The following is a 72089-nucleotide window of genomic DNA, read 5'->3' as shown; positions in this document are numbered from 1 at the left end:
GAATTTTGGGGTTAAGTTGAGTTTTCTGCCGTAGGTGGCTTTGGTTTCTTTTAGTTAAGCATCCTATTTTTATGTTATGTGTTAGTTGCCTAAGGATATGAAAAAGTTCTAAGCTGAGGGTGTTGATGCGTCATGGTTTCATGGCATTTTTGATGATTGAAATATGGAAATTATACAAGTACTTAGGTATTTTTGTTTGATATGATGTGTTTTTATATTTTTTTTGCAGGAAACGGGGTTTGGAGAAGAAAAGGAGAAAAAATGATGAAGTTTAGCTGAAAGGTTACCTATGAGACTTTCCTACGGTCTATAGGTAGTACCTACGGGCCTGGAGGTTAGGTTCGTAAGTTGCAGACTGAAGCTCTAAAAGTTGAAAAGGGACTCTAATTTCTATGAAGGCCGACTATAGGACGTAGGTGGTACCTATGGCCCCATAGGTACCCCTCATAGGTTTATGATCTGAAGCCTAAAGGATGCTTTGATTCATACGAAGTACCCTAGGGCACGTAGGTACTACCTACAACCCATAAGTAGGGTCGTAGGTAGATGCCGATCTTATTTATCTATTTTTTTTGTATAGGATTTTCAGGGTTTTTGATGTAACTACAAATACCCCATTGATGTTTTATTATTTTTCTATGCACTTTACATACCTACAACATTGTATTAAGTTCTAAAATACAGTTTTGATCTTGGAATTTTGTTCTTGACTTTTAGGGTTTGATATTAATTTGAGATTTCTATTATCATTCTTAATTATTTGTGTTATCATTCATATACTTCCAATTATGAATTATATGCATGTTCTTCCAATCATGAGAGGCTAAACCTCATAACTAGGGTTATGGGAACCCTGATGGTATAACGAAGTAGAGAAAGTGTAAAATCTTTCTTGATTGGTGTTCTTGCATGTATTGTGGTTTTATTTGTATTGATTGTTTTCTTGATGACTGTAAACACTAAGAACCTGCCTGTATTTACTAACTTGACATAGAGGTTGAGATTAGAGAAAAAAATTACAACAGTAATTTAAAGCTACTGGCCTTCATCTAGTTAACTTGAGATCAAAAAAAGATAGTTAATTTGGGATCCTGGACTAGGGTTAGCAATACAACACTCTAAGACTGATAGGAGATGAGTAAAATTCACCAAAGAAAGTCGAGAGACGATTTGTAATACATAACTTGTTAGATTTTTCATGCAAGGCACCGAGAGTTTAACGAGCACAGTAAGTCTGCGGAGTTAGGAAGTGAAGGGGAACACAATCCTAGTGATCGTCTCATATTGATTTAAACCTAAAGTGTCTAAGTGTTACTACTACTACTACTACTGTTCTTACAATACGCCCTATTTACTTTCTATACTTTCCAACTACATTAGCAAGTTCTTGACAAATATTCGTCCTATTCCCTGTAGGTTCGACCCCAATCTTTATTGGGTTTTATATTTGACAAGCAATCGTGTTATACTTTTTAGGAGGTGTAATTTGAGCGATATCAGGTTCTTACTAGTAAAGCTTGAAAAGGGGCATTCTTTTATTTAGACCTCATTTTTAACCCATTATTGGGTGAGTTTTCTCTTATAGAATCATACAACCTTGAGGAATGTATTTTTGATATAAAATTTCAATTTTACCCCTTTCATATTTTAACTAATTTTAGACCCAGCCCTAATATGGGTATCATTAGCTTTCTTTTAACACATAGATACTATTTTTGAATGTTGTAGTTGATTCAAAGGCTGTTTATGAGGGAAGAGGTCTGAGTTAAAACACTTTAGACTGGAATTTTATCATTTTAAAATAGTTTATGGCTTAACTTCTTTCAAATTGAGTTAGACAGTCAATAACTAAGTAAAGCATGTTATGGGTTGGGTAAAACAGTTATGGGATTTATATTTCGAGATATATTACTGTTGTGTACTCGAGTTGGGGCCTATATTCTGTTATGGTTGGTTTATGATATTTGATATTATGCGTTTCCCATGTGGGGATTTATTTGATATCATTGTCTTTATTTGTGCATCGAGATGCCTTTATTCTAGTTATAGTACCCATGTGGGGGCCTTTTTTGCTAATCTAGGCCTTATTTGAGCATTAGTTACCTTTATCATGATTAAATATCCTAGATAGGGGTTGATATAATGTTAATGATGTCTTGCATCCATATTTATTCTAATGATGCATAATTGGAGAAAATAATTATGAATTATGGACATATTGAGTAGATTTATTGGCTCACTTGGATATATATATATACATGTTGGATGGATTGAATATCATCATATTGAGTTAATTGTGAGCATTACATCCTTATTCCATGCGTATACATTCATGAAATACTAGTATCATTGAGAAATGCTATTTTTTAAAAAACATGAGAAACTTTTATGAAAACCCTCTTCGTGAACACGAGCTGAAAATATGAGATAAGTTTACATTGAGATTGAGATATAGCATAAGGGTTGCGAATCCCTATGATTCCTACTTGGTAGTTGTGATGTCTGTGGGTGTACACAAATATTCATGCGGTGATTTTCATCATTAACCTTATCCACATTGCATTTGCACACACATATTGCTTGTTTTCATTAGTTGCCTCAATTTGTACTTAGATTCAGTGTATTTTTCTTTTACATCTTCTTGCTCTCTTATTGTGTGCTTATATGTATTAAAATTGTTAGTGTAGACAGTCTAAGATATCTTTAGGAATTTTATAGCTTGTAGGTGATGTACCCATAGCATATTTTAATTATCTTATTTTCTTCTTTGCTCAGTCGGTCTATGATACCAAATAAGTACAAATGGACCCTACTCACCCTTAATATGCCCTTTCAGTGCAGATCCTAGAAGGAGTATGACTCACGGAGGTTATTTTGTGTGGTAGAGTGTTAATATTTTGAGGTACTATCCCACTTTAGGCTTTTCAGAGTTCACTCTAGGCCTCCCCTATCTATTAGTTGTCTTTACTCCTATTTTAGAGATAGACTATGTATTTTCAGTTTTGGATATTATATTAGATGCTCTTATGCTATGACACTAGATTTTGGGATTGGATTTATGGATCACTTTGATATTCTGTTGTAATTATATTTTGTGTTCGACTTGATTTTGTTATAGAAGTCTCGCTTTGGGGTAATTTACTATAATTTTGTGTTTCCTGTATCAGTGTTGGTGTTTGACTTGCTTATTAAGATTTTCCGTGATAAGTGTCATCATGACCTAGTTTTGGATTGTGACATATTCCTACTCTTGTTGACCTTGGACCTACTTTTAAGTAAAGGCTATCTTTTGTTACCTCTAAAGGTGTTGGTACTTAGTTGGTTGCCACCTTTAGTATGATCTTGTAAATACCTATTCTTTGGCTAAAGCTTAAAACTACATTATATCGTAGATATTTGATAAAATTCTCTGAAGAACTTGGGATTTTCTCTTTGTTGTCATTTGGTATGCGGGTACTTTTTTACCAAGCTTAGTTTTCTTTAAAAGTGCTTATTTTTCTAGAAAGTGCTTAATTTGAAAAAGTGAGGTGCTTGACCAAGCTTTTGGGAGAAAATAAGTGCTTTTGGAGTGTAGCAAAAGTTGTTTTTGGCCAACCACTAATTGCTGCTCAAAAGTACTTTTTAAATTTATTGGCCAAGCACAAATAGATTCACTGAAATTACTTTTTTGAAAAGCATTTTTGAAAATAAAATTATTTTAGAAGCTTGGCCAAACATGTTATAAGGTGAGATATCCCAAGCTTATTTTGGGATAAAATTTATTATGTTTGATTTTATGTATCATCAGTCAAAAACAATATAAAATTTATTCTAGGATTAATTATGGATGAAAGGGGAGTCATCTTGGAGTAACCGGTTTAAGTCATGGAAATAGCCACTTGAAGAAATGTAAGGCAAGATTGTGTATAATAGATCATAAATTGTTTTTGGCCCTTATTCGAACTCACACATGGTGGGAGCTTTAATGCACAGGTTGTCCTTTTATTTCTCTTAATCTTGGGATATCACACCTTATCCCATCAAAGTTTGGATCATTTTATCCAACCTATCATTTGTTAAATACTAGTTCAAAAATTATAATCCCAAGAGGACAAGATCATATTTTTTGGATACTAATGACCCCTTAATCTTGTAGGTCCCTATTTTTCTTGAAGGCATATAATTTGGGAACGAGTTGATATCTGAAATATGTCACAATGTTTTATGTCAGAGTGGTTTTATAAACAAAATAGGTTACAACAATAATAAATAACATGACCAGTGTAAATCCACAAGTTGTCTGAAGACGGTATAGAGAGGTTGTTTTCAATAGATCCTAACATAACAAAAATCAAGTATGTTAAGTTGATCCAGTAATGAAAAAGCCATACCAAAATAAATAGAGATGAATATCTCTAAAACAATAAATTATATTATAACCAAAGTTAAAGACACAATATGTAATGCTAAAATCAAAGGATATGATAGTAGCAGAGTAGTTATAACCATACTAATAAGGTGTGATGAGAAAAAAAATAGATTCATCGATCTAAAACAAAAATAAAAACTAGTTTATTATTGATGAACTATTCCTGTGATTGAGTTACATACTTTTAAGTATCAAAATATGGCATAAATCGGTTCAAATATATCACTTAGCTCTATAATGGTTTAGATGCTCCTTTTTCTGCTCTAGTTCGAACATGCAACATTTGAAGCATTTATTGTCCTCATACATACATTAGGAACCAAATATTTTATAGATCTCATGCCAATGCATTCGGGTGTTACTCATTTGCAAATTATCTTCTGTAGATTTGTGATGTGCTATAGAAATATAGCACTTTTGATGCTTAAAATAAGGAAAAGATGCAAGATTCTGAAGCCTTTTTGTTAAATGTGATCTGCTTTGGGTATGTTTTGCAGGAAACCATGTTTTGGATGCTTAGTTCATGAAAAAGGTCTTTTTGGCCACTTTTGGAGCAATTATGGATGTTCGGGATGTTTTCCCCCGCTTGATCATGATCAATGCATATTCGAGAGTCAAAGAAGAGATGAAAAACTGACTTCTAGCACCTACTAAGTCAACCTACAGACCGTATGTAAACAAACAAACCGCATATAGACAAAGCGGGTGTTAGAAAGACAAAATTCCAAGAGCTGACTTATAGGAAAATTGTCCATCCGCAACCTGTGGTCTACACCTGCACCCTATGCCAGACCACAGGTACCACCTATGCCCTGCCAGACCGTAGGTACAGAGAGTATGTGACCACTGACCCAGTTTTCTGCTACTTTGTTCGGGCTTTGTTTTAAGAGTTTTCTTATTTACTATAATACCCCTTATGTAATTCTTAGGAGTTACACAATTTTAACACTTAGAAACGTATTTTGATTTCAAGATCCATATTTGATCTTGGGATTTTAATATATTGACTATGATTGATTATTCAATTACAGTTTTGATTTTTTATTCATCTTATCATTATGATTTTATTCATTCTTTCAGTTATGATTGTTAGTGATTGTTTCACAACTATAAGAGGCTAAAACTTGTAGCTAGGTTTGTGGAAACTCTGGTGAATAGATGAAGTAGAGGAAGTGCGGTTGTTGATCTAAATCAATATCAATGGCATGTATTGATTTATGTTCATTATGATTGATTTTTTAATGGGTTCACACATTAGGATCCTACCTAGATATTTCTACTTACTCAAAAAGAGTAGTGTCTAGGAAAAAATAAAAACAACAATAATTTGGAGTTTAACTGTCAATCCATTCTTCTAGGTTCTATCTACATAAGATGGTTAGGTTACATCTAACAACTTGAGATTCAAAAGGTAATAGTTATCTAGAATTAAGAGAAGGGATAGTAATGCGACACCCTAAGACTCAAAAGGTAAAAGGTGAAATGCTTCTACTCATCCAAAAGACTATAGAAGGTACAAAACTTATCACTTCTATATTCAAGGTATTGGATTGGTTCAACAATGCACAATAAGCCTATGGAGTTGAGAATCCAAGGGGAACACAATCCTAGTCTTCACTTATGACTTATTTCAACCAAGTTAATATTGTTCGTTGCTCTCAACTACAACAAACAAAACCACTTATTTACTTTTCTGTTTTACCCATTGACTATAACTGCTGAGATCCACTAAACCAAGTGTTCCCTTGAGATTCGATCCCAACCTAAGTTGGGTTACTATATCTTGACAACGACCGTATCATCATCTAAAAAGAAGTGTTGCTTGGACGTCATCAATAAATCGGCACCGTTGTCGGGGAATACAGTGTTATTATTGATTTGAGTTTGTTGTAGTTTTTGGGTTTTTATTTTAATTTTTTTCTTAGTTGGGAATACGTCAGTGTATGCAAACCATATGGAGTAGAGGAAAACCTTTACTCCCAGTCAATTAGAATCCAAAGAGGATCCTAAAAACACTTGGTAGGATGATTGAGCAGAAAAGAGCTGGTAATTCTGAAGGGGTTTATGATGATTTACTTTTGCCGAATGAGTACAGGACATTATTGATCGTCAGGCTGGTAAGCTAAGCTAAAGTAGAGAAGAAGGAAACAAAATAAGATCAGAGGGTTGCTAGAGAGGTAGAGCTTGCTGAGAAGAGGTAAGCAACAAGCAACACTCGGTGGAAACCAGAACAAAGCTATAGATTCCCATGTTCAAGTAATCACAACATATCAATACATGCAGCCACACATAGATAATGAATAAGATTTGGTATATGTTGAGCCGACCGAGACTAGAGTAATAGGACCTCCTTCTTTGCCCTCGGGCATTAAATTTGACATTTTGAGTGCCATAATTAAGCTTCTAAATTTGAAGGGTGTGTTTGCAAGATTGGCTACCCGTGATGCAAATTTACAACTTTGCGAATTTCCTTGGGATCTGCACCTCATATACTATTCCAGGGGTAGATTAGAAAGCACTTAGACTGAGGTTTTTCCCCTTCTCACTTACAAAAGAAGTATCTTTATGGTAAGGGGAATTGTCAAGAGGCTCTATCATGACTTGGAATGAGTTGCACAGGCAATTCTTAAATAGGTTCTTCCCTTCATCAAGGATTTTGCAGATCCAGGACGAGATCTATAACTTTAGGCAGCTACAATCAGAGTCCATGTACGAGGCTTGGTTTAGGTTTAAAAATAAGCTGAGCATGGTGCCAAATCATCAGTTATCAGGGATGAGATTATCAGATATATTACAAAGCCTTAACCATCAGCTCCAGATCCATGAAAGACACCATCTCTGGATAAACTTTTATGAGATGATGTTGGGAGGCAGCTTTGAAGGTGTTAGAATAAATCTCACTCACTAACCGAGTGTGGTAAACTCCGGAGGCTGAAAGGGATCTGGTACTTATGCTATTGGTGCCTCCTGTGACCAAAGAGAATTTGATGATGCAGTGGTACAAGAAATTGCATTACTAAAGACTAATTTAAGGATGCTAGCAAAGCATTTTGCAGCAGCAAATTCTGAGAAAGTGAATGCATTAGTAGCAAAGGGGTCATCTTCCAAAATGTACAGGTCAAAATTAGAATAGGAAGATAATTATCTAGATCATCATATGGCGGATTTCCAAGCTCAATGGAAAGGGAAAGAAGGTCAAAACTATTATGACAAATACAAAAACCATAGTAGAGAGTGAGATGCAAGAAAAAAAATGACTACAAAGAAAAGGGAGATAGGTACATTCCACCTGGTAGAGCAATGCAGAATCTAGAATAGAGGAGATATTGGCTAAGCTGGTGAATGGTTAAGAAAATAAAGAGACCATCCTTAAGGATATTAAGGCTGGTATTTTAGGGCTGACCCAGAAGACTGAGTCACATGCCACTGATATAAAGCAGTTGTAGCACTAGTTTGGGCAGATGTCAACAACTCTAAACCAGAGGCAGAAAGGTACCCATCCAAGCAACATAATGCAAAATTTGAGAAATAATGGTCATGTAATTATTACCACGAGGAGTGGTATCACTACTATGGATCCCCCACTACCTGCTACTGAAGTTGTTGATGATAAGACACCTATTATTGAGTCTAAAAAGGAAAAAGGTTATAAAAGTACAGTTGCAAAAAATAAAGGTAAAGTTCTAGTCATTGATCCAAAAGTCAAATAGATTTTAAGACGACCCCCACCTTTTTCTTAGCGATTGAGGCAGAAGAAAGATGAAGGTAAGTTCAAGTAATTTATTGAGATGCTGAGAGAACTGATCCTGAACATACCTTTTTCTCAAGGCGTTACAGTATATGCCTAGATACGCCAAGTTCATAAAAATAGTTGGTCACAATAAAGAAAGAAGCAACGTTTAAGGATATTTATGGTGTGCACCACTGCAGTATAGTCATGACTAGGTCTTTGGCTTAGAAAGAGGGTGATCTCAGAGAATTCACTACATCTTGCACCATTGGGTCATCTCGATTTTCCTAAGCCTTGTGTGATTTAGGGGCCAACATTAATTTGATATCTCTAGTTGTATTCAAGTAATTGGGCTTGAACCCTCTGGAACCGATTTCGATATGGTTGTTGATGGCTAACTGTATAGTGAAGAAGCTTATAGGAATCTTATTTGATGTGATCGTAAGGGTGAATAACTTTATATTTTTGGCTGAATTTATCATCTTGGATGGTAAGGTTGACACCATGATTCCCATTATCTTGGGAAGAGCATTTATGGCCACAAGTAGCGCTATGGTTGATCCAGAAAAAGGTGAGCTAAAATTAAGTTAATGGTGATGAGGAGACATTCAACATCTAAAATTTAATCAAGCAGCCAACAGACATGAGGGTAGTGTCAGTGATTGATTGTATTGATGACCCTGGAGGATATTCCTATGGTTATCTTGATGAATTCTGAGTAGTCAAGATACACACGTCGTGCCGTGATATTAAATTAAGAGTTGCATAAGAGGCAACCCATGGTCTTATTAGTGAAGTCTGAGTAACCAACATAGTCGCGTCGTGGGTAATGTTAAATCAAGAATTGACTTAGGGCAACCCACTATTTTAATGTGTATATTTTTGTTGTTTTATTTGTTTTGTAGGTTTTTAACTTTTGGACATGAACCAAAATACGGTAAAAAAATTTCTACATTCATTGATTTCTAGGTAAGGGAACTGTGTGATAAGCCCATTGTGGTTACAAGTCCCACACAGTAATTTGAGTAATAAGTCAAAAAGTCTAAATTTTGAGGATGCAAAATGGTAAGTTATGAACTCTAGATTTAATCTTACTATTTGGACCTAAAACTTTGGTTGTGGGACCATAAGTATCTGGAAAAATATCAAAAATCTGAGTACGAGTTTCATAAAAGTGGGCCAAATTTTTTGGCCTGGTACCTATGCCTAGTACCTGCACCCAAGGCCCGATCACGGGTATAGGGCATGGGTAGGTGCCGCAGATAGGTCAACTTTTGGGCCCATTTTTTATTTAAATTTTTAGGCCCACCAATATTTAAATATGACCTAAAATATTCCCCCACCTATATAAAAACATTCTTACTCTCATTCTAACTCATTCAGTTCCTCAAAACTTCACTTTTTTCTTTGAATTCAACCTTCCCTATTAAAACATAAACTAACCCCACACTTGAGTAAAGGCTATACAGACACTTTTTTAAGATACCAAGTTGTTCCAACATGCTAAAACCAAGTTTCAACCTTGGTTTTGCTTGAGTTTTTCATTATTCTATTTTGAATCTTCATATAAAAAGTAACTTTCTCGACTCCTAATGGTCATATATTTGTTTATCTATTGTTTAAACAAGTTTATATGTGTATTTCATTGCAAAATATATAGAAACTATCATGCTTGTATGTGGGAGCCTTGAAGTAGCCTAAAATCATAATGTAGGGCCTTGTTTTGAACTAAGATTCTAAGTTTTGGCCCTAATCGAAAGTTGAACCTAAATGAATAGAGTAATACCATGGGTTGAACATGTTTGTTTTCTTTGAAATTCATGATTCTTGATTAGTGTTTATACATTGAACTTGTTAGGATTTCAAATAGGTTATAGGGATCTGAAAAATGAGGAAAAATTTAAACTTTTCAAATTTTTAGTTTTTCTTTGAATTTTGCTATCCCTCACTTTTGTTGGAAATTAGAAATTAGTTTTTTAGGTAAATACGGCATCTAAAGCAGTGAACAAGACAAAGTCCAGTACTTCGAGTAGACGAGAAGAGTCTCCCAAGCTTAGTGGTTAAGTGGAGGAGTATTCGAGATAGAGACGTAGATATACTACTATTAGGGTGACATGTAGAGTCATGAAAGAAAGACTCGTCAGGATTCTCAGTCAGTTGTAGCCCAACCAAGAATGAAGTATGCATGATTATCACCTCCACACACACCTCCACCTGATGATGATAATGACGATGAGCAGACAGAGTTCGAGTCTATTCTATAGGTTGCTTCTTAGGACTCTTAATGTAAGGAGGGGTCCCAAGATTTATATAATGAGGTTGAACAGGATCAATCATCTGTGGTGCCCTAGTCTAATGAGTATACTGCTATGCATGCACAATAGATAGAGGTTCCCCAATATGATGAGGGTGCCAAGTAGCCTTTCCATGATACTTCTATACATCAGAGTCTCGGACCGATACATGCCCTAAATGTACTTCTCGAGGAGGGACATCTAAGGTGGTGTATGGATAGGAAGAGAGAGATTTTTTTTATCAATATTCATGTTTTAGAGCTGGGTAAACCAACTAGATGTATTTATGAGGAGCACCAAATTGACTTATCGATGCTGGAGTGAGTACCATAGATATAAGCAGGATTTGACTGATATCAGCTAGAGTGGATGAGAGTTTATGCATTTTACGAAGTTACCATTGTCCTTATTATGCTCATTATCTAGGCTTAATCAGATTTGCACGGCAACCACAGCTTAATCACACACTGATTAGAGGGGTCATAGTTGACATATCAATAAAACTATTCGCAAAGTTATCTTTGGCCCAAATTGCTCACTCCTACATCTATAGCTGAGTGCGACACAGACTGAGGATTACATGGGATTGACATATTATATGGGATATTGAGTACTGTCTAGAGAGGGTTGAGATAGCTAGGTGGATAGCAATTATATTTCACCACTAGGTGATACGACCCTATGGATCGAGGGGCAAGTGGTGATTAAGAAGGTTCTCTTCATAGTAAAGGCCAAGTTTTGGTGGTTGATGATTAGATACTATTACATCTTGGGTTTTTGCCCTTAAAACTTTTCCTAGAATTCTATTGTTTAAACACAATATGACTCATGGGTACGAGCCGTATGCTGGGGTATGAGTGGAATATTCCTAGTGTATACTGACCAGTATAGGTTGGTGGATGGATGAGTTACTGGAATGGATATGACTTAGGGGATATAAGTCATATGGTTGGGTATGAGTCATATCTTGTAGTCATATAGGGGACAGTGTCTAATCCTCTTGGTATTCTGTACTACCAATGATACAAATGGGAGGTACAGATCATATTCTTTGGATATGACTTGGTTGAATGAGTAGTATTCTAGAGAGTGTTGGTTTTAAGGTTTTAGGGTAGATAAAAGTGCAGGTACCACTCAAATTAAAAGGGTAAGACTCATATAGGTTAGTTGTATCCCTATGATGGGATTTTTTTGCAACTTATTGAGGGCATTTTTGACATTTCCCTACTTACCCTAATAGGATCCCACAACTTCTAACCTATTTAAGAGGGTATTTACTTTATTATTTCTCTCTTAACACTTATAAACTACTCCTAAACAATTTACAATCCTCTCAAAAGCTTTGGGCAAGGAAGAGCTAGGGTTTTCTCTTGAGGACTAATTTGGAGCTTTCTTTGGTGATTTTTTTCCAGCAATTCTTTGGTATAAGGCATGTTCTCTTTTCTCATTGTTAGTTCCAACTAAGGGCATGACTTTACTATTGGTTTTCATGATTTCATTATTGAATACTTTTGGGTTTTCAAATATAATTTTTGGGTTTTGTTTATAAATGGTTGGTTATGGTTTCCCATGGTTTTAATTATGTTTTTCTATGCATAAATGGAGGTTTTGGATTATTGGAATACATCAAATTGTTAGTGGTAATTGTAATTTGGTTTTGGATATATACTATGCCCCCAATGTGTTTAACAAAATACTTATATAGATATGTTCATTGCATTGACTTCTTTTAAATGGAACTCTTGCTTGTTTTAAACTTAGTAAAGGATTTATGCATGGTTTAAATGGGTTGAAAAGGTAAATGGCTAAATGGTTGTGCTTATGGGGTACAGATTCTCCCAAGTGGATTTGATATAGTAATTGAAAGGTCACCTAAGGTCCCTTATATGTACATATGGTTGACTATGGATAGTACTTGCAAGTATGGTTGGTATAATATACCACCACTAAATGGCCTTGGTTAGTAAATGGTAAATGTATTGCTTGGAAATGGTTTTAATTAGGCATTAAAGGGGGAAGTGTATCTAAGTCATAGAAGGTGAAGGTCCCGAAGGGACTGAAACTGAAACTCATATTTGCTGGTATGAGGTGTATTATGGAAGACCATGTGCATGATGTCATACCTCATATTAGGGGATGTACTAGTTATCCCATTGGGATATTTTCTTGATCATGTGACTACAAGTATTGGGACCCTTTCAGCAGAGGCAGCTAAACCCATATTTCTCGTGGGTGCTTTAGGATGGAAAAGTTACATAGCCCAGGTAAAGGTTTTAAATGCATGCTAAACCCAATTTCCTTTCCCAAAACTTATATATGTATAGTTGTATGCATTATGGATGGTTCACTTGGTTTTATAACGGCATTATTTTATCCTTTTCTTGAGTTCATGCTAGCAATCACTAGCTAACCCATCTACTAGCAGCTATATACCCACACTATGCAGGAATCGGCCATTCTATTCTTCTTATTCAGCACTCAAATTTTGTATCAGTATTTGGTCTCAATTGGTGAGCTTCCATCCTTTTGAAAGGCTTCATTTTATGTTATGGACATCTTTGTACATTTTTATTTATTATGTATATTGGTTTTGTCCATAGTTGGGGGAATGTCCCAACCAAATATTTTTACTCTTTTGGATATAGGCTTTGTGGTACTTCTAGGGGTTGGTATGGGCGGGATCGATATTGGTGTTGAGGCTTACACCCTTGGACGATATTGTTGGTTGTTCCAGTGTATTATATTTTGGGATTGATTATCATATTATGTTTTGGTATTGTCTTTGGTTACAACCTATTTTGTGGCCTTTGGTTTGGCTTGGTATAGTTGGATGGTTGGATTGGTATAGTTGGACTCGGTTGGGTTGGTCATGATTGTGACCCTATCCAAGAGTCTTTATGAGAGCATTTACTCTATCTTGTTATATGCTCGAAATTTAGCCCATCAAAGCTGGATTGGGAAGTTGGGTTGGGTAACAGGGGGCGTTCCCCAGTCTAGGTTGGACTTGGGATGCCTATTACCTCTAGGCCCTGGTTTGAGTCTTGACAAGTTGGTATAAGAACATTAGGTTCTTATTCAACTAGGAAGTCCATAGTCGTGTCAAGTATAGTCTCTTTTAGGGGTGTGAGCACTCCACACTCATAAGGGAGAGGCTATAAGACATTTAGGAATTTTTCACTTTCTTGGTATTCTATTTTCAAGCTTGGAATCTAAATTCCAAAAATCTTCTCTAATCCTTGTTTGTTCATATTTTATATCATGCCTCGTAGATCTAGGAAGCAAAGAAATCTTTTTATCCCATCTGGGGCTGATACTGATAGGGTACATCCTATGATAGGGGTATATCTTCAATCTCAGGGTCCTTTTCTGGATGGTGCTGGAGTTTCTCCTAATCCTGTAAATTCTCCTCAAGTCCCTTAGGTAAATATAATGAATGGAGAATTTCATCAATCTATCCATGTTATTTCTTAGTTAGTTACTGCTTAGGTTGAGTAAGATATGTCACGGGGGTGTTTGTTAAGGGCACAAGGGTAGGCCAACTCATAAAGATAGGTCCTCTTACTTTTACTAGAGTGAAGGTGGACGAGGATCCATAGGATTTTTGTATAAAATAGAGAAGATATTTTGGGTGATGCAGGCTATGGATATGAAGGGGGTGAACTTTGCAGCTTATTAGCTCAAAGTTATTGCTTATCAGTGGTATGAGGAGTGGGACAAAGATAGGGGTGATATGAAAGAATCTGAATTATGGGAGGCCTTTTCTAATGCTTTCTTAGATCATTTCTTTCTTTAAGAGTTGAGTAAGGCTAATATAGAGGAGTTTGTGGATCTTAAGTAGGGGAGAATGACTGTCAAGAAATACGCCTTGAAGTTCCATCAGCTATTGAGGTATGCTCTTAACTTGGTGGCTGACATGAGAATGAGAATGAGGAAGTTTGTTTCTAGGTTAAATCGGGATTTGATCTTTGAGAGCAAGACTGCTTTTTTGATTAAAGATATGGATATTTCTCGGTTGACTTTCCATATACAGCAAATAGAGGATGAAAAGAGGGGGTGGGTAAAGTTTGGGGATAAGCAAGAAAAGAGGAGCAAGTTTTTAGATCAGGAAGGTGCGCAGTCCCAGGGTGGTCAGGATGGTGGCAAGTGGCCAAAAAACAAGTGGGGAAGCTCAGGTTCCTTTTAAGCTGCCAGTGCCTCTTACCCAAAGTAGTTGGGAGATAGGCATCATTAGGGTGGTGATAATTTCCTAGTACAAGGTTCCTAATATCAGGTGAATGGAGGTCATTCAATTTGTTTATGTCCTCTGTGTTGTTTCTGTGGTCAACCTTATCAGGTTTATTGTAAAAAAGAAAGGGACAAGTGTTTTTGGTATGGCCAGCCAGGTCATCAGCTCAGGGATTGTCCAGTTAATAAGGTCGCTATGGGGGCAAATAGGGTTCATATGGAATTAGTTTTTGCTCTTATATCTTATGGTATTGCATCAACTTTTGCTATTGTTCCTGGTTTTAGTGTTGGTCAAAACAGGTTGTATGCTTTGGAATCCCATCAGGAATTTGAGGCATCACCTGATGTCATTACTGGTACGTTATAGCTTTTCTCTCGTGACGTATTTTTCTTGCTTGATTCAGGTTTTACACTTTCTTATGTGACCTTTTATGTGGTTGTATCTTTTAGTTTTTGACCCCAATGTGATTTTGGGTCTTTTATCTATATTTACCCCGATAGGAGACTCAGTTATTATTAAAAGGGTCTATAGGGGGTGTGGTATCTATTGGTGACATGCAGACCTTGGTGGACCTATTTGAGTTGGGGATGGTGTATTTTGATGTAATCTTAGGTTTGGATTTGTTACAATCCTGTTATGCATCCTTAGATTGTCAAACCTGGAAGGTTATCTTTAAGTTTCTTGGTGAACTGATTATAAAATGAGAGGGTGGTTCTTTATGTCCTTGGTGAAGGTTTATTTTCTATCTTAGAGCTCAGAGGTTAATCTCCAAGGGGTGTCTTTATCACTTTGTTTGGGTTAAAGATTCTAGCTTAGAAGGTCATTCTTTACAATCAGTTGTTGTAGTTAATGAGTTTTCAAAGGTCTTTTTGGATGATCTTCCTGTTGTTTCTCTAGATAGGGGAATAGAGTTTGGTATTGATTTGCTTCCGAACACTCGTCCAATATTTATTCCTCCTTATAGAATTGCTCCGACTGTGTTGAGAGAAGTCAAGGAGCAACTTAAAGATCTTCTAAATAAGGGGTTTTTTCATCCTAACATTTCTTTGTAGGGTGCACCAATGTTGTCATATGCAAGAAAGATAGTTCCCTTTATATGTGCATTGACTGCAGGTAGTTGAATAGTCAAGAATAAGTATCTTTTCCCAAGGATAGATGATCTGTTTTACCAGTTGTAAGGTACAAAGTTCTTTTGTAAGATAGATCTTCAGTTTAGGTACTATCAATTTAAGATTAGGGAGGTGGATATCCCTAAGATAGATTTTCATACTTGGTATGGGAATTTTGAGTTCTTGGTTATGTCATTTGGATTAACTAATGCCCCAACGATATTTATGGATCTGATGAATAGAGTTTTCAGGCAGTACTTAGATCTCTTCATCATTATGTTTATTGATGAAATTCTGGTTTATCTAAAGGATAAGGTGGATCATGCTAATTGCCTCTGTGTGGTATTGTAAACCATAAAAGAACAATGATTGTATGCCAAGTTCTTTAAGTGTGAGTTTTAGTTGAACATCGTGACTTTATGCAGATATATTATTTCTAGTGAGGGGATGATTGTTGATCCTCGAAAGGTTGTTGTAGTGAAGGGGGTGGCCTAGACCCACGACTCTATCCTACATCCGGTGCTTCTTGGGTTTAGCCAAGAATTATAGGCAGTTTGTGGAAAGCTTCTCGTTGATAGCGGCTTCTTTGACTAAGTTGACTTAGAACAAGGTTAAGTTTTCTTAGTAGAATACTTGCGAGGGTAGCTTTGAGAAGTTCAAGGATAAGCTAACTTTGGCTCTAATTCTAACTTTATCGCAAGGCAATGATGGGTTTATGGTTTATTGTGATGCAACTCGGGTAGGGCTTGGTTGTGTCTTTATGTGGCATGGAAAGGTGATTGCTTATGCTTCCAGGAAGTTGAAAGTGCATAAGAGGAACTATCTTATTCATGATTTAGAGTCATTAGCGGTTCTGATTGCTTTGAAAATATGACAGAATTATCTGTATGGTGTTCATGTAGATATTTTTTTTATCATAAGAGTCTATAGTACGTGTTCACCTAGAAAGAGCATAACCTCAGGCAAACGAGATGGCATGAGCTTCTTAAGCACTATGACATGAGTCTTCACTACCACCCAAGTAAGGCTAACGTGGTTGTTGATACTCTTAGCAGGCTGTCTATGGGGAGTTCATCTTATTTAGAAGAAGGAAAGAGGGAATTGGTGAAGGATATTCACCATTTGGCCAATCTTTGAGTTCATCTCTTGGAATCTAAGAATGGTGGTGTGATGGTACAAAAAGTGGTTTGATCGTCTCTTGGTTCAGAGATTAAGGAGAAGCAAGTTTTAGATCTTGACTTGATGAAAATCAAGAGTGATATTAGTAAGCAAAAGGCAATGGTGTTTGAAACTAATGGTGATGGTACTTTGCGGTACCAAGGGAGGTTGTGTGTTCCTGATGTCGAAAGTTTGTGGCAAAGAATTTTGGCTGATGAGCATAAGTTGCGCTATGTTGTTCATCTCAGCTCGACAAAGATGTATCATGATCTCAAGGAGATCTATTGATGGAATGGTATGAAGAGGGATATGGTTAACTTTATGGCAAAGTGCATGGTGTGTCAACAGGTTAAGGTTGAGCATATAAGGCATAATGGATTACGTCAAGAAATTGAGTTTCCTAAATAGAACTGAGAGGTAATCAATATGGATTTTACTATCGATCTTCCTCGATCTCAGAACCAATTTAATTCAATTTGGGTTATCGTGGATAGGATGACGAAGTGTGCTCACTTTTTTTTGTGAGAACTACTTTTTGGTGGAGGATTATGCAAAGTTATATCTTCAGGAGATTGTGGATTACCTGTCTTAATTATTTCTGATTGTGGTACGCAGTATACATCTTATTTCTAGCAATCTTTCCAGAGAGAGTTCCAGAATAAGGTCATTCTGAATACTTCTTTTCATCCACAATCGAATGGGCAAGCAGAGAGAACTATTTAAACATTAAAGGATATGCTTCAGGCTTGTGTAATGGACTATGGTGGCAGTTGGGTTGAGCATCTACCTTTGGTGGAGTTTGCTTACAACAATAGATATTATTCTAGTATTAGTATGGCCCTTTTTGAGGCATGGTATGGTAGGAGGTGTAGATCTCTTATTGGCTGGTTTGAGTATAGTGAGGTCGACATCTTTGGTCCAAATTTTGTTCATTAAGCTATGGAGAAGGTGAAGGTGATTCGGTATAGGTTTAAGGCTGCCCAGAGTCGCCAAAAGTCTTACACGAATATTATGTGTAGAGATATAGAGTTTGAGGTTGGGGACATAGTATTCCTAAAGGTGTCTCCCATAAAGGGAGTAGTGCAGTTTGGCAAGAAGGGGAAGCTCAGTCCCTAATTTATTGGTCCTTATGTGATTTTGAGAAGGGTTGGTAAGGTTTCTTATGAGTTGGAGTTTCCTGCTATTTTGGGTTTGGTTCATTCGGTCTTTCATATTTCCATGTTGAGTAAGTGTATTGGTGATCCTTCTTCAATTATTCATTTGGAGGGATTGGGTATCTCAGATTCTCTATCTTATGAAGAGGTCCCAGTTGAGATATTGGATAGGAAGGTTCATTGGTTGCATACCAAGGATGTGGCTTCAATTAAGGTTCTATGGCGGAACCATAAAGTGGAACAGGCTATGTGGAAAGTAGAGGAGGACATGAAGTCCAAATATCTGCTCTTGTTTTGTTCTCCTGGAATTCGTGCGGAAGGTATGTGTTCTTGAACACATCTTTATTTTCTAAGTTTGTTAAAGGAAAGATTAATATCTTTGCCTCTTTGTTTTCAAACTTTGATGAAGATTAGGAATACGTTTGATAATTCAAATGACTCTGTTTTTGGTTTTCCCCTACGTTGCCCGTCATTTGGCGATAAATATTCCTAGTGGGGGAGACTGTAACATCCAAGGTTTAGGCCCTTAGTATTTTTCTTGGCATTCCATTCTTTGAACCTAATACGACTCATGGATGCGAGCCATATATTGGGATATAAGTGGTATGGTCCTATCGTATGCTGGCCAGTGTTAGTTGGTGGGATGGATGAGTTATTGGAATGGGTATGGTCCTATCGTATATTGACCACTGTTGGTTGGTGGGATGGATGAGTTATTGAAATGGATACAACTTTGGGGATATGAGTCATATAGTTGGGTACGAATCGTATCTTGTACTCGTATAGAGGACAGTGTTCAATTCTCTTGGTATTCTATTCTACCAGGGATACGGATGAGAAGTATGGATCGTATGCTTTGGATACAACTTAGTTGGATGATTCATATGTTTGACAGTGTTAGGTCCAAGGGTCGAAGGTGGATACGAGTGGTAGGTACCACTCGTATCAGAAGGGTATGACTCGTATGGGTTAGTCGTATCCCTGTGATGGGATTTTTGTGCTACTTAAGTAGGGGTATTCTAGAAATTTCCCTACTTACCCTAATAGGATCCCACAACTTCTAACCTATTTTTTAGGCTATTTACCTTATTATTTCTCTCTTTAACACTTAGAAACAACTTATAAACAATCTAAAATCCTCTCAAAAGTTTTAAAGCAAAGAAGAGCTAGGGTTTCATATTGAGGACTAATTAGGGGCTTGCTTTGGTGATTTATTTCCATCAATTCTTCGGTATAAGACATGTTCTCTTTCCTCATTGTTAGTTCCAACTAAAGGCATGGTTTTACAATTGGTTTTCCTGATTTCACTATTGAATACTTTTGGCTTTCAAATATGATTTGGGGGTTTTGTTTATAAATGGTTGGTCAAGGTTTCCTATGGTTTTGATTATGTTTTTCTATGCATTAATGGTGGTTTTGGATGATTCGAATACATGGAATGGTTATTGGTAATTGGAATTTGGTTTTTGATATATATTATGCCCCCAATGTGTTTCACAAAATGCTTATAAAGATATGTTCATTACATTGACTTCTTTTAAATGGAACTCTTGCTTTATTTAAACTTGGTAAAGGATTTATGCATGGTTTAAATGGTTTGTAAAGGTAAATGTATAAACGATTATGCTTGTGGGGTATTGTAATACCCTGGGAAATTTTTCGTTGAAATTTTGTGCGTAAACGTGTTGGGTTCTATCTTCTAAAATGAATTATAAATTTTCTATATGGAATGTCTTATATTATGACCCACCATTGCGTAGAGTATCTAATAATATTTCCAACGATATGTGGATCATCCAAAACAGACACCCGAGCGACGAGTTATGAACATTTCGATCGAACCGTGAATAGTAGTGAACAGTAAAACGTGCAGGAAAAAGTACTGAGGCCTGGCGTATTTTACAATCATAACTCCTTATACATAATGATCTGGTTGATCTACTATATATCAACGGAAAGCTTTGTGAGTCCTCTTTCCAATAAAATTGGTTTCATTCAATTTGTCTGTCGGACCAAAAAGTTATGGTCGATCTACTTCAGCCTAACAAAAGTGAATTTTTAGGTCAATTTCAAACGATCAAAACTCCTCGTACACAATGATCTGGGTGAGATACTATATATCAATGGAAATATATGAGATTCCTCTTTCTAATGAAATTGGTTTTATCCAATTTGGATATCAGAGTAAAACGTTATGGTTGATCTATTTCAGACTATCAAAACAATCCACCAAAGGACAGATTCGAGAATTATTTATTTTTTTAGGGGCATTTTGGTCATTTTTCCTCACCCAAAATCCATCCAAATCTTATATTAAAGCCTATTAGAAGCATTATATGTTATATTTCATCAAATTCCCTCAAAAAGAAAACCCTAAGCTCCTACATCCAACTTCAAGAACCTCCAAAGTTCACCATTAATTCTGCAAATTTATTCAAGATTCCAAGTTCCTAGTTCAAGAACTCCAAGAACCGTCATTCAAAGGCACGATTAATATCTCAAAAACGAGTATTGATCTAAAGTTCATCATTCAAGGTATGCGGGGTTTTTCAACAAGAACTCTCTTTCATTCTTGTGCCCAAAAGTAATTTTTTTTACAAAGGCATGATTTTTATTTGATTTTTATGAATTTGAAGCATGAACCCATATCTTATGATGATTATTATGAAATCTTAATGTTTATGATTTTGAAATATGAATTTACATGTGTGGAGATATAAAGCATGAATCCTGAATGATATTTATCATAATTTTGATATTTGGGTCGTGAATCCCCATTGGAAATTGTGTTTTTTTTGAGAAAGTGTGTGTTATAAGTATGTTGATGTTGAATATTTGAGATATTTTGAATGATTTGACCTTTTGGTCTTAATGGAGTTGTTTTGAACTCGAGTGTGAAAGAAATCTACAACGTGGTTGATTTTGATTGATGGGAAGCATGATGACTCCCGATGTATATTTATATATTACTAAAATTGTTTTGTTGTGGATTGTCTTTGAAATGATCTGAGCTAAGTTTGGGGGTTTAGCACTGAGTGGGAGGTATAAAGTGACCTTACTTTTCTAGAACTATGTGCCCCCGTAGGAGTGAGCCTGAGGCTGATTTATATAGTGATCACTGGTTTGGGTGAATTTGATATCAATAGCCTACTCCGATGGCAAGGATAGGACGGCTCTCCCCAACATAGGTTGTATGTTGGACTCCATGTAGCTCACATGGTTTATGTCGGTTATAGGATCTCCCAGTGTGTGTGTGTTTCCTTGTGTCTATGGTGAATGATGAAGTGATTTGAAAGTGAAATTATGAAAGTTATTCTTTCGAAAGATTTAAATGATATTTACATTATGAGAGTTAATATTCTTGATGAACTGAAAGTGATTGACAAATTATATGATGACTCACATGTGTTATTGTACTTATTTCATCCTCTCATGATTATGATGATTTTCTTCGGGATATATGAGTCTTTCATACATCCTGCATATTTCTTATAAATATTTATGATAATGATGTTCATAAAACTGCATACACCCCCATATACTCAGTTCATTTCCATGGTACTGACCTACATCTTCGAATGTGGGCTGCACTTTCTCGGAATATAGGTTCAGGTGCTCAGTTCTAGGTTTGATAGTGATTCTTCAGGCATGCTATTCTACATCCTCTGTTGTGGTGAGTCCTCATGTTTTGAGGACGTGATGTCTGATGTTGGTTTCACAGAATTGTTTATATTTGATAACTGAGTATGAGTTAGTTGGGGCATATCTCAATGGCTCGCTGGTTTTGTTGATTTTCTTAGAGGCTTGTCAGACTAGTATAGATGTTGGGAGTTGACTAATAAGTCGTATTTTGTTATCTTTCTAAAAAAATTTTATTCTTGGATGATGATTACTCTGTTGATATTGGAGGGTTATTTATGGAAACTTCGTTGATTTGTGTTAAACTGAATGAAAATGGCTCAAAGGGTTAGCTTGGGGCTACTCGTAGCCTCAAGCACCATGTGACACTCCGTGACCCATTTTTCGGGGCGTTACAAACTTGGTATCAAAGCCTAAGGATTTAAGGTGTCCTAGGGAGTCTGACAAGCTACGTTAAGTAGAGTCTTGATCATCGGTGTGCAGCGCGCCACATCTATGAGTAAGAGGTTACAAGACGTTTTAGGAACAAGTGTGATTCTTTCTTTCAGAAGTCTATTGTGCTTAAAGTGTCTCTCTTTACTATTGATTCATGCTCTCCTCTTTAAAAAATATGCCTCTATGATCTCCCAGGGATACCTCCTGATAGAGAGATAAAGTTCGGGATTGATCTTCTTCCCGATACTCAGCCCATTTGTATTCCTCCTTACCGTATGGCTCCTACAGAACTTAAGGAGTTGAAAGAGCAACTCAAATATCTACTAGATAAGGGTTTCATAAGGCCCAGTGTTTCTCCTTGGGGTGCTCCTGTGTTGTTTGTGAGAAAAAAAGATGGATCTTTGCGTATGTACATTGATTACCGCCAACTGAATAAAGTCAACATAAAAAATAAGTATCCCCTTCCGAGAATAGATGATTTGTTTGACCAATTGCAAGGTGCAAGTTATTTCTTAAAGATAGACCTTCGTTTCGGCTATCATCAACTCAAAGTTAGGGAGTGTGACATCCCGAAAATCGATTTCCGAACTTGTTATGGCCATTTTGAGTTTCTTGTTATGTCTTTCGGGTTAACTAATACCTCAGCAGCTTTCATGGACCTCATGAATTGAGTGTTCAGACCATATCTAAATATATTTGTCATAGTGTTCATCGATGATATACTGGTGTACTCCCGTAGTGAGGATGAACATTCTGATCATCTCCGAACTATCTTGCAAACCCTTAGAAAGCACAAGTTGTTTGCCAAGTTTAGTAAGTGTGAGTTTTGGCAAAGGTCAGTTGCTTTTCTGGGTCATATCATTTCTTTTGAGGGTATTAGAGTTGATCCCCAAAAGACCAAAGCTGTTAGAAATTGGCCTAGACCTATTTCTCCGACTGATATCCAAAGTTTCTTGGGTTTAGCTGGCTATTACCGCCATTTTTTTAGGTTTTCTCCTCTATAGCATCTTCTATAACTCGGTTAACCCAAAAAAAAGTAAAGTTCTTGTGGTCCGAATCTTGTGAGAAGAGTTTTCAGGAGTTGAAGACTCGACTCACTTCAGCCCCTGTTTTGACTTTGCCTGATGGTGTTGATGGTTTTGTGGTGTACTGTGATGCTTTGAGAGTTGGGTTGGGTTGCGTATTGATGCAGAAGGGTAAGGTGATAGCTTATGCTTCTAGACAGTTGAAACCTCATGAGAAAAATTACCCCACCTATGACCTTGAGTTGGATACTGTTGGTGTTTACTTTGAAAATCTGGAGACACTATTTGTATGGTGTCCATGTTGATGTTTTCACTGATCATAAGAGTCTGCAGTATGTGTTTACCCAGAGAGAATTGAATCTTAGGCAGAGACGATGGTTAGAATTATTAAAGGACTATGATATGAGTGTCCTATACCATCCGGGCAAGGCCAATGTTGTGGCGGATGCCCTAAGTAGAGTGTCCATGGGTAGTGTTTCGCATATGGTAGAAGGTAAGAAAGAGTTGTCTCGTGATGTACATCATTTGGCTAGATTGGGGGTTAGGTTGTTTGACTCTGGTGAAGGTAGTATAGGGGTTCAGAGTAGTTCCGAATCCTCCTTGGTTTCGGAAGTGAAGGAAAAGCAATACTTAGATGCTAGTTTGGTCAAACTGAAGGAGTCAGTCAAGGACCAAAAAGTAGAGGTTTTCTCCCAAGGGGGAGATGGTGTATTGAGATTGCAGGGTAGATTGTGTATCCCGAATGTTGATGATCTGAGATAGAGGATTATGGCTGAAGCGCACGGGGCACGATATTCTATTCATCCTGGTGCCACCAAAATGTACTGAGATTTGCAGAAAATCTAGTAGCGGAGTGGCATGAAGAAAGATATAGCAGCATTTGTAGCTAAGTGTGCAACATGCCAACAGGTTAAGGTTGAATACCAAAGACCTGGTGGTATGATGCAAGAGTTTAGTATTCCCAGCTGGAAGTGGGAAGAAATAAATATGGACTTCGTGATTGGCTTACCTACTTCCCGATGCCATCATGATTCCATTTGGGTTGTGGTCGATAGGTTGACTAAGTCTATTCATTTCTTGCTTGTTCATACTTTATATACTGCTGAGGATTATGCTAGATTGTATATCCGAGAGCTTGTCATACTGCATGGAGCTCCCTTGTCTATCATTTCGGATAGGGGTACTCAGTTCACTTCTCAATTTTGGAAAACTTTTCAGAAGGGTCTTGGTACCCAAGTGATTTTGATTTCTGCTTTTCATCTGTAGACCGATGGTCAGGATGAGCGGACCATCCAGACCTTAGAGGATATGTTAAGAGCTTGTACACTTGACTTTAAGGGAAATTGGGATGATCACTTACCGTTGATAAAGTTTTCTTACAATAACAGTTTCCACTTTAGTATTGACATGTCTCCATTTGAAGCCTTATATGGGAGGAAGTGTAGATCACCCATAGGTTGGTTCGAGGTGGGTGAAGTGGCTGTGAGTGGTCCTGATTCGGTATTTGAGGCTATGGAAAAAGTTAAGTTGATTAGGGAAAGGTTGAAAACTACACAGAGTTGTCAGAAGTCATATGCGGATGTTAGAAGGAGAGACATATACGGTGCAGAGTTAGTTTGAAATCATGGTGCGAGCTACTCAATTTACCCTGGGGCCACCAAGATGTACCGTGGCTTGCAGAAAATCTATTGGTGGAGTAGAATAAAAAGAGACATTGTAGAGTTTGTAGCTAAGTGGTCGACATGTCAGTAGGTTAAGATCGAGCATCAGAATCCTAGTGGGGCTATATAGGAGATTACTATTCCTACTTGGAAGTGGGAGGAGGTAAACATGGATTTTGTGATAGGCTTGCCCCGTACTCGTCGTTAGCACAATTTCTTACCAGTCCATACCTCTTATTCAGCCAATGATTATGCCAAGCTCTATGTTAGAGAGTTGGTCAGATTGCATGGAGTTTCGTTGTCCGTAATTTCAGATAGAGGTACACAGTTCTCCTCTCACTTTTGGAAAGCCTTCCAAAAGGGTCTTGGTAGCCAAGTTCACCTTATTACAGTCTTCCACCCTAAGATAGATGGTCAAGAAGAAAGGACCATCAAGACTCTAGAAGATATGTTAAGAACGTGTGCCATTGACTTTAAGGGTAGTTAGTATGACCACTTGCCTTCAATTGAATTCGCATATAATAGCAGTTATCATTCCAGCATTCAGATGGATCTATTTGAGGCACTCTATGGGAGGAGATTAGATCTCTCCTATTAGTTGATTTAAAGTGGGTAAAGCCGCAGTGGTAGGGCCAGACTTGGTAATTGATGCCTTAGAAAAAGTTCAGTTGATCAAAGAAAGGCTAAAGATAGCTCAGAGCCGACCAAAATCGTATGCAAATGTTTGAAGAAAAGATCTCGAGTTTGAGATTGGTGATTAAGTATATATGAAAATGTCTCCTATAAAAGGAGTAAAGAGGTTTGGCAAGAAAGGGAAACTCAGTCCCCAATATGTCGGTCCTTACCGAATTCTCAGCCATTTTCAGAAGGTAGCTTACAAACTTGAGTTGCCTTTAGACTTAAATTTAGTGCATCTAATGTTTCACGTATCCTTACTTAAGAAGTGCACGGGTGACCCAGCAGTTGTAGTGCCTATAGAGGGTATAGATGTTCAATACAACCTCTCATATGAGGAAGTTCCAGTTGAAATTCTTAATCATCAGATTCACAGACTAAGGAACAAAGAAGTTCCTCTAGTCAAAGTTATTTGGTGGAATCAGCCCATTTAAGGAGCTACTTGGGAAGCAAAAGCAGATATGCAGAACAAGTATCCTCACCTCCTCTCCACAAACTTAGACATAGCTCAAGGTAACAATTTTTCTTAAACTTACTTAGTTCCATGCTTAGATTACCATTACAACTCTGTATCGGTTCAGTTGCATAGCATACTCATATCATGCATACCTTCATGAAATAGTTCAGTCATGTGTCATGTCATCAGAATTCAGTCATGCTTCAGTTATGCATCTTCAGTATGAAAACTCAATATATCAGTAGTTTTAGTCATGAAATCATGCTCCAGCTGTTCATGTCCAGTATGTAAACTCAGTCTATTAGTATCCTTAACTTAGTTAGTCTCATTCAAAGATGAATGTTTCCGAGGGGGAGATATTGCAAAACCCCACAAAATCCTAGCTTAACTCAGTCCCTTAGAGCATGAAAAGAGGTCCCAGACATAGAAATTTCAGCTAAGTGTTTATACATAGAATTATTTTATCTGTCATAATTTGGCAATCTCATTTTACAACCCTTATGACTTTGAAATGTCGATCCTTGGATTGAATTGTGATCAGGTGTGCCAATAGGTCACTTCAGTTAAGTTTCAAATTTTTTGGACCTCATTTGAAACATGTTTGGGTGACCAAAATAGTGGATCGACGTGATCTCGACATGTTGCATCGCCCATCGCTTCGATGGATATTTTCCCCACATCCCAATGCAAATTCTAGTGAGTCAATGCGACCTCGATGCATCATGTTAACCCCACCGATGCGTCACGTTGACCCCATCGACACAGTGCGTCGGTCTGCGTGTCACTGGGCACGATTTTTGCTCTTTTAATTCCGCATCCGGAGGGGTATTTAAGTTATTTTTTCATATCTATTCAGCCCAAAAAATACTAAATTAACCATTTCAAAGAGCAAAATTCACTCATTATTCACAAATCCTCTCAAGAACAAACCCTAACCAACTAAATTTAAGATTCAAGCTTCAAGAAATTCACCACAAATTTCATAGAATTAACAATCAAGGTATCTTAGGTGTTCATTCAAGGGTTTCCTTCCACCCTTGGAGTTAAAGAATCTCTTTTAAAACTACAAGTTGATTGCTTTCATGAATTTCATATTGAATTTGATTGTATTCATGACTATGATGTTATTTGGGTTTTAATCCATAAATTATTACAAGTTTTATGTGAAGTAATTAACATGTGTGTAGTGTTATGTGGATTTATATTAAGAAACCCTTGAATTTGTAAGTTAGGATTGTGATCATGATGCTTGCATATTAATTATTATTATGTGCACAAATTCATGCCTCTCAGGTGTTTGATAAAATGTTCATGTGAGTTGAAGGGTGAAATCGTGATATAATAGTATGTGCACAAATTCATGCCTCTCAAGTGTTTGACAAAATGTTTAAATGAAAGCATTGTTAACAAGCTACTATTGTTATATCATTATGACCATGCCATATTTTACTTTTAATGCTATCGAGTCCTGCGGGTGTTCAATACCCAAAATCTAGCTGTTTACCTAGAATTATAGTAGCTGTAAAATAGTCTCAATGATGTTACGTACAGTAGTATTTAGTCAGTTAAAGAACTCAATGTATTCAGTCTGTTACAGAACCCAGAGTACATAGTCAGTTAACAAAACTTTGTGAACTCAGTCCAGTTCAGTTAGACAGCACGATCAGTAACAGTTCAGTCAAACCTAGTACAGTCTAAAAATTAGTTCAGTGTCTATTCAGTTGGGAGTAGTAATCAGCATCGAGCGAACCCAGGGATGGGGCATTCCTGTCAGTGGAGAGTTTGACCCTTAGTAGCAATCCTTGCGTTACAAAACTACATAGCCAGCATAGGTTGAGACATCTTCCTGTCAGATAAGGGTTGATATATCTCATACGAGTTTTTCTTACAATGAGGGTTGACGATATGTCTTCCTGCCAGATAGGGTTAACTCACAACCATTGTTAGTATTCTTTGGAAAGGTGCTAACACCCTTCTAACTAGGGTCACTGATTAGACCCCAACTCAATTTATAATCATGGTATGCCGATTATATAAACACTCTCATAGTTACATTTTTAGTTCTAGACTCAGTATAAAACATCAGCTCAGTTTTCAAAATTAGAACTGTCAGACACAGTCACCCAGCTCACTACGAAACTAAGTTTAGTTCCATAGAATTAGAACTGTCGAAAACATTCACCCAATTATCAGTAACCCAATTATCAGTAACCTAGTTATCAGTAATCTAGTTATCAATAACCTCAGTTACAGTAAAGTAGATTTACACGCAGCATTGCATAATCAGTAATTACAGTAGTTTCAGATATACATGTACTCTTATTTAGTTATATTTATGTTACTTAGCTAGTTATTGTTCATGCATATGAACCCTTGCATATCAGCCTACCTCACTTAGCATAGCAGTACATTCAAAATACTAACACAGACTTTTTCTTTGTGCTATAATATCTTATATCATAGGTTCAGACGCTCGGGCTCTTGACCGTACTTAGCAGCCTAGACTATTAGCAGTAGGTTTAGTTGGAGTCCTCATAGTTCGAGAATAGGGTTATTATTTCAGTAGTTTAGTATATTTAGTAGTCGAAGTTAGTTGGGGACTTGTCCCATCAACTCCATATTCAGACAGTTAGAGGCTTTCAGACTAGAATATTTTAGATAAATATTCAGTTTTCAGTATTTGTTTATCAGTAGTCAGTATTTTTTTCTATTATGAACCTTAAGGAAACTTCAGCCTAACTGCTACATTTATTTTAATATTATTATTTAGTTATTGTAGTAAGTACCAGTCATGGGTTAACTTGTGGTCCTCCAGGATTATGAGCACTATGTGGCATCTAGGGTGCCGACTCAGGGCATCTCATTGAGGTTGAGGTAGAGGTTCTTGTGGTGGTGACCACAAGTTTACTCAGTTTGAGAGCAAACATGGTCAGTGTAATGCTAAACCTGCTAGATCTAAGGTAGAATCCTCTGATGTTATTAATACAAGTATCATCTTGCTATGCTACATATTTGTTTTTGTATTATTTGACCCTGGAACAACTTTCTCCTATGTGTCTACATATTTTTATTTTGGTTTTGATATTGCATGTGATCCTCTTGTTATGTTTCCTTATTTTTATGCCCCCGTAGGAGATGTTTTAATGGTGGATCAAGTGAACCAATCTTGTGTGGTTACCCTTGCTAGTTATGAGACTTGGCTAAACTTGATTGCTTTAAATATGGTTGATTTTGATGTTATCTTGTGTATGTATTAGTTAGGTTCTTATCATACTATTTTTTGATTTTTATGCCAAGATCATGACCTTAGCTATATTGGGTGTGCCAAGGTTAGATTGTAAGGGCACACTTAATTTGAGTCTGAAGAGTGTTGTATCACTTTTCATGCTTATCGCATAATAAAGATAGGGTATTTATCTTATTTAGCTCATATCTATGATACTACCATTGCCTTATCGCCTTCTATGGATTCTATTCGAGTTGTTTACGAGTTCATGGATGTGTTTCCTATGAATTTACCTAGTATTCCTTTGGACGAACCGTGACACTAATTTTTCTATTGATGTGGAGTCATGCACCAAGCTTATTTCTACTCCTCCCGATAGGATGGCCTCAGTGGAGTTGAGGGAATTGAAGAAGCAATTGTAGGATTTATTGGTAAGGGGTATATTAGACCTAGTATATCTATTTTTAGTGCATCTATCTTGTTTGTGAAGAAAAAAGATGGCTCTATGCATATGTGTATTGATTATAGGCAATAGAACAGGTTAAAGTTAAAACAAGTATCCTCTTCCTTTCCTTAATCATCCCTTTAACTAGCTTCAGAGAGCTTTTGTGTTCTCCAAAATTGATTTGAGATCTGAGTATCACTAGTTGATGATTTGAGCTTTACATATTTCAAAAATGGCTTTCTGAATATGGATTTTTGGACTCAAAATAATCATTATGAGTTCTTGGTCAAGTCTTTTCGATTGACCAATGTCCTAGAAGTGTTCATGGAGTTGATAAACTAGGTGTTTTAACCGTATCTCGACTCTTTTTTTTTTATTTTATTTATAGATGACATCCTAGTTTATTCTAAGAGTGAGGTCAACCATGTGAGACATCTAAGGATTGTACGTTAGAGGTTGCATAATGAGAAGTTTTAAGCAAAGTTTTCAAAGTGCGGGTTTTTATTGGATTCTATCTCTTTATTGGATTATATTAGGACAGAGTGGTATTATGGTTGATTCGGCCAAGATTGTGATGATTCGTGATTAAGCTAGGACTACTTCTCTAATTGAGATTTGGAGTTTTGTAGGTTTGGCTGGTTATTATTAGCCTTTTGTAGAGATTTTCTCATCTATTGTGGCTCTTTTGACCAAGCTAACTTTGAAAAAAGTGGTTTGTATCTTGACTTTTCGCTAGGAGGATGTGAGTTTCATTATGTTATGTGATATTTCTAGTGTTGGTTGGGATTGGTGTTTATGTAGGAGGGTACAATAATTGTATATGTCTCTCATCAGTTGAAGCCTCATAAGAGAAATTACCCTACTTATGATTTGGAGTTGGCTACCATAGTGTTTGTATCAAAGTTGTGGCATCACTACTTGTATGGTGTTTCTTGTGATATTTTCTCATAATATTATAGCCTTTAGTACTTCTTTATACAGAGATCATTATAAAAGGCAATGGCGTTTGAGTTACTTAAGTACTATGACCTGACTATTTTCCATCATCCGAGTAAGGGTAACATGGTTGTAAATGCCTAAGTTGGATGTCGACTAAAATAGAGAGTTTACCCTTCTCTTGACCTAAGAGTGTCCTCTAGCCTTGGAGGTTTAGTTCCTAGCTTACCAAATAGTTAAGCTTGATATTTTGACACCTAAGTGTATTTAACCTTTGTTGATGCTAGGTCTTTTTTTATGGAGCAGACTCGAGCTCACTAATTTGATGATGGTAGTTTAAGGTGATTTGAGATAAGGTGTAGAGTAGCAATACTAAGGAAACCTCTTTTAATTCTGATGGAGTTTTAAGGATTGGGGGCCAAGTTTCTATATCGGGAGTTGGTTGATGGGTGAGATTGATTTCGGAGGAGGCACATTGTTCCAGATATTTTATCCATCCAAGTGAGACCAAGATGTATTGTGATTTGATGCAATTGTACTGTTAGGGCGGTATAAAGAAGCACGTGGTAGATTTTGTAGCTTTTTGCTTGTGTTATCAACTGGTAAAGGTTGAGCACCAGATTAAGGTGATTTGATTTAGAGATTGCCCATTCTTGAGCTGAAATAGGAGCAAATTACAATGGATTTCATCACTGGGTTGCCTCTTACTTCTTGTGGTTTTGACATTATTTAGGTCATCATGGATCGGTTGACTACATCATCCCATTTCATCCATATTTAGATTTCCTTCAGTGCTGAGATATTGTCTTGTATCTATGTTCATAAGATAGTTCATCTTCATGGAGTACCGTGTCTATTATTTCAAACAGAGGTTTACTATTCACTTCTATATTCTAGCAGGCATTTAAGGAGGATTTGGGTACTTAGGTTGACCTCAGTATAAATTTTCACCCCTGATGTCAGTAAGAGCAGACTATTCAAGTTTCGGAGGATATGCTCCACGTATTTGGTATGGACTTTGGATGTCAGTGGGAGCAATGCTTTACTTAAGCAGATTTTTCTTGTAATAATAGCTATCATTCGAGTATTAAGATTGCCTATTTTGAGGCATTATATGGTAAGTGATCTCTTCTTGGTTGGTTTGAGAACTTAGAGGTTAGACCCCGTGGTACCGACTTACTTCGCTAGTCTTTGGAAAGGATTCAGGTGATTTAGAATTGACTTCGGGCAGCTCAAAGTAGGCAAAGTTGGGTCAAAAATAGAAAAAGTTGGGTCTAGGGGTTAATTTTATGAAAATAATTTTTCAAAAATCTGACGTCGCTATTAAGTTTGGAGCGTCAAAATTGACCTAGTAGCACATATGATTTATCTTTGTTGTGTTTCAAATGAATTCCAAGGGTCTATTTGAAAATGTTTCTCCACTTGAAAAATCTATTTGTGCAACATTTTCGTGTGCATCAAGTATTCTTTCGTGATTGTGTGGTCATGTGTAGCAATCACGGACGTCAATGAATAAATGTATCATGATCGCATGGTGGAGGTAATGCAATTACGATAAGTTAATTAACGGATCAGTCGGGTTGACTCATTGCAGTCGTGAGGCCCAACTCTACAACCTCTATGAATAACTTCATTGGCGATCAACGTTGATCCTCGTAATTTCAATGTGGGGCACCGTAATCGTGAGGCACTTTTTACTAAATATTATAAAAGTCTCTTTTTCACATTTTACTCTATTTTTTTACTTTTGAGCTTTGGGTTGGGGTGATTTTTGAGGATTTCTTCACCATTGGAGCGTGAGTAAGCTCCAAAACTTTATTCCCGTTACTTTTCACTGATTATATTCTCAAAAACAACTTTAAATCATGCTTTTAAAATAAAAATTTAAGTTTTTATCGGTAAAGTTTAAAAGAATTTTTCTTTGATTTGGACCTTATTTTTTACCCATTTTTTCATGAGTTTTCTTCGTTAGAGTTCTACAACCTTGAGGAATGTGTTTTTAAAATAAAATTCCAATTTCACCTATTCTGTTCTCAAACCCATTTTGGAGCAGGGTCAAATATGGACAATATGGGTATCATTAGCTTTCTTTTAATGCATATATGCTATATTTGAATGTTGTAGTTGATTCGGAGGTCATTCGTGAGGGAAAATATTGGGCTGAAGCACTTTCGATTGAGATTTTATCATTTTGAGATAGTTTATGGCTTAACTTTCTTCAGATTGAGTTGGGTAGTTAATAAAGAAGTAAAGCATGCTATGTGTTGGGAAAAATAGTTATAGGGTTTATATTTTGAGATATTTTACTATTGTATGCCCGCGTTGGGTCCTATATTTTATTGTGGTTGGTTTATGGTATCTAATATTGTGTTTTGTCCATGTGGGAGTTTTATTTGACATCATTGGCCTTATCTGTGCATTGAGATACATTTATTCTAGATATGATGTCTGTACGGGGGATTATTTTGCTAATTTAGGCCTTATTTGAGCATTGGCTGCCTTTATTATGATAAAATACCTAATTTAGAGGTTGATATGATATCATATTTATTCTAATGGGGCCTAATTGGAGTTGATAATCATGAATTATGGACATAGTGAGTTGATTTCTAGGCTCACTTGTATATATATACGTGTTGGATGGATTGGATATCATCATATTGAGCTGATTGTGAGCATTGCATCCTCATTCCATATATATAACATTCATGAGATACTAGTATCATTGAAAAACACTATTTTTTAAAAACAAAAAAATCTACTTTTATGAAAACCCTCTCTGTGAACACGAGCCAGAGAGGTAGATGAGTAGAGATTAAGATTAAGATATATTATATGGACTGTGAACGCCATGACTCCTACCTGATAGTTGCGAGTTTGGTGGGTGTATACATAAAGTCATGCGATGACTTTCATCATTTATCACATCCACATTGCATTGTATTGCATTTGCACTCGCATCTTGCTTGTTTATTTAGTTGCCTTGACCTGTGCATAGTTTCAGTGTATTTTTCTTTTGTGTCTTTGTTTTTTATGTTTCTATGTACTTATATATATTAGAACAATTAGTGGAGACGATATGAGCTGCCCTTTGAAATTTTTCTACTTACAGGTGACGTACTCATAGTATATTTTACTTATCTTATTTTTTGCTTTGCTCAGTCGGCCTGTGGTACTTATTGAGTACTAGTAGACCGTACTCACCCCTACTATGCCCTTTCAATTCATATCCTAGCACGTGTATAACTTATTGAGGTTGCTTCTTATGGCGGAGTTGGTGACACTTTGAGGTACTAACCCGCTTTAGGCTTTTTAAAGTTGACTCCTGGCCTCCTCTATCTATTAGTTTACTCCTATTTCAGATACAGGCGGTGTATTTTCAGTTCTTGATATTATATTAGATGCTCTTATGCAATGACACCAGATTTTGAGATTAGATTTATGGATTTCTGTCATATTCCACTGTAATTATATTGTGTTCGGCTTGACTTTGTTCTAGATGTCTCACTTGGGTATATGTCACTGTAATTTCATACTTTCTTTATAAGTTTGAGTGATTGACTTACTTATCAAGGTTGGGCCGCAATAAGTGCCATAATAACCTGATTTTGGGTGGTGGCATATTTCTACTCTTGCTGACCTAAGTAAAGGTTATATTTGTTGCCTCTAAAGGTGTCTATATACTTTTGGTTGCCACCTTTGGTATGATCTTTTTAATACTTAATACCTATTATGTGGTTAGAGCTTTAAACTACATGGTATTGTAGCTTTCTGATAAGATTCTCTAACGAATTTGGGATTTTCTCTTTGGTGTCGTTTGGTACTTTTTAACCACGTTTATTTTAACTGCTTATTTTTTTCTAAAAAATATTTTTTTTTAAAGTAAGGTGCTTGACCAAACTTTTAAGAGAAAATAAATGCTTCTAGAGAGTAGGAAAAACTGTTTTTGGCCAAACACTAATTGCTACTCCAAAGTATTTTTAAAATTTATTGACAAAATATAAATTGATTCTTACCAAAAGTGTTCTTTTGAAAATAAGTTGATTTTAGAAGCTTGACCAAATATGCTATAAGGCAGGATATCCCAAGCTTATTTTGGGATAAAATTTAATGTATCATCAATCAAACACAATATAAATTTTATTCCAGGCTTATTCCTGGGAAGAGGAATCATCTTAGAGTAGTTGGTTCAAGCCGTGGAAAAATCCTCTTCTAGAAATACTAGGGAAGGTTGCATACAATAGATCATAAATTGTGGTCAGCCCTTCTCGAGACTCTCACATGGCGAGAGCTTTAATACACGAGTTGCCTTTTTATTTTTCTTAATCTTGGATATCACACCTTATCCCATCAAACTTGGAATTATCTTATCCAACCTCTCATTTGGAAAAAGTAGTGTAAATATTCTAATTCAAAGAAGCCAAGACTATATTCTCGAGATACAAATGACCCCTTAATCTTCTAGGTCCCTTTTTTTGGGAAGACATAAAATTTAGGAAAAAAGTTAATATATGAAGTATGTCATAATGTTTTATGTTGGAGTAGTTTTCACAACAACAATAACTAATATGTCAGCATAATTTTACAAGTGGTCTGAAGAGGGTATAGAGAGGTTGTTTCCAGTAGATTCTAAGATAACACAAATCAAGTAGGTTAAGCTAATCCAGTAATGAAGAAGCCATACTGAAAATAACAGAGATGAATACCGTAGCAATAATAAATAATATGATAATCGGAGCTAAATACACAACATGTAATGCTAAAATTAAAGGAAATAATAGTAGGAGAGTAGTAATAACTATACTGATAAGGTGTGATGAGAAACAAAATAGATTCCTCTGTCTAAAACTAAAATAAAAACAAGTTTACTATTGTTGAACTATTCATGTGATTGAGTTACATACTTTTAAGTATCAAACTACGACATAAGTCTTTTCAAACATAACACTTAACTCTTTAATGGTTTAGATGCTCCTTTTCTCTGCTCTAGTTCAAACATGCTATATTTGATGCAATTATTTATCACCATACATTCATTAAGAACTACATATTTAACATATCTCATTCCAAAGTATCTGGATGTCACTCATTTGCTAATTATCTTGTGTCGATTTGGCCTCCTACACCAACAATTAATTCATTAAAGACATTTTTTTTTGCTAAAGATGTATGATTAGCATTCCCCCCATAGTTTTTTTCTTTAAAAAATAATTTTGGGTGGATTATTTGATCTTCATTAAATACCTAGACTGAGTTTTCTTAATTTTCTCCTTATTATCTATACTTCAAGGTTAAATGTATCACTTGCACAAATTTTAAATACTTTCTGCCTTTTCTGTCACTCATGCTAGAAAGGTGATAAAATCTAAGAACGAAATTGATTTACAAAACACTTTTTTCTTTTTTTCTTAATAAAGTTTTCTACACTATGGATTCTCAAAAATCACCATCCACGCCTCACCCACCCCTATATGGCCATGAAACAATGGCAGCATCACCCATAATCTCAACCCACCATTCCAATTTCTACATCAACAGCACCCCAATATGATCATAATACAATGACAACACCCCAACCTCAATTCCCCCTCCCAACCCTACCATCACCAACAACAACCCCCACCCCAACACCATCTCTCTCGTTTGTGCTACTCCATCACCACCTACAACCACCATCCCAAGCATACAGACTAAAACAATCAAACATTAATATGGTACATGCAGAAGCTACTTTTCACCAATCCCAAAAAGCAAACTTCAGTAATTTCTTCAATTCAATTTTTGCTCAAAACCCAAAATTAGATCTTCATGGATCAACTACTTCTTAACATAATAAGAGAGGCCAATCGAAAAAGTCTACACTTTCTCAAATTCCTTCAATGTTGATGGTGAATCAGATAGATTTTGTTGTTGTCGCTGCTTTAGAAAATACATCTAAGAAAGCTTGTGGTGCTTATTCTTTAGAAAATCACTCAGGTTTGGGTGTTTCTCTAACTCGAGTATTAAATCAGGCAAATTTTATTGTTCCTTCAAAAAACCACTACAATATGAATGTTTCTTCTACTCGAGTGACAAATCAAGCAGATTTTACTACTTCTCTTTCAGAATACCCTCCACTTTTGGTGTTTCTTCTACTCGAGTGACGAATCAGGAAGAAATAAGCACTCTAAAGAAATTCCCAAACTAAAGAGGTATTCTGAAGGAGAAGTAGCAAAATGTGTCTGATTCATCATTCGAGTAAGAGAAATGTCCAAACTGAAGAGATATTCTGAAGGAGCATTAGCAAAATTTGTCTAATTCACCACTCGAGTAAAAGAAATGCCCATATTTGAGGGGATTTCTATAGGAGAAATAACAAAATCTATCTAATTCATCTCTCGAATAAAAGAAACATACAAATTGAAGGAGTTTTTAAAGGAGCAACACCACAAGCTTTCTTAGTTGTGTTATATAAATTAGCGACAACAACAAAATCCACTTGCTTCACAAATAAAATGAAGAAATTTCAGAGAGTGGAGACTTCCTCGGCCTGCCTCTCTTTTTATGCTGACAATAATTGTTTCTTCAAGATCTGACTTTGGGCTTTGAGAAGAAATATAATTATTGAAGGTTAGATAGTTGGAGTTAGTTAAAGTGACTTTTACACGTATCATATCAATGTCAAATTATTTTAGTTTGTAGGGGTGGTGGTAGGGCAACACAAATTAGAGATGGTGTTAGGGTAGGAGTTGTTGTTGGTAATGGCGGGAGTGAGGAGATGGGGTTGAGGTTGGGGGTTTTGTCACTGTTTTATGTCCAAACGATGGTGGAGGTTGTTGTAGAGATTGAGGTTGAGGGTGATATTGTTATTGTTTCATGGCCATGTAGGGGTGAGTGAGGTGTGGATGGTGATTTTTGAGAATTCATAATACAAAAAAAAAATTATTGAGAAGAAAGGGGAAAATGTTTTGTAAATTTTAAAATTCTATCAATGAATTTATATAGAAGCTGACATTTGGCATATATTTTAAAAACTAGGCATTGAAGGGCCTGTGCTAGCACGGGCCCAATATATGTTATTTTTTTAATCTCAATTTTTGTGACACAAATATAATTTAGATAATTAATTATTTAAATAATTTTAATTTTTAATTATTGTGATTTATAATACTATTTCTTCTATTTCAATTTAAGTGACAATGACACAATTTCAAAAGTAAACTTATGTGGTAGTAATATAATTTCGATAGTCAATCAAATATTTTATGTTGACATATCGTTTTGTGTCTATTTTATGAAATATTATTAATTTTCTAATGTGATCGTAATAATTATTTAAGGGTGATACGATAAAATCACGATTGAAGCAGCGAAGAACTCGTGTCTTAAATGACTTATAATAACTAATTAGAAGTGATATAATAAAATTACTTTAAGAAATATTTGTGAAAAAAGTATAAATAGGCACCATATAAGACATCAAGTTAATTTAAAAAATCAAAAGTTAATTTATTATTTTTTATTAAATATTATAATTTTTTAATACTTAAATAACCTATAGTAATTAATTTGGGGTAACATAATCAAATTACGATTAAAGCAGCTGAAGTAGGAAACACAAGTAGGCATGTCGATTATTTTATATTTTTATTTAATATTACAAATTTTTAAATACTTAAATAACCTATAGTAATTAATTAGGGGTAATATAATAAAATTACAATTGAAGCAGCTGAAGCAAGCAGCACAAGCAGGCATGTCGAAGACGTGCCTACTTATTGACCCTTATTATATATAGTAAATTGTCTTCAAATGAGGCGTTAACCCTTGGCAAAAGTATTGACCAATCAAAAGCTGCTAAATATTTAAATAACATTTTTTTATCAGTCACAAGTAATTTTATATGCTTGATGACACACCTAAATCAATTAGAATGAGCTAAAAAGTTTATTTACGTTTGGAATTCATATTGTTCAAAATGATGTGTCATTGACCGTATATCTTGACTCAAATTTTAAAATTTGTCTTTAATGAGGTGTTACAACACTAAATATTGTAAGTCTTGTAGTGTAGTACACTTTCATTTGATCATCATTTTATTTCTTACTTGCATTTAAAAAAATATCGTTTTAGAAATACATATCAAATTAAAAAAATCTGATGCTCAAATCAAATTAAACTTAATATTATCAGATGCCAATTCCTACTCATTTCAATAATACATGCTTCACAAAATTAAAATTAATTGTTACTTTTTGCTCCTTCCATCCCATTTTATGTGTCATTATTTGACCAGACACGAAATTTAAGAAATAAATGATGACTTTGTAAAGTTTACAAAATTGTCCCTCTTAAAGTTTACTTTTTAATTGTGTTTTCTCATAAAGTGGGACCCACTAAGGATAAAATGGAAGTGATGTCATTAAATAGTTACCAAATAAGAAAAAGATCACATTCTTTTTGGAATGGACCAAAAAGAAATTGGCGACACATAAAATGAGATGGGGGAGTATGTTTAACAAAATATAATCGCATAATTCTTTTATTTTATTGAAAAAAATTATTTTATCAAACTGACTTGATTCGGTAAGGTCGAGTCCCGTACGGGTCACCCAAAGCATCTTTTATCCCAAATCTGGTTAAACCCTAAAATCCCAATTCGATCGCTGGTCTGGTCGGGGTTTAATTTTTCGTAAACTAGCCTGACCCAACTCCATATCCCTTCTTTAACATCAATATATAAAGGTGTCAAAATGAACCCAAATTGAGCTAACCCGTCCAACCCGTTCAGTATTTAATGAGTTGGATTCAAGATAATTTACTATTGGATAAAATCTCAACCCATTTTTAAATGGGAAAAGGACACTCTATAACACTTTTTAAAAAAAATAGCCCAAGTTTGATATCTTTCCAAAAAGTGGTCAGTTGGGTATACTATTTTCACTTTATAGCCATTTTCTAATTTGGGTCATTTTGGCCCACGCAGTTCAGATACAGTCCATATACAATACTGATATAGTCTATATACAATACTGATACAATTTTCGACTTGGATCATTCGACTCTTTTAAAAATATTTAATTTTTTTTCTATAAATTTTTTCACTGAAAAAATATTATGCTTTTTTTATTGTTTAGAAATAATAATTAAATATAATTATATAAAAACGACATAATTGTTATATAGAATATGTATAAAATATGTATATGCATAGATTATATATATATAAAAAAAAAACATATAGAAAGTGTATAAAAATTATATAATTGTTGTATAAAATGTGTACAAAAAATATATATTTATTGTATAAATTGTGTATCAAAACTGTATAATTTTCATATGGAATATTTATATGTATAAGATATGTATAGAAATTGTGTAGAAACTGTATAGAAGGTGTGTAGAAACGATATAAAACAGGCCAGTAAATTGAAATGGGTAGAAAGTGAAATTTAAATTTCATGATCATTTTCGTGGAAATAATTTAATTTAAATTGTTATTTCTATCCTTTCCCCTTTTTAAATTGGATTTAAATGAGCCCAATTCAATCTCCACTTCAACCAATTTAATAGAAAAATGATTTTCTTAATGAAATTAGAAAAAATAAGCAATAATGTCCTCCCACCTTACTTCACCCCGACCCCACTACACCCCAAGCTTACCTCACCCCCACCCCGCCTCCATTAAATATATTATTTTTATTTTATAAAAGAAATTATAAATTTTTTTGCCCCCACCCCACCTTATTTCCATCCCCCTCCCTATCCTAAATCCCCACCCCACCTCTACCCCAAAAATTAATTCTTTTATTTTTCAAAAAACAAATTAAGAATCTTTTCTTACCCCACAATTAAAATCCTACCCTCCTCTTCACCGCATCCCCTACCCTCCTAAAAAAGATATTTTTTTAGAAATATTTTTTAAAAATAAATAAATAACTTTTTTATAAAAAAAATCTTGCCCCAACCCCCATCTCTACCTAAACCCTATACCCCCTATACAACAATATCTTATCCCCCCCCCCCCCCAAAATATAATTTTTTTAAAAAGCTAAATTTCTTTTAAAAAAAAAAAAAAACCTTTAGCTCAACTCTCATCCCTTTCCTACCCCCACCCCACACCGCTCTCAATTTAAAAATAAAAACTAAAAAATTATTTTAAAAAAATTTCTTACTCCAACCCCATCACCCTTAGGCCCCCATCCCACCCTCGTGGCATATCCCTTTCCCCAAAATTTATTATTTTAAAAAAAATTATTTTTAAAATAATTCTTACCTCAACTCCTTCCTAACCCCTGATCCCCTACCCCATACGCCTCCCTAAAAGATAAATTTTTATTTTTAAAAAAAATTAAATTTTAAAAAATATTCTTACCCTCCCATCCAACTTTCCAACTCCATTCAAAATTATTTTCTTGAGTTGAATTTACAAGGTCTAAATATCAATTTGTTAATATTTTTTACATTAAGCGAATCAAATTGGATGGGTAAGAGCTAAGAAAAATGACACTCTATAATACTTTTTAAAACAAATAGCCTAAATTTGAAAGCTTTCAAAAAGTGGTCAGCCGCATATACTATTTCTGCTTTATAGACATTTTCTAATTTGGGTCATTTTGGCCTATGTAGTTCAGATACAGTTCATATACAATACTAATACAGTTCATATACAATACTATACAGTATTCAACTTGAGCAATTTAGCCCTTTTTAAAATATTTTAAAAAACTTTTTGCTATAAATTTTTTAATGGATCAAATATTTTACTTTTTTTATTGTTTAGAAATAATAATTAAATTATATAAAAAAGATATAATTGTTAAATAGAATATGTATCTATATAAAATATATGTATAGAAATTGTATAGTTCTATCAAATATGTATATGTATAAAGTATATATAAAAAATATATAAAGAGTGTATGAAAATTATATAATTGTTGTATAAAATGTGTAAAAAAATGTACAATTATTGTATAAATTATGTATCAAAATTGTATAATTTTCTTATAGAATATTTATATGTATAATATATGTATAGAAACTGTATACAAGGTGTGTGGAAATGACATAGAATACAACAACAACAACAAACCCAGTGTATTCCCACCTAGTGGGGTCTGGGGGGGGTAAGATGTACGCAGTCCATACCTCTACCTCTGATGAAGTAGAAAGGCTGTTTTCGATAGACCCCCGGCTCAAGACACGAGATACCACACAAACACATAGTAAAACACAGAAGCAGATTACATAACATAAATACGGCACCCATAAGTAATATAAAACAGAGGAAAGCAACGGAAAGCACACAGATTCGTAATAAAACATGGAACACGGAAGACGGAATCATAACAGTAATAAAACCCCCACCAAGTAATTCCCTACACTAGCGACCCAAACTGGCCCTAATCCTCTGCCGAAATTCGCGCCCTCCAGACCTTCCTATCTAGGGTCATGTCCTCGGTGAGCTGTAACTGTTCCATGTCCCGCCTAATCACCTCGCCCCAGTACTTCTTCGGCCTACCCCTACCCCGCCTAAAACCATCCAACGCTAGCCTCTCGCACCTACGGACCGGGGCATCCATGCCCCTCCTCTTCACGTGTCCGAACCATCTCAATCGTGCTTCCCGCATCTTGCACTCCACTGAAGTCACACCAACCTTCTCCCGGATAGTCTCATTCCGAACTCTATCCCCTCTAGTCAGTCCACACATCCAGCGCAACATCCGCATTTCTGCCACCTTCATTTTCTGGATGTGGGAGTTCTTAACTGGCCAACACTCCGCTCCATACAACAAGGCCGGACGGACTATCACCCTGTAGAATTTGCCTTTAAGCTTGGGCGGCACCTTCTTATCACACAGCACCCTCGACGCGAGTTTCCACTCCATCCATCCCGCCCCAATACGATGCGAGACATCCTCGTCAATCTCACCGTTACTCTGGATCACGGACCCAAGATACTTGAACTTATCCCTCTTACATACCTCCTGTGCTTCCAGCTTCACTACTACCTCATTCTCCCGCCTCACGTCATTAAACTTGCATTCCACATACTCTGTCTTGCTTCTGCTCACCCTGAACCCTTTAGACTCAAGAGTTTGCCTCCACACCTCTAATTTGTCATTCACACCCCCTCGAGTCTCATCTATCAGAACTACATCGTCTGCAAAAAGCATACACCACGGCACCTCCCCTTGAATGCGCCGCGTCAACACATCCATCACCAACGCAAACAAAAAGGGACTAAGAGTAGATCCCTGGTGCAATCCTGTCAGGACAGTGAAATGCTCTGAGTCTCCTCCCGCCGTCCTCACCTGGGTTTTCGCTCCATCATACATATCCTTAATTACTCTGGTATATGCCAGCGGTACTCCACTCACCTCCAAGCATCTCCAAAGCACCTCCCTGGGGACTTTGTCGTATGCCTTCTCCAGATCGATAAACACCATGTGCAGATCCTTCTTCCGCTCCCTATACTGCTTCACCAACCTCTACACCAGGTGGATTGCCTCCGTCGTCGAGCGGCCGGGCATAAATCCAAACTGTTTTTCCGAAATGGACACTATCCGTCTCAGCCTCACCTCGATCACTCTCTCCCAGATCTTCATAGAGTGACTCAATAACTTAATCCCCGTATAGTTATTGCAACTCTGAATGTCCCCCTTATTCTTATAGAGAGGGACCATGGTTCTCCACCTCCACGCCTCGGGCATCTTTGCCGTCCTGAAGATTTCATTAAATAATCCAGTCAACCACCTTACACCAGCCTCTCCAACGAACTTCCAAAACTCCACCGGTATCTCATCCGGCCCCGTCGCCCTACCCCTTCGCATCCTGCGGACAGCTTGTCTAACCTCTTCTACCTTAAAACGTCTACAATAGCTAAAATCCCGACACTCCTCTGAGTGCTCCAGTTCCCCTAACACAATAGCTCTATCCCCTTCGTCATTCAAGAGCCTATAAAAATACGACTGTCATCTCTTCTTAATGTGGCCGTCCTCCACCAACACTCTACCGTCCTTTCCCTTAATGCACCTCACCTGATCGAGGTCACGACCCTTCCTCTCCCTAGCCTTAGCGAGTCTAAATAACTTTTTCTTCCCTCCTTTCTCCTTAACCCTGCATACAAGCTCTCAAAAGCGGCCGTCTTAGCTGCCGTGACTGCTAACTTCGCCTCCTTCCTCGCTAGCTTGTACTCTTTCCTGTTTACCCGCTTCTCCTCTTCGTCCTTACTATCCACCAACTTAGCATACGCCCCTTTCTTGGTCCCCACTTTCTTCTCCATCTCTTCATTCCACCACCAATCCCCCCGACGGTGCCCGGCCCGACCCCTAGAAACACCCAACACCTCACTTGCATTCTCCCTGATGCACCTTTCCGCCCTGTCCCACATACTATCCACGTCCCCCCTATACTCCCACACCCCTATTCCCGCCAACCTCTCCCCTATCTCCCACACATTCACTGGCGTCAGGCCGCCCCACTTAATTCTCGGTCTACACTCCTTAGTCCTCCTCTTTCTATCCTTCTTTATGCCCAATCCATAACCAAGAGCCTATGCTGGGTCGAAAGATTCTCACTCGGGATGACTTTACAGTCTTTACACAACGCCCTATCCCCTTTCCTAAGCAACAAAAAGTCAATCTGAGTCCTGGCTACCGCGCTTCGAAAGGTGATCAGGTGCTTGTCCTTCTTCGGGAAGCCCGAGTTCACCACCACCAGCCCAAAGGCCCTCGCAAACTCCAGTAGGGTCGCCCCCTCGTCATTTCTCTCCCCAAAACCAAAGCCCCCATGCACGTCACCAAAGCCTCCCAGTAGCGCCCCGATGTGCCCGTTGAAATCCCCTGCTACAACAATCTTCTCCGAACTAGGCACGCCTCTCACCACCTCCTCCAAAGCCTCCCAAAACCGCATCTTTTCCTCCCCCTTCGATCCCACTTGCGGCGCATAAGCACTACACACGTTCAGGCTAAACCTCTGAACAACCAACTTAATAGTCATCAACCTATCGTTGATCCTCTTCACCTCCACTGCCTGACCTCTAAGCTCTTCATCTACTAAGATGCCAACTCCATTCCTACGCCTGTCGCTCCCAGAGTACCACAGCTTATAACCATCCACATCCCTTGCCTTAGACCCTACCCACTTGGTCTCTTGGACACACGCAATGTTGATAGGCTCTTCCTAAGAATCTTCGCAAGCTCTATAGACTTACCCTGAAGGGTCCCTATATTCCAAGACCCAACCCTCAGCCTACCGTCCCGCCCTCCACTCCCCCCCCCCCTCCGCGGCCAAACCTTGGCCCCCTTCCCACTCCCGCCCTCTCCTCATCCCCCGCCCCCACCACGGCCCCACTCCCCAACCCCCTCAGACATGACCCTATCCACCCATTACCGCCCACAGCCAGCACTACACGAAAGTATAGGAAAATATATAGATATACACGGTGGTAGTATCAAATCAGCAGCAAGGAAATACAAGGTTCACACAAATTCAAAGGAATACTCCCGAAACAAAACTATACTCAATTAGGGGGAAAACACCATCGGACTCAACACCCACCGCCCCAAATACAGTTTCCCAGCCAATAACCCAATCCAAAGCAGTGAAAGAAATGACCACAGCGACAGCAACCACAGACAACAGACAATGTCCACAAATTTCACGCAAGTCAAGGTACAGGGGCTACTACTAGCATAATACTAAGAATGAAATATGAAATAATGAAATAAAATGGAATATGAAATAACGAAAATAACAAAGGTTAGAAGTCACCGGATTACGCTTGGAGCTGCGGCTGCTTGAGACAGAGCGGCGGGTGGCGGCAGGAGATCGGGCGGCGGCTGGCTGGCTGAAGATTAAATAAAGAATAAATCCAGACGGCTGTTTATAGAAAGATAGCATTATTCAAATGGTTATCGCAGTAGCTTCTCAAATCTCATTTTATGACGAGGACTTAGCTGAATTTAACACGCCTAGAATCAAGTCATTACCTCGTCTATAATACAGATTAAAAGAATATTTAAACGAAATTTAAGAAAGTAGAGAGTGGAAATGACATAGAATAAATCAGTAAATTGAAATGACTAGAAAGTGGAATTTAAATTCCATGGCCATTTTCATGGAAATAGTTTAATTTGAAGTGTCATTTATGTCTTTTCCCCGAAGAGCTAACCCAATTTTTACCCATTTTAACATAGTCCATTTCAACCCAAAGTAAATTTAAACAATCATGACTCAACCCAATATTCAATTCCACCAATTTAATATTTTCAATCTCAATTCAACCCGTCCATTTGACACTCTACCCATATATCATATCTCTATTATATTAAAAGTGTGAAGGGCGTTATAAATAATGTTTGAACTTTTTTGCTTTTCATTAAAAAGTCGCATCTTTAGACATAATCGTCTTTTTGCATATTCAATTTAAATTACACATAATTGTTCTTTCCCTTTTTGTTTTAAATTATTATATTAAATATATAAAAAGAATAAATGGAAAGAGTCGTAACATATATTTGAATTAAATTTCATATATCTTCTACTTGAATTAGTTTTATTCTTGTAACTCTAATGTAGTAGTTATATTATGTTAATACAATTTCAACTGGATAATTATAATAGTCTACCCATCAGAGAAACATCTATCCTTTGCTGACAGATAACAATATGAATGATGAATTTATTATGACAAGGAACGATGAAAGCATCGTATTGTATGCAGTTGTAACCCACGAATGCTATTGTAAGTGATATACTCTTTCCAAAGATCTTTACTAATTTTGAACATGTATTTTAATCATTATTTAAATTTAATATTTTTAATTGATGCACAAAGCATCCCATATTTCATATATTGTAATTAAGACATATGATTAGGATTTGCATCAAATATATGGATTTTGAAAGTGGACAGGCCAAATCCTCATATATGATAATTGTCTCAAAAATGTGTAATGTATATCTTGCTTAGGAAGAGATAGATGAAGAAGCTAAAAACAAAAAAATAAAGAGTCGATTTTCTTTGTTGGTGTTTCTTTTGATACATTTAATAATATTGAATAATTGTTAACTTTCTTATTTTCTTTTTCTTTTTGTAATTATAACTAGCAGGTTAGTTGTGATTATTGTTTGAATATTCTTTAAATTATTTTTTTAATCATTTTTCACTTCTTCTTTCCTTGATTGCGGTATGATATGTGCTTTTATTTCGTTTTTAACTGCTTATGGCTTTTTGACGCAAAGAACAGAACGTGGTCTTGTCTTTTTGTTGTACGAACAAGTCAATAATGGGTCAATACATATATGATAAGAAAAAAGTATGGTATTTTCTTTGTGGCCTTATTAGTATTATTTTTGGCTTAAAAGAAAGAAGTATTACATAATCAAGTAAGAAACGAATTTTTACATACTATTTTAATATTTTTATCCATGTCAATTGATGTGAATCTTTTCCCATGTTGAGTTTTAATCTATTTCTACTTTGTGCTTATTTAATTGAAATTGTTGTAATGTTGTTCAACAAAACGTTGGCTAGGTTCATGAAACGTATTCAATAGAAATTACTTTTAAAGAATTTTATGTACATTTATAAATTGTGAACGTTAGATTAGAGTTGGCTTAGTGGATGAGGGAGTCCAATATTCACCTTTAGGTTCATATTCAAATCCCAAGCATTATATATATATATGTATATATATATATATATATTCCTTTAGTAAAAATTCTTAATTTGTCATTGAATATTATTGTGATTTCATCAATACGGGATTTTAGCATCTGAGATATAGCAACAAAGCGGACTATCAGCCAAGATGTCTGTAAACTTCCTACTATTAAAGCATTAGCAAATCTTGTATTCCTTATGCTATAATTTTTGTCCTAATTTCCTGCCATTCTCTTCGTTTTCCGAGTCTTGTCTTTTTATTCCTCTGATAATTTGCAAAAAGGGAAAGGTTGGGATGTAGGGTGTAGAAAATAGTTTTTTCTTTTTGCTTTTGTTGATTTTTTTTTAAAAATTATAATAGATTTAAAATTTTTTATGATGAATTATAATATATTTATAATAGATAAATTTTATTGTATCTATTTAATAGATAAATTATAATATATTTAAATTTTATTGGATATTTATGTATAGCACATACAAAATCATCTTTTAACTTTTTTTCTTCAATTATTATATCGTTATTGTTATAAAATTGAATATTGACTATAATAAATATATAAAAAAGCTCTTAAGAATGAAGACTCCTAAATATATGGATAATTTCTAATGTCGACTAGGTGAAAAATAACTTGTTGTTATGATATATATCAATTATAGTGAATATCTATTAAGATCTATTTGATGTCTATTAGGATTTGATGTATTTGTCTTTTAGTGTGAAATCAGAAGCAAATTCTTCCTATAAATAGAAGGGCTTCCTTCATTGTAAATCATCCCTCAAAAGAAATAAGAATTACTCTCTCTATTCTCTCTACTCTTCTTCTTTGTTCTTTCTTATTTTATGACATTTTATCAGCACGAGACTCTACCGTCTCAAATTTGAAGGCAAAGGCTAAGGTATTATTATTTTTCTTCTTTTATTTATGGCTAACAATCTTACAAAGTGTGAGTTCGTTGCCCTTTAAAGTTCGGGCAAGAACTATATTTCATGGGTGTTGGATGCTGAAATCCACCTAGATGCTATGGGTCTTGGAGACACCATAAAGAATGAAAATACAACATCTATTCAAAATCGTGCTAAGGCTGTGATTTTCTTGCGTCATCATCTTGATGAAGTTCTGAAAATTGAGTACCATACTACTAAGGATTCACTCGTATTGTGGAATAGTCTAAAAGAAAGGTTTGACCATTTAAAGATAGTCATCCTCCCAAAAGCACGATATGAGTGGATGTATCTAAAATTTCAAGACTGTAAGTCTGTTCATAAATATAATTTTGTCATGTTCAGAATTTCTTCTCAATTGAAACTATGTGGAGAGACAGTCAATGATGATGATATGATGGAAAAAGACACTCTCTACTTTTCATGCCTCGAATGTTCTCTTACAACAATAATATGGAGAAAAGGGTTTTAAGATGTCTACTGAATTGAGTTATCATTTTCTTGTGGCTGAACAAAATAATGATTTGTTGATAAAAAATTACGAGAACAGACCAACTGGATCTGCACCATTCCCTGAGGTGAATAATATGCACGCTCACCATGCTAGACGTGGAAAAGGTTGCGGCCCTGGTCGTAGATGTGATCGTGAACGTGGTCGTGATGACCAAGAAATAAACCCTATTTCGGGTGTTAATCATTTATCAAACAAAATAAAAAAGGATGAGAAACGTGAAGCAATTACTTATTTCCGATGTGGTGGAAAAGAACATTATTCACGTGATTGTCGTGCTCTCAAGCACTTGGTTTATCTTTATCAAGCATCACTAAAGAAGAAAGAGAGAAATCTCGAGGCTAACTTTCTCTCTGAAAATGTTGTTGACATCACAAGCTTGGATGTAGCAGATTTTTTCGAGAACCCTGAAGGAAAGATTGATCACTTGATTGGTGATGGTTCCGTAAACATGGAAGAATGAATGATTTTTATTTTATTTTTTTATTATTGATAAGAGTTAATGAATAAAGAATTATGTAAAAGTAGTTGTTTGCATGAATATTAGTTTTTAATTAGTATTGATTAAGTTCAATTATATTATTGTAGTTTATTATTAAATTGAATTTATTTTTTCATTATTTATTGAAAAAAAAAAAAGAAAAATAGCGATTCATTAATGAAACAGCTAATGGTAGGTTGTATGGAAGGATGATAGTGATCTTTTGGGCTTTACTTTTCATTACTCGTTGTTGTGATAATGGAAAGGAAAATTTGTTCTTAATTATTTTATAATAATCACTAGCAGTACCCCGAAGAAAAGAAAAAAGGATCACTGGCAGTACCTTTTCAATTTTTATCAACACTATGTATCAGTTAACTTGAACATGAGGTGACTTGATAATTTACGGTATTACTAACTTATATAATTATTCTATTAAAGTTGTGCAAAGCTACAAATACGTACTAATTTTGCTTAGTAAAGTGTGATTAACAATTCCTTATAGTATAAAGTTTTCACAAAAATTTAATATATATCTTATTTGGTGTATGCTATTTTATTTGAAGATATGAATAATTTTTAAAGTAAGCTATTCAATTGTGAAGATATTTGTTTGATTGATTCTGGCACTACACATACGATATTCAAAGACGTAAAATATTTCTCTCATCTAAACATGGGTAAGATTAACGTTACTACAATTTCTGGTAGTGCTAATTTGATTGAAGGCTTCGGGAAAGCCATTATAATCTTGCCCAAGGAAACTAAACTCATCATAAATAATGCTATGTTCTCTCCCAAGTCTTGGAGAAACTTGATGATTTTTAAAAATATCTGTGAAAATAGTTATCATATCAAGGCAATTGATGAGATGAATCTTGAAGATCTTGGTATCACCAAGAATGTCTCTGGCCAGACATGTGTTATTAAAAAGTTCCCTGCTTTATCTTCTGACCTGTATTGGTCAAAGATTTGTGCAATTGAGGCACATTCTATAGTAAATTGGAAGTTTACTAATTCCAATACTTTCATACTTTGGCATGATCGCCTGGACATCCTGGATCTATAATGATAAGACGAATCATAGAAAATTCAAATGGACATCTATTAAAGAACTTAAAGGTTCTTTCGAATGATGAATTTTCATGCAATTCTTGTTATCAAGGCAAGATGATTGTGCAACCATCGCCAACAAAAGTTGGGATTGAGTCCCCCGCGTTCTTGGAACACATAGATGGGGATATTTGTGGACCCATTCACCCATCAAGTGGATCATTTAGATACTGTATGGTCCTAGTAGATACTTCTTCAAGATGGTCTCATGTGTGCCTTTTGTCATCTCGCAACTTTTCATTTACAAAATTATTGGCACAAATAATATGATTACGGGCACAGTTTTTCGATAATCAAATTAAGTCTATTCGTCTTGATAATACTGTAGAATTTTCATCCCAAGCATTTAATGACTATTACTTATCAATTGGGATAAGAACAAAACATCCTGTACCCCATGTTCACACTCAAAATAGCCTTTCTGAGTCATTAATTAAATGTTTGCAGTTGATAGCAAGATCATTGCTTATGAAAAATAAGTGGCCCACTTCTGTTTGGGGTCATGCAATTTTACATGCTGCAACACTTGTTCGTCTTAGACTGATAAATTATCATAAATTTTCTCCGTTGTAATTAGTTTTGGGTCAAGATCCTAATATATCTCATTTGAAAATTTTTGGGTGCGGTGTTTATGTGCCTATAGCACCACCAAACCGCACCAAGATGGGCCTCCAAAGAAGGTTAGAAATTTATGTTGGGTTTGAATCACCCTCCATTATTCTCTATCTTGAACCATTAACGAGAGATATATTCGCTGCTTGATTTGCAGATTGTCGGTTTGTTGATATAATTTTTCCAAAATTAGGGGGAGAAGATAGTAACATCAAAAGAGAAATTTTGTGAAAAAATCCATCACTATCTCATCTTGATCCACGTGCTTCTATTTGTGAGCAAGAAGTATAAAAGATTATTCATCTGCAGAAAATTACAAATCAAATGCCTGACGCATTTACAGATTTAAAAAGGATCACTAAATCATATATTCCTGCAGAGAATGTTCCAATTCGAATTATTGTCCCTAAAGGAGCATCCACTAGTATCATAGCTAATGAATCTAAAGCATGTTGAAGTGGGGCAGACCATTAGGTTCTAAGGATCGAAATCCTAGAAAAATAAAAATAAATGGTCAAGATGACACTACAAAAGATCCTCATATAAAAGTTTAATAATTGAGCAATGTTAATATTCCTGAAGGAATTAATGAGCCTGAGACTCAAGAAAATAAGGAACTATCCATAAATTCAAGTGATGTTGAAACTGATTTGAATCGATCTGAAATAGTAGTGGATTATGTCTTTGCATATAATATTGCAACAAAAATCATGCAAGATAGTGAGGATCTTAAATCTCGATTTATCATAGAATGTCGACAAAGAAATGACTGGCCAAAATGGCAAGAAGCAATTCAATCTGAATTGAATTCACTTGCCAAACGTGAAGTTTTTGGACCTATAGCTCAAACACCAAATGGTGTTAAGCCTGTTGGCTATAAATGGATCTTTATGCGAAAAAATAAGAAAAATGAAATACAAAGGTATAAGGCACGCCTTGTTAAACAAGGTTTTTCACAACGGCCTGGTGTCGATTATGACGAGACATATTCTCCAGTTATGAATGCAATAACATTGCATTATCTTATTAGTTTCACTGTCCATGAAAGACTTGAAATGCATTTGATGGATATGGTAATAGCCTATCTATATGAATTACTTGATAATGAGATATACATGAAAATATTTGAAGGATTTAAAATGTCAAAAGTATATAGTTCAAAGCGTCGGTAAATGTATTCCATTAGAATGCAAAGAACATTGTATGGTTTGAAGCAATCTAGACGCATATGGTATAACTGTCTTAGTGGATATTTATCTAAGGAAGGTTATACGAATGATGAAATTTGTCCATGTGTTTTCATACAAAAAACGTCAGAGTTTGTTATACTTGGTATCTATGTCTATGACATAAGCCTTATTGAAATGCCAATAAAGCTTCAAAAGGAAATTGATTACCTAAAGAAATAGTTTGACTTGAAAGATCTCGCAAAGACAAAGTTATGCCTTGGCTTGCAAATTGAGCATTTGACAAATGGTATCTTTGTCCATCAATCTGCCTACACAGAAAAGGTGTTGAAACGATTCTATATGGATGGAGCACATCCATTAAGTACTCCAATATTTGTTCGATCACTTGATGTGAATAAGGATCCATTTCGACCTCAAGAAAAGAATGGGGAACTCCTTGGTCCTGAAATACCATATCTTAGTGCAATTAGTGCACTAATGTATCTTGCAAATATTACAAGGCATGATATAGCTTTTTTCAGTTAATTTGTTAGCAAAATATAGTTCTGCTCCTACTAGGAGACATTGAAATGGGATCAAACACATATTACGGTATCTAAAAGGGACTACCAATATGGGCTTATTTTATTTTAAAGATTGCAGTTTCAATCTTGTTGGTTATGCTGATGCTGGGTACTTATCTGACCCATATAAAGCTAGGTCTCAAATAGGCTATGTATTCATATGTGGGGGTACTTCCATATCTTGGAGATCAACAAAGCAGTCTATCGTAGCCACTTCATCGAATCACGCTGAGATTATAGCTATTCATGAAACAAGCCGAGAGTGTGTGTGGTTGAGCTCCATAATACATCTTATTCGAGAAAAATGTGGCTTAAAATGTGACAAAGTACCCACGATTTTATATGAAGATAATGCAGTATGCATAGCACAACTTAAAGGAGGATTCATAAAAGGCGATAGAACGATGCACATTTCACCAAAACTCTTTTATACACATGAACTTCAAAAGAATGGTGATATTGACGCACAACGGATTCGTTCAAGTGAAAATATGGAAGAGACTTATGAATAAATTAGTCACATTGTCACTTGAACAAATCTGTTGTGCGTCAAATATTAACATATACAAAAAATATTCAGAAGATAGTGAAACATATACAGAAATATTAACAAATACAAAAAATTTAGAAATCAACGAAAAACAAGAAGTAATTAATAAAGAAAACTCAGAAAATACCAACACAGAAATAAATACTCTTGATAAAAAAGAAGATGAAAATATAATACCTAGAACATCAGAAATAAGAAACCTACATATTATAAGAATAAGTTTAAGAAATATAATCTAAAGAATGAATATGACAAATGGACACCAAAACAGATAGTTAATAAAAATTATAACTTTTTAGACCTAGACTGTGTAATTCATACAGAAAAAATAATATAATTATGGATAGGATATATGACAAAACAATTATTAGATAATAATATAAACATAACAGATGCACCAGAATATATAGAAAGAACACTAATAGGATCAGTAAAATTATGGTTTACAAATCTAACTGAAAATAGCAAGAAGGTATTAAGAACTAATAAACCTATAGAAGGAACATCATCAACAACAACTAAACTAACACCTATAGAATTATTAAAAAAATATGAAACAGCCATAAAAGATGAATTTGGTAGTATGACAACAATAGAAGAAGAACAAGATGAAGAAAAAGATACAAATAGGAATTTAATGTTAAAATTAGCAATATATAATATGTGCTATATAGATGAATATACTTGCGCATTTAAAGAGTATTATTATAAAGGAGCATATAGTATAAAAGAAAGTAAAGAAATAAAAAAATTATATTTTAATAAATTACCCGAACCATTTAGTTCAAAGATAATGAAAAGTTGGGAAGAAGCAAAAATAGTAGACACGTTAGGAGCAAGAATAAAATTTTTACAACAATGGTATAGAAACTTATGTGAAAAATATAGAGAAGAATTAAAAATGGAAAAAACATTAGTAAGAAATTTAGCATGTTGCAAAAATAAAATAGCACCCCAATTTGGATGTGAAGAAAGATATTATAAGAAAAGAAAAAGACATAAGAAATATAAGAAATATAAAAAATCAAAATATAAATACAAGAAACCAAGAAAAAGATATTATGTAAAAAATTATAAATACAAAAGACCATACAGAAAGAAGAAATCTATAAAAGAATGTACTTGTTATAATTGTGGAAAGTTAGGCCATTTAGCTAGAGATTGTAAATTACCTAAAAATCCAAAAAATAAACAAATATCAGAAATAAAAATAGATAATACAGAATATATGCAGATAGATTATATAGATTATGAATTAGAAAGTGGGGATAGTATATATGAAATTTCAGAAAACGAAACAGATAATGAAGTAGATAGTGAAATAGATGAATCAAATGACTGAAGAAGATATAAAAATAATAACAAAGGAAGAATATTTAAATGATGAAGGAACGGAACAAAAAATAATATTTGACAGTAACATATTTGATGAAATGAAAGGAAAAGAATTAGATTTAAGTGTAGAAAAAATATTTAAAATACCAACAATAAAAAATATTTTTACTAGGAAAAAGGATGAATATTATGTAGTATGCCAAAAAGAACATGTAATAGATTGTAGATATGCAAAAGGCAAAGCTAGTATACCACTAGTAACAAAAAGAATAATTAATAAGGAAATAAATGATATAAAAAGTAAAGGAGATCCAATAAAATATGTACACCTTGGAGGTACAGAGATATTAATAAAATCATGTTTTAGAGAAGGAATAGATACACCAATAGAGTTATATTTAGCAGATGATAGAATTATAAAACCCATAGAAAAAAGCATAATAACTGCCGTAAAAGGAAATCTAATATACAAAAAATTTAAATTTATAATAAGTGCAAATTATTCCATAGCGGTAACAGATAAAAATATAGATAAATCATTAGTATTATATTGGATAATATCAGGAATAGAATTAACCCCAGGAAGTAAAATATTTACAGCAAGATGCAAAAATTTATATGTATTAACAACAAAACATAAAATAACAGGAAAAAATAAGATTAACAAAATACGAATAGAAAGTCCATTCGAACAAATTGTAAAAACAATAGATTATAATGATTATAGCTACAGAGACATAGATATAGAAGAAAATTTAGAAATAGTAAATGATACAATAAGTACAACGAAAAGAATAGTTGATGAAAAACCAGAATCATCAAGCTCATCAAAAAGAACAAGTTATGAAATAAATTCAATAAGTAATTTAAATTAATATTACATAACAGGAAAAATAAATGAAAAAGAATATTTAATACTTTTAAATACAGGACAAGAAGAAAATTATATAGCAAAATATCTAGTGAAAAATGAAGAAATAAAAACTGATAATGATATGTGCCCAGATCTACCAAGAAGTTTAATAAATAGTAAAAATATAGCAGAAAAATAAATAATAATAGGAATTAGAAAAATAAAAATAGAATCTGAAGTAAAGGAAGAAATGCAAAAAGCAGATATAATATTAGGAATAAAATGGCTAGAACAAGTAAAACCATATAATATAGAACATACACAATTAACCTTAACATATAACAAAGAGAAATTATTCTTAAGAAGAGCCTTAAAATAAAATGAAAATATATGTATTACTGAAGATAGTAGTAGAAGGATATTACTGTAGATATTATACGCCCAAGATAGATATAGGAGCAGAAGCTAATTTATGTAGATATAATTGCTTACCAGAAAGTAAATGGGATAAACAGACGGATTACTGACAAGATATTGTAAGATAATTGGACACAAATATCCAGATCATCAATGTTCAAGATGTAATGGAGAAGATAACATTATTCCAGAAGTACACCTAGAATAAAATCAAGAAGATGATGCCAGCTAGAAAGATAAGATAAAAAGCAATAATGGAGATATAGCAGATACGACAACGAGAAGATATCAACGGAGTAATAGAAGACAAGATTATTTACGTAAAATTATTGTACAGAATTAGTAGACTTTAGCCTTTTCTTTTTAGCCTTCTAGCCTTTTTGACTTTTTTAAAGGCTATAGCATTAACTTTTTAACCTTCTAGCCTTTTTGACTTATTTTAAAGGCTATGACACTTAGTTTTAGGATTTTAGATTCTTTTTTACGTGTAAAAATTTTGTAAAGATTTTCATTCTATAAATGGAAGAAACCGAAGGTCCACACCCCCCTACAAATGATATCTGAGCACAGTAATTTAAAAAGTAAAGCAGTGAGATATATGTTAGATAATTGAGAATTTATATATGTTTATTGAATTAATTATGAGAAGACCATTTAAAAATAGAGAAGATTTTAGAAAAATTAAAGAATCTTTAATTAGTAATTATTCAGAATATATAAGTCTAAATAAAACAAAAGGAAACCCACAAAGATTAGCCTACCTAATTACTTTAATATCTAGTATTGAAGCAAAATTAATAATTCATTTAAAATCTAGGAGAGTGAGACACATACCACCTAATTATGGTAAAATTAGATTTAGATATCCGCCAAGATATTATAAATATGGTTTAAATGAATAAAGTGCAAAAATACAAAGAATTAAAACAAATTATTTCTGAAAAACGTAAAGAATTAAAAATAAGAATAGAAAGACTACATTATAATATATTTGCCGGAGTTAGTGAAAATTCAATAAATACACAAAAAGATGAAATATCAAAATTAGAATCACAAATAGACAGTTTAGAATATATATATCAACATGAACTATTCACAATAAAATGAACAAAGAAGAATTTATAATAGATAAAAATATATGAAAATCACGAAGGATTAAAAATAAAAATAGTATTTTCTAATCTAAGAAGAAGATATAAGAAAGTAGGTGAACATTTATATCTAATGTTAGAAAAAGAAGAATTAAAATTAGAAGATAAATTGACAGCAATGGTAAGAATAGAAAGAGAAAATGAAGAAATAGATAGGAAAAAGGAAATAGAAAAAATTAAACAACAAACTACAGAAGAAATACGAAAAATAGAAGAAACTAAAAATAGTAGGATTGTTGAATTAGAAAAAGAACTACAAATGTTAAAAGATTTGTATGAACAAAGACAAAAGGAAAAGGAAGAAAAAGATAAAAAACAAAAATTACCCACTGGTTTCCCTTGTAAGGTTTTTAATGAGACATCCTATATGCGTATTGTTAGACATTCAAGGGGGAGTGTTATGATATATATCAATTATAGTGAATGTCTATCAAGATCTATTTGATGTCTATCAGGATTTGATGTATTTGTCTTTTAGTGTGAAATTAGGAGCAAATTTCTCTTATAAATAGAAGGGCTTCCTTCATTGTAAATTATTCCTCAAAAGAAATAAAAATTACTCTTTCTATTCTCTCTACTCTTCTTCTTTATTCTTTCTTGTTTTATAACACTTGCATAATTTTTTTCCTAATTTAAAGAAACGTTTGTTCTTTTCAGTCAATAAATAAGACAGCTTATTTCCTTATAGAAAAAAGTTAGTGAATATTAAAACTCTATTCTTTAATTTGGCTTAGGTGTTTTCTAGGGGTTTAGGGTATAGGCATATACTCATGTTTTTTTTCTTTGGTTTCACCTAATAATGATCATATGGTAGTTTAGCACTAATTTGTTGAATTTTGGCCTTTTAGATATGTACGTACTGTGTTGTTTTTAATTCTATTAGCAATATATTTTGATACATTAAATAAAAATATACTTATTAGGAACATCATTGAAAAAATATTAAATTAGAGGTAAACTATTAATAATATTGATGTACCTCATAAAATAATATTCTCAAATTCATCTCAGGTATTTGTTACCATACTTCATAAGATTTATTTGAAATTGTCCTATTTAGTTATTCCTTATACATGTTTTCATAGAATTTTCATTAATCTAACAAATTTATATACATTCATATGATACACATGTACAACGCACGTGTTCGTAGCACAAGTGAGATAGCAAAAACAAGAAGGACCATGCTGCTTAAAGCTATGATGGTACATTGACATGCTTTACTTGGATAATAATTCCTATAACTTTTTACCATTTCGGAGCGAGTTTGGAGTGAGATCTGCAGGATTGATACATAGTTGATCAGTCTTCACGTCCTCAAGTACCAGACTAGGTTAGCTAAAACATATGTCAATTTAGTTTAAGCATATGTAAATGTTAAAGATGTGGCTCTAGCTCACATACTTCTCTATGAGACCCCTTCATCATCTAGCCATTATCTCTACGCGGATAGTGTACTTTATCATGATGACATTGTTGAAATTCTTTCGAGAATATCCCATCCCCACCAAGTAAGTTCAATTTCTAAATCTATCGACATAATTACGCCATTATTTGAAGTATGCAAACATAAATTATTATAATTATACATATACTAAATTATTGTCTTAAAGAAGGATTAAAGTTGTGGAGGATCAACAGATTGGATCAAAGAACAATGATCGTGGAAAAGCAAGAAAAAGGTTTCTAATAAGGAGGTTCAATAATATTGTGCTAGGATTTGGAGGTTCGATAATATAGTGATAGGATTTGGACTCCACTTTCGTTGTTTCTTTTGTCGATCGATTTTGATATGCTTTTACTTGAGATGATGGTCTATTAAAAACGACCACTTTATCTACCAAGATAAGAATAAGATATACGTATGCTCTATCCTCTTCATACTCCACTTTTAGAATTACAATGGATATGTTATTTTTATTTTTGATACAATTTTTATTCAAAAGGCCATGTGTTAAAGGTTTTTAGTTTGTACTCAAAGACAACAACAAAACCTTCTAGAAAGTTTATTATTTGCATTGAAGGTTCTTTAGTTTGTCCATTAAATAGTTCTCTTATGGTCAATTTTTAATATTGTAAAGTATTGTATCATGAATGCTCGTGGTCTTAAATATCAAGACTTCGATCCAATTTCGCTATAGGGTTTAGGGACATTTATAAAGAGAGCCTAATATATTTGTCATTGGTAAATGCCTCAAAAAAAACATATTTAGTAGCAATTAAGCAATTTCTGTTAATTAATTGTTGCTAGAGATCAGTTTTGCTATAGTGATAGGATAGAATACGCTTTTCACGATAGGATTAGAATCAAAACATGGAATGCATATTGAAACGCGTACAGATGGCACTTGAGCTTAATGCTTATACATGAGGTAGGTTTAGACTATAGATTAGGACTAGAGAAATAACGTAAGCTAGATAATTGAAAATATTAACTTGGATGAGTTCGTAACACACATGATGTAAGTAGAGTCACTAAATTTGGTGTTGGGATCTCATACGACAAATCAACTCTCTTTATATTCTTCATAGCCTATGCCTATTTACGAGGTACTAAAATTGAATGATATATCCCATAAAATTTCATAAAGTGGAATCTAGAGACGATAAAATATTTGACTTAGATTTGAATCGTTAAACTTTGTGATTCTCTAAGTATTTATATTCCTCATTCTACGTAAGGATGCAATTGAGTTGTGATGTGATCTCTCGGATAATTTTTGGAAGTAGTTATGAAGAAGGTAGAAAGATATTTGAACTTCAAAGGAAATAAGCTCAACATACCAAAGCTCTCCAATCAGTTTATACTCTGAGATGAAGATAAATAAATTTTCTTAAGAATTGGAGAATTGTAGCCAAAGTATAGACTTATAATGTTTTTTTTTTCTAGAAATGCACATTGCTTTCCCTTAATCTTTCCTATCTAATGTATGTCATTTTACTTTTTTTATGTAATACTAATTCAACATTTTTCCCAATAGAGAGGATCAAAAGAATGAAGAAAATAAAAAAGGACAAGGACATCGAAATGAGCAAGCCATTGGAGAACGCAAGCTATTCGCAAAAACTACATTAATGTTGCTAATATGGAGTATGTTGTGGTTGAGAAGATATCAAGATTGGCAAATGACAAGGGCTAAAGAAGAAGTTTTGTAAATGTTGGAAAGTTGAAACCCAGATTTTGATGAATTAAATCGTCTAAAAGTTGTAAGCATTATTTTAAATTTTATAGAAAATTCACAACCTCGCAAAACCCCACCAAAGATGTAAACCACATTTTAAGAAAAATTCACAACTTCACAAACTACATCGAAGGTGTAAACCATATTTAGTTTGACCTAAGTATATGTGTTTATTCTAATATTATTATCTTCTTCTTTTTTTTTTCTATAAGAATATATAACTTAGAGTGTTATTTGAAAATTTAAAAATTTGTATTTGCCGATCTAATGGGATTGTACTGTTTTGCCTACAAATAAACTTTGTCGAAAGAATCTCCTATGACAATTATGAGCACTTCGCCCAATTGAAAAAAATATCAAAATTTTAAGTTGCGTTGAATTTTTTTTAAAGGGACACGAACTCCCAAACACGGAAGAAAAAGGACTCATACAAGATTTGTACTTGTGAATGATTTTAGGATTTAATTATCAAAATTTCATGGCATATTAGGGGAATAACTAAGTATCTATTTATAAATATATATTAAGAAACAAAATAAATTTATTTATGTGAAATTTATAAGGGTAAAAGAGACTAACAATATTTTTTTGAGGGCCAATATTTTTTTGTTTACACTTATTCTAACAAATGAGAACTTTTAATTTTGTTTTATATGTAAGTTATTTCACCGCAAAATGATTTTTTTTTAAAAATTAAGTGTAGCAATAAATTAGTAACGAATTATCAAAAAAACAAATCACATGTGAATTTATTGATGGATTATTAATGATGCTCGTGGTTAAATTAATTTTTTCTGTGACGTTGATCATGTATAAAATACTTAATAATGAATTATCAAATAAGTACTTGATTTTACAAAATATCTATTATTGTGTACTTCAACCCATGACTTGTATACAAGTTAGTCAGATCTATCAAAAAATAAAAAAAATTAAGGAGAAGAACAAATATGAGACGGAAGAAAGATTTTGAAGGTTGTCATAAGGGAAGTGAGAAAAGAGGGGCCCAAGAGAAAGAATAAGGTGGGTTTTTTTTTGTTGAATTACAAAGAAATTGCAAAGCAAAGTTGATACGCGGGATAACGTGGGATTCTGAAGCTTATTCTTGGGATAAAATTTATACCGTGTTTGGTCAAATGTATGCCAATTAAACACAATATAAATTTTATTCCGGGCTTGGAGTAACCGGTAAAGTCTGGTAAAGTTACCTCCACGTGATCAAGAGGTCATCAGGTGTTCAAGCCACGGAAATAGTCTATTGAAGAAATATACGGAAAGATTGCGTACAATAGATCATAAGTTGTAGTCCTAAGACAATATTCCCTGAATACAAACGACCCCTTAAATTTCTAGGTCCCCCCTTTTCTCGAAGGCATAGAATTTAGGAAAAAAGTTGATATTTGAAGTGTTTCAATGTTTTATGTTGGTGTGGTTTTAGAAACGAAGCACATTACAACAACAATAAATGACATGCCCAGTGAGAAGAGGGTATAGAGAGTTGTTTTCAATACATCCTCTGACATAACACAAATCAAGTATGTAAAGCTAATCCAGTAATGAAGAAGCCATACTGAAAACAAAACAAGGGACACACCAAGTTACCAACCCATATTAAATTATAAAAGTTAGACCACCAAATATGTCATATATGTCTCCTGAATTTAACATATCAATTGTTTGCTAGTAAAGTTTAGACCATTAACCAACTATTCCTGAGGCTTTAACCCCAAGACTTACTACATCATTAGTTGGTTGGACGAAGTGCTTGTTTGGAGTGAAATCCCATAAACAAAAAACCAATTATTTGTAGTCTAGAATTCTCCAAAACCTCAATTACAGAATTTGAAATACAAGATTGAAAAAAAATAAACAAGAAATTCATACACCACAATGGAAAAGATAGCTGTACTTTGTTCACTTGCCTTGAGAGAGGAATGTTAAACCTGAGAGGGAAGGAGAAATATAGTTTAGTTCGGTCTGCTTTAAGCAAGTTATTATAATTCAGCTTTTATGAGGACACTGATTGAGAAAGCTCTGGGTTTATCATGAGCTGAAAATTGCATGTTTGTGTCTTAGTAACAAATCTATGTGGTTCAGGGGTAATATGGTATGCAACTGAAATGTCCTCTAAAATGCACTTTATGTACCTCATGTATTTGTGCTGTTCAGATTTGATAGTTTGATACTTTTATGTGTTGAGAATTTCGTTTTCTTTATTTTGAAGGCCTTCTGCATACAGAAGTTGCAGTTTTGCAGAAACTAAAAGATGCTAATCAAGAAATTTGAATCTTTTAGTATCATTGCTATTGAATCCCGAATATCAGAAAAGGCAGATGTACAGTAGAACCTAAACTTATACTCCCTTCGTTCCACAATAAGTTAATTATTGGATTTTGGCACACATGCTAAGAAAAAAAAGCAAAGACATAAATTTATCATATTTTTCTATTTTTACCATATTCAAAAGGCAAAGACACATGATACATCACTCTCAATGCACATTTAATGGAGGGTAAATTTGGAAAAAATTTCCAACATTTACCTTGAATGATTGTTGCTGGAGTTCAATTCCCCACGTTTCAATCTTGTCTCCCATTCTCCTTCTCCTCCACATATGTATGATAAAATTTTGAAAAAATAGAAGAGAAGGGGAACAAAAAAAATGACAAGGTCCGTGGATTTCCAGCTAAGTGAATTGTACAATTAACACATTTAAAACTCCAAACATACATGAACTTAGTATCATAATATTAAATTGCAATTGAAGTACTTATTCCAGCATTTGATATACTGTAATACTGATACTAATCTACCTCTTCAAGTTTGAAATTTAAAACACTACCACTTCTTGTTGGCATCACTTTATTCGTCATTACTTTAAGTGTGCACTTCTTCAAAGCACATGTTTCGCACTTGAAATGGTTTCCCCCACTTTACATTGGTAACATCCCTTTGAGTGAAGAGACAATGGCTGTTAATTACTCTGACCTGAAGAACGGCTTTACATTCTTGACCTCCTAGTTAGAGTCACTTTTTTTTCCCCAGAGAACTTCCCGGAAAAGGTTTAGTATCTGTATAACTTCCTAGTCTGTCCTTTTCTTTTTACCTTTATAATTTTTTTGTTTCTTCTTTTTTTTTTCTTCATACATTTTGCTTTACCAATATAATGCAGTCAAGCTTGATTAGCTATGGCGACCAGTTGTAGGGATTCCTCTTTTCTTTAGCTCCTTTTTGGACTGAATGCAGGTGGGAATGGTGGACGGGGTGGTGACGTGATATTAGAATGTTCTCCTACAATGTGGGATTTGAGTGCTCTGCAGCATCACATTGTATGTTTTCTTCCTTACTGTATGATATCTGATGCACAATTAATTATTAATTTAATTTGTCTTGTTATTGATTGATATATGTGTGGCACTTTCTATTCTGGTTGCCTAATTGTTTGTGACATGTTCCAGAATGCAAAGAGAGGGGGGAATGGGTCATCCAAAAATATAATAGGAACCAGAGGAGCTGACAAGGTTAGTATTTGTCTCTCTCTGGATCTTCAGTCTTTGGCATATGTATATTGTTTGTCTTTTAATAAAACCTAAACTAAGGACAGCTCGCTTGTGTGATAGGTGGTCCATGTTTCTGTTGGTACCGTAATTCACCTAGTAGAGGGTGAACTTCCATTGGCAGTTGAGAAGAGTTCAAGTTCTAAGTTGGATCCTTGGGAGATTCCAGGTACAGTTGATATTGATTCGCCCGAGTTTTCTACACAATCAAATTTGGTGGATCAAACCAGGTCAAAAGTTGAGAAGAAAGTCAAATCAAGTGGGCATCAAGCTTGTGATGGTGAAGAATCCACTACATCTAGGAGAAGAACTTTTGGTTTGCCGACCGATTCCAGCACACTGTGCTCAATTGCTAGAGACAAATTCAAATATGATGTTGATGATTTTTCTGATTGGGAGGAAGAAAACTGTGGACAAGTGGAAGATAAAGATGGTGATGATATCATGGGAACAGAATGTGAAGATGAGTTGGAAGAAACTGAAGAAGATGAGTTGGAAGAAACTGAACTTAGAGAATATAATGTGGCAGAGTTAACTGAACAAGGCCAACGAATAGTTGTTGCTCGTGGAGGGGAGGGTGGCTTAGGCAATTTGTCCCAGAGGAAAGCGTCTAAGATGACGCAAAAGGGAGCCGATTCTGATGATGAAGTATCTGATGATTATGATCATGCATCACCAAATGTTGGCTTGCCTGGCCTAGAGGTGGTACTTGTGCTAGAATTGAAAAGCATTGCTGATGTGGGTCTTATTGGGATGCCAAATGCCGGCAAAAGCACCCTTCTTGGGGCGTTATCAAAGGCTAAACCGGTTGTAGGTGATTATGCATTCACAACATTGAGGCCTAACTTGGGTAAAGTCAATTATTACGATTTTTCTTTAACTGTAGCTGACATCCCAGGACTCATAAGAGGAGCCCATGAAAATCGTGGGCTTGGACATGCTTTCCTTCGGCACATAGAACGTACAAATGTTCTAGCATATGTGGTAGACTTGGCTGCAGCACTGGGTGATAACAAAGGGAATACCACCATGGCAGCAGCTAAATGACTTGATATTGGAACTCGAGTACTATAGTGAAGGTTTATCTAATCGACCATCCTTAGTGGTGACCAACAAAGTCGATGAAGATGGGGCTGAAGAGGTATACAAAGAACTAAAACACCGCGTATCTGGTGTGCCCATTTTCCCAGTTAGTGCAGTCCCAGAGGAAGGAGTACCAGAACTGAAAGATGGTTTAAGGATGCTTCTCAGTGGTGAACAAACACAGGCTAAAATTAGATGGTATAGTTCTTCACCAAGATGCTGCTGCCTTTGTGAACATCTAGTCTTGTATCCTTTCCCTTGAAATGAGATATTTTTTTGACTTAAGGAATAAATAAAGTTGCATATTTTAATTTAGCACGTTTTGAGTAACCAATTGTTAGTTTCATTTTCAGTTTATAGGGGGGTGCGCGGATTTAATAGGTATAATAGATTCAGTAGGTTTCTAGTGAATCTATTTTTATTAGTGCGTGGATATTTTTTAAATTTTGTTTTAATATCTTTTAATAATTTACTTTTTTCGTAAGATATATTCATTAATTATTTTATCCTGTAGTAATTGCAGAGTTACAAATTTCTGTATAATAATTTATCCTATCTGTGCTATAATGTATATCTAATTCTAGATTTTCAATGTTATTTATTATCTTGTGTTGTTCTTCTCGTAGTGAGTTTTTTAAACTATATAAACTATCACATGTGCTTTTATCTAAATTTTCTAAGGTTTTTTCTATCCATACTAATTTTTCTTTTAGGTCTTCCATTATTTTTCTAATTCGGTTTCTATAATTAATTTCATTATTTAGGTTTTCTTGATTTTCTCTAGTTTTTCTAATATATTCTAACATTTTCTTTTAATCTGAATAATATCCTTCTGGGTAAATTTCTTCGTATAACTGTTCTAGACAATTTATAGTTTCAATTTCGTAGTCTATTACTTTTTCTAATATTATTTTCTTAATATCTATAATTTCTATGTTTTTAAGTATATATAAGATTAAAACTTTAAGATAATCTAAAAGATCTATTTTTAAAATTGGTTTTATTATAATATTTTGTAGTTGTTTGTTTTAGCCTTAGTAGTTTTTGCATATTTTTATTAAGAAATTTTATATCTTTATTTTTCATGTATTTATCTATATTTATTTTTATCTGTTTTTCTAGTAACTGCATATTTTTTATATCTTTTTCTAAAAATTTTATGTAACTTATCATCGTAAGTATTTATAAGAGTAGTTAGATAGTTGTGGTATATAATTTATTCTAGTCATGTAATATTTACCAAAAGCTTTTTCTAATATTATTTTTCTTATATCTGCTACTTTTATATTTCTAAGTGCATACAAAATAAGTATCTTGAATTTATCTACCATCACATCAGATATATTATCATTCATTTTCATAAAATTGCTTTTTTCAAAATATTCCCTTCAACCATGTACATAAAATATAGTCATCTTAGCTTACTATATACTAGATTATTCTTAAATAATATGTTCTTCCGTCACTATTAACATGGTAATCCGGATACTTTTTCCCTTAAACAGCGCCTCTACTCTGGTTACTCCCCGCCACGGCTTCTTGCCTCATTGGTTTCACCTTTAGGATGGCATAGTCCTTAGGGATATTTCTCCGTTTCCTCTTTGTTAATAAACTTCTTAACATATTATTCTTCGAATAATTCTACTATAAAGTAACTAATATGAATTTATTTTATCATATCATGATTGTTGGGAATTATGAAATTAGCTATTCATAATCATAAATTGATATACCTGTTCGGGTAGCTTTGTTATTTCTGAGTTTTGTTGTTCCATAGCTTTTTCCATTGAAATATGTTTATCTAATTAACTGAGTAAAAGGATCGGAAAAACACAAAACTACTATAAAAATTGAATTAATAGATAAGAATAGCATAATAACACAAAAACTATTAACATATAATTTTGATGATTTAAAAGAATTTAAAATGCACATAGATGAATTATTAGAAAAACAATATATACAAAAAAGTAATAGTAAACATAATAGTCCAGCATTTATAGTAAATAAACATAGTGAACAAAAAAGAGGAAAAAGTAGGATGGTTATTGACTATAGAAATTTAAATGCAAAAACTATAACATATAATTATCCGATACCAAATAAGATATTAAAAAAATATGAAACAGCTATAAAAGATGAATTTGGTAGCACGACAACAATCGAAGAAGAACAAAATGAAGAAAAAGATACAAATAGAAATTTAATGTTAAAATTAGCAATATGTAATATGTGTTATATAGATGAATATACTTGCGCATTTAAAGAATATTATTACAAAGGAGCATATAGTATAGAAGAAAGTAAAGAAATAAGAAAATTATATTTTAATAAATTACCCGAGCCATTTAGTTCGAAAATAATAAAAAGTTGGGAAGATGCAAAAATAGTATTTTCTAACCTAGGACGAAGATATAAGAAAATAGGTGAACATTTATATATAATGTTAGAAAAAGAAGAATTAAAATTAGAAGATAAATTAACAGCAATGGTAAGAATAGAAAAAGAAAATGAAGAGATAGATAGGAAAAAGGAAATAAAAAAAATAAAACAACAAACTACGGAAGAAATACGAAAAATAGAAGAAACCAAAAATAGTAGAATTGCTGAATTAGAAAAAGAATTACAAATGTTAAAAGAACTGTATGAACAAAGACAAAAAGAAAAAGAAGAAAAAGATAGAGAACAGAAATTACTAAATGAGATAAATCAATTTAAGGAAAAATTAGAAATAAAAAACGAAGAATTAGAAATAAATAATATAGATATTGAAGAGACAGATAATTATGAGTCCGAAGATAGTGAAACATACACAGAAATATTAACAAATACAAAAAATTTAGAAATCAATGAAGAACAAAAAATTAATGAGGAAAACTTAGAAAATACCCAAACAGAAATAAATACTCTTGATAAAAAAGAAAATGAAAATATAATCCCTAAAACAACAGAAATAAGAAAACCTATATATTATAAGAATAAGTTTAAAAAATATAATGAATATGATAAATGGATACCAAAACAAATAGTGAATAAAAATTATAACTTTTTAGATCTAGACTGTGTAATAGATACAGAAAAAACAATACAATTATGGATAGGATATATGACAAAACAATTATTAGATAATAATATAAATATAACAGATGCACCGGAATATATAGAAAAAACACTAATAGGATCAGTAAAACTATGGTTTGCAAATCTAACCGAAAATAGCAAAAAAGTATTAAGAACTAATAAACCTATAGAAGGAACATCATCGACAACAACTAAACTAACACCAATAGAATTATATTTAGCAGACGATAGAATTATAAAACCTATAGAAAAAAGCATAATAACTGCCGTAAAAGGAAATCTAATATACCAAAAATTTAAATTTATAATAAGTGCAAATTATTCAGTAGCAGTAACAGATAAGAATATAGATAAATCATTAGTATTATATTGGAAAATATCAGGAATAGAATTATCCCCAGGAAGTAAAATATTTACAGCAAGATGTAAAAATCTATATGTATTAACAACAAAACATAAAATAATAGGAAAAAATAAGATTAACAAAATACAAATAGAAAGCCCATTCGAACAAATAGTAAAAACAATAGATTATAATGATTATACCTATAGAGACATAGATACAGAAGAAAATTTAGAAATAGTAAATGATAGAATAAGTACAACGAAAAGAATAGCTAATGAAAAGCCAGAATCATCAAGCTCATAAAAAAGAACAAGTTATGAAACAAATTCAATAAGTAATTTAAACCAATATTACATAACGGGAAAAATAAATGAAAAAGAATATTTAATACTTTTGAATACAGGACAAGAAGAAAATCATATAGCAAAATATCTAGTAAAAAATGAAGAAATAAAAACTGACAATGATATATGCGCAGATCTACCAAGAAGTTTAATAAATAATAAAATATAGCAGAAAAAGAAATAATATTAGGAGTTAGAAAAATAAAAATAGAATTCGAAGTAAAGGAAGAAATGCAAAAAGCAGATATAATATTAGGAATAAAATGGTTAGAACAAGTAAAACCATATAATATAGAACATACACAATTAACCTTAACATATAACAAAGAAAAGTTATTCCTAAAAAGAGCCTTAACATGAAATGAAGATATATGTATTAATGAAGATAGTAGTAGAAGGATATTACAGTAGATATTATACGCCTATGATAGATACAGGAGCAGAAGCTAATTTATGTAGATATAATTGCTTACCAGAAAGCAAATGGGATAAACTAAAAACACCAATAATAGTTAAAGGATTTAATAATGAAGGAAGCTTAATTACTTATAAAGCTAGGAATGTAAAAATACAAGTATGGGATAAGATATTAACAATAGAAGAAATTTATAATTATGAATTAACATCAAAAGATATACTTTTAGGAATGCCATTTTTAGATAAATTATACCCACATATAATAACCAAAACAGACTGGTGGTTTACAACACCATGCAAACAAAAAGTAAGAGCAAAAAGAGTTAATAATAAAATAAGAAAGAAAACTGATTGGATAAAAGGAAGTGAAAAAATTACACAAAAGTTAGAAAATATAAACAATACTGAAGATACAGTAGAACTAGTAGTATTTTCGATAAATAAAACAGAAATAACTTTAGCTTAACTCTAATAATAACTCTAACTCTAGTTGTACCATATGTCTCTTCCGTACTTTTTAAACTGCTGAGCTCTGATACCATTTATAGGGGGGTGCGCGGATTTAATAGGTATAATAGATTCAGTAGGTTTCTAGTGAATCTATTATACCTATTAAATCCGCGCACCCCCCTATAAATGGTATCAGAGCTCAGCAGTTTAAAAAGTACGGAAGAGACATATGGTACAACTAGAGTCAGAGTTATTATTAGAGTTAAGTTAAAGTTATTCAAAGTAGAGTTAAAGAATTTACTTATAAATTATTAAATTAACTATGCGAAGACCATTTAAAAATAGAAAAGCTTTTAGAAAAATTAAAGAATCTTTAATAAGTAATTATTCAGAATATATAAGTCTAAATAAAACAAAAGAAAATCCACAAAAACTAGCCTACTTAATTACATTAATATCTAGTATTGAATCAGAATTAATAACACATTTAAAATCTAGAAGAATGAAACATATACCACCTAATTATGATAAAATTAGATTTAGATATCCACCGAGATATTATAAATATAATTCAAAATGAATAAAATACAACAATATAAAGAATTAAAACAAATTATCTCTGAAAAACGAAAAGAATTAAAAATAAGAATAGAGAGACTACGTTATAATATATTTGCCGGAGTTAGTAAAAATTCAATAGATACACAAAAAGATGAAATATCAAAATTAGAATCACAAATAGATAGTTTAGAATATGTATATCGACATGACCTATTCACAATAAAATGAATAAAGAAGAATTTATAATAGATGAAAAAATATATGAAAACTACGAAGGATCAAAAATAAAATATAGTCATCTTAGCTTACTATATACTAGATTATTCTTAAATAATATGTTCTTCCGTCACTATTAACATGGTAATTCGGATACTTTTTTCCTTAATCAGCGCCTCTACTCTGGTTACTCCCCGCCACGGCTTCTAAACTATGGCTAACCATTGCTTGTTATACGTAAGCTATTTGTAATGTATAAATTATATTGAAATAACTCAATGTGTATGTGTATTATATTATGGATAGCCCATGATGTAATGGAGCCAATCAGATTAGCAAATTGTAATGGAGTTAATCAGATTAGCCAATCAGATTAGCAGATTAGCACGTTTTGAGTAACCAATTGTTCGTTTCATTTTCAGATCTCTCAAATGGGTTTAAAACTAACCATTGCTTGTTATACGTATGCTATTCATAATGTATTAATTATATTGAACTAACTCAATGTGTATATGTATTATATTACGGATAGCCCATGATGTAATGGAGCCAATCAGATTAGCAAATTGTACTGGTCGTAGTAAAAGAATCTTGAAAACTTTATCGTGGAAGAAAAAGTGATATGCTTCTCTCTTTATTAGTACATAAGAAGATATATGCTGCCTCTTTTCGTAAAAGATACGTGAAAGCTTTGGTATGTAATTTGCAAAAGCAAAAGGGGATTGATGATTGATAAAGGGGAAGAGGATTCAAATTATATCTTTAACCTTTGCGAAAGTCGTAACACGCCTTAATTTTGGGGTTTCTATAATTCCTTAGCCCCACCCCTCCCCCAACTATTTATTACTATATTTCATTAGCATGTATTTGCCTGATTGAACTACTTATTTAGTCCATTGAAACACGGTGATTTACAAGCACCATTTAAATTAAAAAAAAAAGAGTTTAATATGTTTATATATTTTGTTGTAAATTCTCACTATCCACATTTCACAAATTAAAAAAGAGAAAGAATTATCAATGAACTTTCCTCTTTCCCAAAATTGAACAAACTTGATCATCTATCAAAATAGATCCTTTTCATCCATTCTCCCCATTCTTTAGTTTCACTCCTCGTGCTAAAATTGTTGCTCATATTAACTTGGTAATGCACTGCTGATTTTGCTTCGTGGAGATTGATGTCGCCCAAAACTATACTCCAATGAGAAGTATAATGTGGTCGATTGCAAATATAATAACCCAACTAGGTTGGGATAATAACCCAACTAGGTTGGGATCGATCCCACAGGAAAAACGTGAACAACTGCTTGAATTTGATGGAATCCACGAGCAGTACAGGAAAGTAAATGGGGGGAATTTTGGTATCAATCAAATAGTAACCAAATCTTGAGTGCTTTTGAGTTGTAGACAATATGAGACGAACACTAGGCTTGTGTTCCCCTTGGCTTCTCAAATTCGTAAATTTCTCGTGATCAACCCAACTATTCTATTGTTCTGTATGCAAAGTCTACAAGATAGGTATTATCAGCCGCCTTGTGGGCGCGTAGATAAATCTCACCCTTTATCGATTAAGTCTCGGGGCGTCGCCTTGTTGCTCCTTGCTACGATCTCAGTTTACTATCACCTTTTGGGATCTAGTGATTAGATGAGATGACGGTGACTAAAAGGTGGAGGTGAATCCCAAATCACTTTCCTAATCTTCTTTTTCCAATCACAAACTCCCTTGTGGGGATGGATGCGAATACAGACTATCTCAAGTTATTGCAGCTACTTGAGATTAATTATTGTGAAGAAGATTAAGATACATGTAAAAACCCTAGAATAGATGAATATCACACTTTCTCTACGTAGCTAATCCGCCAGGGTTCCCATAACCCTAGTCAAGGAGATAAGCCGCTCATG

The 72089-nt window shown here is 34.1% G+C and overlaps 1 pseudogene; it reads left to right on the top strand.

Annotated features, from left to right (window-relative positions):
- Positions 1 to 14276: 14276 nt before the first annotated feature.
- Positions 14277 to 65087, top strand: LOC107868856 (annotated as a pseudogene).
- The last annotated feature ends 7002 nt before the right edge of the window (positions 65088 to 72089 follow it).

Source organism: Capsicum annuum, chromosome 4, assembly GCF_002878395.1.
Source record: "Capsicum annuum cultivar UCD-10X-F1 chromosome 4, UCD10Xv1.1, whole genome shotgun sequence".
NCBI classification, from domain to species: Eukaryota; Viridiplantae; Streptophyta; class Magnoliopsida; order Solanales; family Solanaceae; genus Capsicum; species Capsicum annuum.
Note: the sequence above shows the minus strand (reverse complement) of the source record. Positions and strands in the feature narration are given on the sequence as shown.